Genomic DNA, 72,089 nt, shown 5'->3' on the forward strand with positions numbered 1-72,089 from the left:
ATTCATCGTAGAATTTACAATGAATCTCTTTTTCGTTGTAAAATTGTCAACAAATATTTTATTTGTCGTAGAATTTGGAATAGAAATTTAATTTTGTTACAATTTGGCAATGAATTTTATGACGAAATATTATTTATTGCTTATTCTGGGACAAAAATATTTAGTTGTAAAGTTCGTTGCTAATTATTTTATCGCTAAATTCATTGTCGATTTGCGATGAAAAATATTTGTCCCTAAATTTCGTCTCTAAATTATTAGTTTTTTTTTTTTAGTGTTGTGAAGGAGTGAGAGTAAAAAAATTATAGAAAGTTTAATTATAAAATTTTTATCAACCATCCAAATTTAAGAAAATTGCCGGCTAAAATGTTAATCAGTAAATTAGTTTTTTATTTATTAAAATTACTGCCCATAATTTTAGTGGATAATTTTTGTCAATTTGAATGATAAAACTTTAAAAATAAAATTCTTCTTATATCAAATTTTGAATGTGTTTTTAGAAAAAATATAGAATAAATTTGAATGATAAATATTTTTAATTCACTCACTAAAGTTAATTTTTAATTTGCATCTTAAGTTAATTATTTACAAAATAAAATTTATTTAGGATTAAGTTTAAATTTTTTTATCAGCTAAGCTTACTATGATTGAAAAAATTACAATGATAATTTTAACTTTTTAGAATACAGATGTTTAAGTTTAGTCAGATTAATTGTGGTGATAGACTATCTTTCCTATTGATTTGCTTATTAAAATATAATTTAAAATATAAATATTTTAAAATTTTATATTAATATTGAGGATATATTTACAAAGCTAGTTTAACTTATTGATTAGCAATAATCCAAGATACTTTTCTTCATAAATGAATGAATCTTTTTTACCTGAGCTACATCATTTACCATCGATAAATTAGATTCCTAATGGAATTGAACAAATGTTTAGACAAAAACATGTTTATTTTTTTTGAAAAATAATGAATGTAAAAAATACACAGCCAATCACGTTTGCTTTCTATCCAACCATTTCAAACGAGATAATTGTCTCATTTAAAATGATTATTTTTTTTATCATGGCAAATTTATGATTTGTAGATTCTTCTGAATTAATACAGAAAAAATAAATCATGAACATTACTAATCCAAATAATAACTATTGAATAAGAGAAGATAGAAACTCGACTATTAATTAATATTTAACTCTTAAATTTTATTATGGTAATAATTTATGTATTAATCATTAGTTCATTTTGAAGGGACGATTATATATATTTTTTTATGACAGCTGCTGCGGAAGTGTTTCGTTTATATTATTTATACGTAAAATTGATAAAGTGTAATATATATAAAACAATAATTATATCAAGTGCTACCGACATGTATAATTAATCTTAATTAAGTAGACTTTGTTAGATGAAAATGAGAGGACAAGAAGAACCAGTGCTTCCCCTCTTCTTCGCCGGCGTGTAGAGTCGACCATACTAGTATTAAGATGGGACACCAGTACTTCTTCTGGCGTGTAAAGTCCATAAATAGTAAGATGGGTCAATGAAAAGCTGCACCACTGCTTTTGCTGGCGTGTAAAGTCCATCGTATTAATAGTATGATGGGTCAGCAGTGCTTCTTCAATAATTTACCGTACCTGTTGAGTCGACAATATTAATATTATAATCCTAATATTACGATGGATGACTAGTGCTTTACCGTACGTGTTGAGTCCATACTATTAATATGATGAGTTTACCGTAAGTGTTGAATTTGATATATTTTGAATTCGTCTTATAGGTGAATCCTGAATTCATTTCCGATTTAATTTTATTAAAGTATTAAAACTTTTATGATTAATTTTTAATTCATCCTAAAATATACAATAAATTATTAATTCATCATAAAATTTACAATAAATTTTTTTTCGTTACAAAATTATCCATGAATATTTTATTTGTTGTAAAATTTGGAATAGAAATTTAATTTCGTTACAATTTGATAATGAATTTTACAATACAATAGTATTTGTTACTTATACTAGGATGAAAATATTTAGTTGCAGAGTTCGTTATGAATTTAGAATATATTTTTTTTTTGTCACTAAATTTGTTATCGATTTAGGATGAAAAATATTTGTCCTTAAATTTTGTAGAATTAAGTCGTTTTTTTTTGTGTTGTTAAGGAGTGAGAGTATAACAATTATAGAAAGTTCAATTATAAAATTTTTATCTACCATCCAAATTTAATAAAATTGCAGGCTAAAATGTTAATCAGTAAATTAGTTTTTTATTTATTAAAATTACTGCCCATAATTTTAGTGCATAATTTTTATCAAATTTGAATGATAAAATTTTAAAAATAAAATTCCTCTTATATCGAATTTTGAATGTGTTTTTAGAAAAAATATAGAATAAATTTGAACAATAAATATTTTTTAATTCACTGACTAAAGTTAATTTTTAATTTACATCCTAAGTTAATTATTTACAAAATAAAATTTATTTTGGATTAAATTTAAATTTTTTTATCAGCTAGGCTTACTATGATTGAAAAAATTACAATGATAATTTTAATTTTTTAGAATACGGATGTTTAAGTTTAGTCCCATTTGTGGAGATAGACTATATTTCCTATTGATTTGTTTATTAAAATATAGTTCTAAGCATGATGTCATGGTAAGATATCTAAATTATCATCCAAATATTTACGGTTCAATTCCCAACTACGACCTAAGAATTTCGCAATCAAAGGAGGTTAGTTGGTTGTCGCACACACTTTCTGATTTATCTTGGTAATCAGTGAGAAATTTCAATGAGACTAATTGAAATTATTAAATTTTTTTATTAAAATATAAATATTTTAAATTTTTATGTTAATACTGAGGATATATTTATAAAGCTAGTTTAACTTATTGACTGATTAGCAATAATCCAAGATACTTTTCTTCATAAATAAATCAATCTGTTTTTACTTGAGCTACATCATTTACTATGGACAAATTAGATTCCTAATGGAATTGAACAAATGTTGAGACAAAGACATGTTTATTTTTATGAAAAATAATGAATGCAAAAAATACACAGCCAATCATGTTTGCTTTCGACCGCCCTATTCCAAACGAGATAATCGTCTCATTTAAAATGATTTTTTTTATGTAACTGATGTGAATGTGTTTCGTTTATATTATTTATACGTAAAATTGATAAACTGTAATATATATAAAAACAATAATTATATCAAGTGCTACCGACATGTATAATTAATCTTAATTAACTAGAATTTCTGTTCCCCATCACCTTCGTGGAAAGTTCCTGCGCAAGACTTGGGAAAGACTTGCAACAGGACTTCAGGCCAAGTGACTCTATATACATATGCGGAGGATAGACCAACAATATGCCAATTAAAGTGTAATATTTAATTGAGGCCATGGAGGAAGGGAGGAGCAACGATATCATGGACCCGGAATTGTGGAAGGCAGCAACCTCCGGAGATGCAACATTCATTGAAGGAGTTATTCGAACAGACAAGATGCGCCTTGGCAAGGTTACCATCGATGGCAACTCGGCGCTGCACATCGCCGCAAAGCACGGCTATGTGCAGATCGCCAGGAAAGTGAGCGAGCTAGAGGAGCCTTCCCTCCTCCAGCTGCCCAACGAGAGCGGAGATACGCCCCTGCACTTGGCGTCGGCCGCCGGCCATCTCGATATAGTGAATCTTTTCATCGAGCGACATGAGCGACTTAGGCAGCACCACCGGCCGTCATCTGGTGGTGTTGAGGAAGACGGGATGCCGATGGACAACGAAATCGGGAACACCGCCCGACATGCGGCAACCATCGGTGGACATGTCTCTGTTGTGGAACGGCTTCCGTGTGCCGCTCCCGAGAGTGTGCCCCCTGGGATCCTCAAGGAGCACCATCGGCCGTCATCTGATGGTGTTGAGGAAGACGGGATGTCGATGGACAGCGAAATCGGGAACACCGACCTAAATGCGGCAACCATCCGTGGCCATGTCTCTGTTGTGGAACGGCGGCCTCCTTTGGTCAATCTTGTGCACCGTCGGATGATGCGCAAGAAGCCCCCTCGGCCACCATCTGATGGTGTTGAGAAAGACGGGATGCTGATGGACAACAAGATCGGGAACACCGCCCTACATGCGGCGATCATAGGTGGCCATGTCTCTGTTGTGGAACGGCTTCTGTCGTCGGCTCCCAAACTGGCGACCATGACCAACCGATATTGGGTTTCTGCGCTCTACATGGCGGCCGAGAGGGATTTGCCAGATATTGTGGAGAAAATACTGGCAGTCTCCGACGAAGAAGTCTCGCACGAAGGGCCTCGTGGTCAGATGGCACTACACGCTGCTGTACTTAGAAGCCACAGTGAGTTAATTACTTCCTACCTCAAAATCAATTAAGATTGATTAGATATCGATTTCTGAGTTGTTTACTGTCGACAGAAATAACAAATATGATACTAGACAAGAATATTCCTTCGTGTCTGAGACATCAAGATGAAGACTCCAAAAGCACTCCGCTTCACTTTGCAGCGGCCCAGGGAGATGTTGCCATGCTGCGGTTGCTTCTGGAACGAGATGCCACTGCAGGTTACATGAAGGACGAACATGGTTTCGCCATCATCCACATCGCAGCAAGTGTAGGCGACCGGAACATGATCGAGGAGATTTTGGTGCGTTGCCCTGATGCCTTGGAACAGAAGAATAACAAAGGACGCAACTTTGTTCATGTGGCCGTCAAGAAGAAGAATCTAAATGTGGTGGAGTACGTTCTCAATTCTTCTCCCTCGGCCAAAGAGCTCCTCAATGAACAAGATCGTGTAGGAAACACGCCTTTGCATCTTGCGGTTCTTGCAAAAGACCAGAAGATGATTCGAGTGTTGTTAAGCAGTCGAATCGCGAACTCTGCCCTCATGAACAGCTCAGGTTTCACACCGGTCGACCTTGCTTCCTTGAATTTCAGAACAGGAGTCAGCCTTCGGATGGTAAGTGTTCATCATTTCATATGTAATTCACAAGGTAATATAATGGTTATCTTCCAGTTTCTATTTTAATTATGAGTTCCATTTAAGCGTTCTCTTACTCTCTAAATATTCAGTTACAGGTTTCAGATTGCTTTGTCTGATATAACAACTATTTTCTTTGGTTTTGCAGTATAACATTATGACAGATTTAATCTCATACGGTTCGCGTTTCAGTCCGCAACGAGTCGATCACATAAGAAACCACATGCGGAAAAGTCAAGATGAAGAAATAGATCGGTATCGAGCATTGACCAACAATCTTGCTATCGTTGCTGTGCTCATCGCAACAGTCACCTTCGCAGCTGCATTCACCTTACCAGGAGGATACAGGAACGATTCTGGATCAGATGAAGGGATGGCCATTCTATCGAGCAGAGCTGCCTTCAAGGCATTCTTGATCTCAGACACCTTAGCCATGGCTAGCTCCATCACAGTAGCACTCGTACTGATATATTCTGGTTCTCTAGATCATGATGTCCGGTTGCAGTCCCTTATGACTGCAATGAAGTTAGTGTGGGTTGCAGTTGGCTCCCTCAGTGTGGCATTTGCTACCGGCGTGTACTCTGTCGTTGGGCCCGACTCTGAGTGGGTTGCAATTCTTGTGATCCTAATAGTTTGCAGTCCGCCATTGGTTGCCATTCTCGTTGCTTATCGGCATTCCTCGGGCTACTTAAAGATGAAGTTAGGTTACTCGTTGGGTCAGAAGAGGGTTAACCGAGATCCTGCTACAGGTGGGAATTCTAAGTCAGTGCATTTGAGGATATTACAACGGGAATTTATTAGATCTCAGACCTTTGATCACATGAAATTTACAACACCCCACAACTCACAGCCGGCCCAAGCACTTTCGCCATCAGCTTCGCAAATACCTTCACCTTCGCCATCATCTTCGCAAATACTTTCGCTACCACCTTCGCCAACAACCATTAGGAACTCCCCAATCTAATAACAATAATGGAAAATAATCTCTAATTGATTTCAATCAATTGAGATTTATTATATTTGACATCACAATTCATATCGATATTAATCAAATAGTAAAAAATAATATTTTCAAGTCTATTATATTACTATGTTTACGATTGTATGTCATATTTAGTCTTTCCTTTATGGTTTTAGACAACTTATATAAATAAACCTATTGGCTTTTAATAATAATATAATCAAAAAATTTATATTATTTATTTCCTCTATTTATTATTTTCTACATGGTATCAGAGCCATGATCCTTCATTTCTTCTCCATCTGCTTTCTCCATCTTCCTTAATTTCTTCTGCTCACAACCATAGCCGCTTTGTTTAGCTCTTCTTCAGGGCCGGTACTAGGGGGACCGCTAAGGTAGCGGATCTATCTTTTTTTTGTTTAGCTCTTCTTCATATCCTTCTCTATCTCCAGCAAATAGCCCTCTACCTTCTAGATTTCTTCCAAAGTCTCTTTGTCGTTCTTTGTCAATTTCGACGCCGACATCCTTTGTTGCTAATTTTGGCACCGACATCCTTTGCTGCCGATTTCGGTGTCGACGTTCTTTGCTGCTGATTTCGGCGCTGACGTCCTTTGCTGCCATTTTCGGCACCGACAATCCGGGGGTTCCATCACTGCTACTTTTCATCCATTTCGATGTCAGATACTCAACGACATCAAGGTGGCCAAAAGTAAAGTTTAGACCGATGTCAAACTTGTCATATCGTTGGTCATACTGGTATTCATTGCTCTAGAAGATTTGATTGGTCTTATAGTCAGACAAAATGTCAAATTTGTCTCAGAACTGGGTATATTCGTATTCAATGTTCTAAAAGATTTGACTCAAATTTTGCTGGTGGTCCTGCAGCATTGAGACAACCAACTATTTCATAAGGAGAGCATGCATCTTCAAATCGACCACCACCTTCTTGGCATTCTACAGCCCAGTCATCTCATTCTGGAGCATTATATTCTCATATTCTATCTCTCCAAGTATAGTTTCATCGACTCTTGAGAACCCAAGATGACATCCAGATTCTGGAGCAACTCATCATGTTACACTGGAGTATAATATTCTCATAGAAGCTTCACCTTATGATGGACCCGACATGGTACAAATAGGTAATGACTCAGGTTTGTAAATTACTCACATTGGGAATACATCTTTTTACTCATGTGATCGAACTTTTCGTATGCGCAACACTCTTCATGTTCCTTCTATCACCAAAAAATTACTTTCTGTGCGTCAATTTGCTCTTGATAATAATGTGTTCCTTGAAGTTCATCCTCATCATTGTCTTGTGAAGGATCCCACAACAAGAAATATTCTACTCCGAGGAAATATTAAAGACGGTCTTTATTATCTTCAGCCCACCTATACTAATGCGTTTGTTGGAGAACGCACTGATAAATTTTCTTGGCACGCACGTCTTGGTCATCTGTCTCTACATGTTGTCCAGAATATCATTGACCAGTATGGTTTTCCAATTTCTTTAGTCTCCTCTTCTCATTTATGTGAAGCTTGCATGAAAGCAAAATCTCATAAATTACCTTTTGTGTCTTGTTCTCGCACTTCTAGTTTTCCTTTAGAAATTATTCACTCTAATGTGTGGGGTCCTGCTCCTATTCTATCTAATCAAGGTTTTCTTTATTATGTTATTTTTATTAACAATTTCAGCAAGTTTACTTAATTGGATTTTTCCTATAAAAAGAAAGTCTGATCTCTTTGATATTTTTTAACCTTTTAAAAACAAGTTGAGCGCTATTTTGATCGTAAAATCCTCTCCCTTCATTTTGATTGGGGTGGAGAGTATCAAGTACTTCATCGTCATCTTACTTCCTCTGGCATCATCCATCGAGTCTCTTGTCCCCATACTCCTGAACAAAATGGATTCGCCGAAAGAAAACATCATCATATGGTTGAAACTGCCTTAGCTCTTCTTAATCATGCCTTGGTTCCACTTAAATTTTAGGATGATGTCGTCCAAACCACAGTATACCTTATCAATCGTTTACCCACTCTACTACTTCAAAATAAGTGTCCCTTGGAAAGACTTTATAATTGTCTTCCAGATTACTCTCTCTTTCGTATCTTTGGTTACACATGTCATCCTTGGCTACGACCTTACTTTAAGCACAATTTCAACTTTGGGTTTTTACAATGGGTTTTCATTGGTTATAGTAATTTGCATCATGACATCGGTTTTTTTAACCGATGTCTATAAGTGCCCTTTTTTCATTAATAGACATCGATTTTAATAGCGGTTTTTAAAACCCAGTGCCTATGATAGTTTCCTTGTTCTATCTACGACATCGGATAGTAAAAATCCGTTGTTAAAAGTGGTGTTAATGAACCAAAATAAAATAATTTAATTTTTCCACCAATATTTAGCCAAAATTTGTAACACTTTACTCTTCCCTCCCAACCTAAACCTATATCGCACCTGTATACCGTCGCGACGCCACCACTACTTTCCTCTTCGCCGCTGGAATATTTTAACAAAATGTCTTTCTCTGGGTTTGTTCGCGACCTTTCTCTCTGCGCTTCTCACAGTTCTCATGGGAGTGGTAGAGGCGGGCGACACCAGATGCAACCCAAGCTCCCAGATCTGGCTACTGGCACTAACCCTAGCAGCATTCCCCCTCTCAATGCCTCCTAGGGCTACCAGATCTGTGCTTCTCACAGTTCTCTTGGTCAGAATCACTAAGTTTATGGTAATTGAAAGCTCTCGCTTTTATTTTTCTTTTTTTTCCTTGTAGTTCAAGATTCTGAGTTGGGATCTTACGTTCTGAACTCAACTCATGCTATTAGTATTTTCAGGATAGCTTGTTCATGCTTTTGCTACTATTATATATTTAAGCGATTTTATGTAAATTGCCTTGCTTTTTCTTTTACTGCCTCTTCATTCATTATGGGATGCTTGTTGCAGAAATCAACTCTACGTGGTGGAGCAATACTTGTGCTTGTTTGTGTTATATCTTCCTGCAATTTTGTGTGAAGTGCTTGGTATCCCCAAGTCGATATCTTTGAAATCCTTTAGTATTATCCTTCTGTTAGGTTAGACCACCAAAGTGCAAAGGAGCAGAGATGGGTTTGTAACGAGCTTGGCCTGGTAATAATCCATTTTAGACAATAAGACTGCTTCCTAGATTCCTAATTCTGCCAGCTATAGGTTTCTTATCTGGGCTCAAAAGCAATGGCTTCCAGCAAAGATGATGTTGATGAACCTACTGATTCCTATTCTCTGCAAGTGTTTTCTTCCTAGTTTTCTATGATTTGAGGGTTTTGATTTTTTTTTTGGTGCGTGTGCTAAACAATATTTTTCTACAGACTTAAGAATCCTTACAAGGATCCTGATGATGGTCGCCAGCGGTTTCTTCTTGAGTTGGAGTTTGTTCAATGCCTTGCCAATCCAACTTATATCCACATTGAGTTACTGCTTGACTGAGAACAATAAATTCTTTGTTTCATTCTTTTGGAGTCCACAAATCTTCTGTATAGTCCACAAATTTTCTGTATGAAGTTATACTTCAATATTGACTAGACTTTCATGCGGATTTTGTGAAGTGGTTACCTTTCCTTCATTCTTGATCGAATGGAAAAATGCTACAGTTGTTTCTATCTCAAGTATTCAAATATTTGGTCATCTGCATTTTTTCTTCAATATTCTTCTTGAGTCTCTCAGTGCATTCAATTAGGAGAAAAATACCTTTGAATATCAACGAAAATTATTCATATTAGGTTCAGTCCTTTCATTGTAATTTTTGTTGAATTTTTTCTCGATAGCTTTGTAATTGCCTCTCCTGAAAATTGTGTGCAAAGTTGAATATTGGATTCTGAAACATATTAGGTTCAATCCTTTCATTGTATTTTTTTTTGTTAAATTATCTCTTGATTACTTCATAATTGTTTTTCTCTTAAAAATTGTGTACAAAGCTGAATATTGAATTTTGAAACATATTGCTAGTCTTTTGGATTACTCTGATCAATGTTTTTTCTTTTTTTTTTATAGAGGATGAGTATGCCACCGCATCAGAAAAGGATCCAAAGATTTTGTTGACTACATCTCGTGAGCCAAGCCAGCGTCTTGGTCAATTTGTTAAAGTGTGTTTATGTACCCTCCCAATAGTCATATTTCACCTGGTGTTGTTTTGTAGAAGCATCAAAGCTCTGTCCGTAAGTTTGACATGATTATGCTATTCATTTTGGAATTAAAATTGGTGTTTCCCAACGCAGTGAGAATGAACCGTGGTAGTCAGGTATGTTCCTCAATTCTTCTGTAAGTATAAAACTGAGGCATGCACTTATAAGTGTCATTATATTTAGTTATTGCTTTTTACAAATTAACTCATTTATTTTGCCATACTTGTTGATATTTTGTTAGTGGGATGAAATTTATTAACGCTAAGAATATGGGAATCCATTGCATAGCATGGTCATCCTCATTTTTATGATTTGAAGCTTGTTTAAAAAATAAACTTCATAGTGCCATTTTTATAAAAAAAAATCTATATTGTTAGAGATTCGTATCTATTTGTTGGATGTTTTTATAAATATTTTCTTGTTATCAACTGACACAGTTATACATTGTTCTGTAGGTGATCTCAGAAATTATTGAGTTTTGCCGAGCGCATGAATATACAGATGTTATTTTTGTGCATGAACATCGTGGTGAGCCTGATAATTTGGTCATTTGCCACTTGCCATTTGGTCCAACTGCATTCTTTGAGTTGCTGAATGTGGTATGTAGAAGTAAATTTTGTATCTAGCGTAGTTTGTACATTTGTGAAACATCTGTACAAACTACAGCTTTGTACAAACTTGTTTTGCTTCATTGTGAATAACTACAGCTTGGTCAAAGGACTGCAAACATCCTTAAACATCTCTTTACTGTGCCTAAACCTGAAACTAAACGAATAATCACATTTGCCAACAAGTCCGATTACATCTCATTCAGGCACTCCTTGGCCTTCACAATTTATTCTTTGATTTTCATTATCTGACTCTGGTTTAAGCTTTTTACTCATACCCTACTTTCTGATGTTTAGACATAAAATTTTTATGTGTAGATAAAGGGGTATCTATCATGCAGTGGTTTTCGAGTGAACTCTACAATATGTATAAATCTACACTTGAACAGTAATTCTTTCTCTTTTTGATGTATCTAATGAATGGATTTCACATAATGTGTTAGAATTGTTACTCCAAGAGTTGATAAAATAATCGCAATTAGTTGTAGCTCTTATACATTCTTGTTAAAATTGGTATTGGAATTGAATGATTTTTTTATTTTAAAGTAGGTTATTTCAAATTGGTAGGATTGATGAAATTAGAATCATTTAGAAATAACAAAATAACAGTTTCATATGTTAGATACTAAACTATATATATATATATTTTTATATATATATATATAAGTTTTTTTTATCCTGGGCACCCAGCGTGGGCGATGCTTATAGCATTGTTCACAGTGATTTTTATTATTTTTAAACTCTCGGTTATGCCAATAAGATTTTGCTTTTAGGATTTAGGGATTGAGTTATAGTATTAAGCAAAAAAAAAAAAAAATTTAAATCGAAAAAAAAATTTAGGTGCTCGTGGCGTGTGGAAGGTAAGATATGCAGCATAACATTTCTCTCGCTCTCTCTCTCGCGCGCCTGTATTCAAGATTGAAAATATGTTGTCAACATGTAAGTTTTTTGGCTTCTTTTCTTACCTTTGTTGAAACATGGATGTATTTTGATGTGACAATACAATTCTCATAGGTTATATGCATGAAGGTGATTTGTCATCAGCTAATGTGATTTAGGCATCATAGTTAATTATCTTGAAATACAACTAAATTTATACTCGAACAAAATACATATAGCCCCTCTAGTTGATGACCAAAACTATAAATCTTGTAAGGATATCCATATCAGCAATAATTCTAGTGAAAAAGGCTTACAGTTCAGTATTCAACTTGTGAAGAAATGGTGTTTAATACTAAGGTTATAAATTGCATATATTTCAGCAAATAACCTTTTTTTTTTATAGTGTTTTAGATATTCAGACTCGGTGAAATTTATTTATTTGTATCTTTCTGCTTGTACATGTTAGGACCAAAAGTAGCTAGAGGGGGGGGGTGAATAGCTCGTCGCGTTCGCTCGGTGCTCGGCGTTGCTTGTTTCTTCAAAGATATGCAGCGGAAAATACAGAAATAAATCACACAACGCTAACAAGGTTGGTTTACTTGGTATCCACCTGTAAAGCCCGAAAATTCTCAAAACTGTTTTAGAAATACAGTATGATTTTTCTGGAATTTTTAGATATTTTTTCGGAATTTTCCGAGTAGCGGAAGTAGCAAAAATAATTAGAACCGTAAAATAGCTTAGGCGGGAATCGAACCCGAGACCTATGGTTTACGGATAAGTTTAGTAAGGGCCGTGCTGAAAGAAAGGAGAACCAAATATATTTATATTAGAGTTGGGTTCATTAAACCACTTAATATAAATAATAAACTTAAGTTGGAGTTGGGTTATTTTTATTTTTGTTCGGCACCTTCCCCTCTCAAACCCTCACGCCGGCGCCCCTCTTCTTCTCCTCTTCCTCATGCACGGCACACCAAGCCCAAGGTCCATCGGTTCACCTTCCGGCGACGACTCCAACACGAAAGAGGTTCTTCTCCACGAGAGGAACGCGAAGACGTCGAGAGGATCACCTCCACCGGAACTCTAGCGAATAGAATCGTAAGAAATTACGATCAAGAGGTAAGAAACCCCTCACCTGCAGTATAATAGTTCCGTTTGGATTTTCTATGCATTAGTTTAGTAATATGCAGATTTTGTTGACATGTAGGGTGTTTCAACCCTCCTCTCAGATTTAGGGATTTAGTTGAGCACCTTTAGATGGGCCGGACACGCCTACCCTCTTCAGTTGGGGTTGTAGGCGTTGTCGGGTGCCTAAAGGTAGTCTCCCTAATAAAGAGGAGAGTTGGGGCACACTAAGTGTTCGATAAAATAACTAGATCCGTAAAAATGCAACTTAGGCATTTTAATACTACAGTCAAATGCATTAGAAGCGTTTAAAACAACAAATCAGTTTATTTTAGCTGTATGGGACTACGGTCCAATGGGTGGGCTCCCACAGTCGCCTCTAGGTTCAGACAACCTCGCTTTAGGTTTAGATAACCTAGAAACAGCATGTTATATCAGTTAGCTATAGATATCAGTATTTTATTTTCAGTGGCACTGTACTGGATTAGATATCCATTGGGTTGGACTCCCACAGTCGATAGCCTAGACAACCCTGCTAAATTCGGGACTTGCAACCCCGGATCTAGTAGGGATGCGCGCACAGCAAGTACAGTTGCCGGGCCCAACAGCATGTTTAGTATTTTCACTTATTATGTATTAGATTTCAAAGCTCAAAATCAGTTATGCTAGTTGAGTTTGTTTCCAGTTACAGATTCAGTTTCAGTTAGTTTAGACTATATTCAGTTCAGTGTTCATTTGGTTGCTTTGCCATGATTCAGTGCTTATGCCATGCTTATATGTTATGCCTTATGATTTCAGTATACCATGTCTTAGTAAGTTCAGTACATATTTTCAAATAGCATGATTTAAAAGCATACTGCATCGAATGCATGATTTTGTGAGGTAGATGGTTTCTTACTAAGCTTTAAGCTTACAGATTCTATTTTTCCTTATACTGCAGATAAGGGTAAAGGAAAGATGGACTAGCGGAGGCTGGAGGTCAATGCAGATCAAGATGTGTGTGGAAGGAATTGGAATAAAGATCCTAGGGATCTAGTTTTATTCTATTATGCATTAGAACATTTTCAGTATGCATTAGTACTTATAGCAAGCGTTATCTTATGTTTCTGTTAGTTAACAAGAGAACAGTTTAAAACCTTGTTAGTTTTGGTTTCCATGTGTTTACATGCCATGAATTAACATTCTATGCCTTAATCATGTTTAGTATGTTAGCCATTACCCCGTAGAATGTTTCCTTTCGCTTTTATAGGGTTGTGTAAAGGCTTTGGCACGCATCAGTGCTGAAATCAGGCCCTTGGGCACGAAATCAGAAACTCTAATCGATCAGCTGATCGATTCGAGAGTTTCCAATCGATCGAAGGATCGATTGGGCACCTGGTCTCGCGAGCAGTAGGCGTCTGGATCGATCCGCCGATCGATCCAGCAATTTCTGTCGCGAACAGAAGGCTCTGGGATCGATCGATGAATCGATTGACCAGCTTGGATCGATCAGCCGATCGATCCAAGTTATCGTCCCGGGCACAGTAGCATGCTGGATCGATTACTGGATCGATCCAACCTATGTCCCGCATACAGTAGCCGGCTGGATCGATCACTGGATCGATCCGACTATTCCAATCGATCCGTGGGTCTGGTATCAGCGGGGAAGTGTCTAAGTTCAGTTCCTTGGCCATGGGGAAGGTAAAACATGTTATGAGTAGTTAGTTTACCTCCCTTAGCATGTATAGAATCAAGAAATGTCAGTAGTTAAACAAATTTTAATTAGTACAGCTTCCGCATCTAGACTTAGTAAATGGTCAGGGAATAGTTTAGCACAGCATAATGTGACGATCAGCCTTACAGCCTAGTGGTGGAAGGCGGGTCGTTACAGAGTGGTATCAGAGCCAAGTTCCATACTTCCTACACACACATCAGCATTGTACCTGCAGCTTCCAAGTAAGAACACCTCTACTTTATTTATGCTTCTTGTTTATTATTACAGTTCATGTTTATATACATACTGCTTGTTAGTATGTGATAGTTTAAACATGATATCAGTAGTTAGATAACCGTGATAGTGTTAGTTATACCTATGTTCTCTATGTCTTTAGAAATGGCACGAGGGCCTTGACTAGGGTACTAGCTCGAGCCCCAAGAAGAGGCGGTTCGGTGCCTCCTCCGGACCTTCTGACCTTGGTGGCTCGATTCTGACAGGTGAACAGAAATAGCCACCTTAAAGGCTAATCACAGGTCACCCCAGAACCGAACCTGACGACTCCGAAGTCTTAGAGGTTCCACCATTCCAGCCTACAGCACCAGTAGCCCCCGCAACTGAGCCAAGAAAGGAAGCCTATCCGATCCAGTGGCAGAGAGCCAGAGAACTTCTCGGCGCTAGTGAACCATGGGATGCACAAGCCTGGTTCAAACACTGGAGAGCGATGGAGCTTCTGGATGGCCAGAACACGAGAAGGTGAAGTGTGCCTCCTTAGCCTGACAGGAGACGCACGCATGTGGTGGAAAGAATCGAAGCGCCCGGTGAACCGGATGACATGGGCCGACTTTGAGAAAGAATTCTTTGAGGAGTTCTTTCATATCGGGTTACAAACCGCCACTACGACGAGTCAGGGCAACCTCTCAGTTGAGGAAGGCGTGAAGAAATTCAACAGTTGGCTCGTCATGCCTAATCGGCGCGGAAAAGGAACGGATCGGGTTAATGCTCAAGATCACGAGGCCGAGATAGCGATGAGCGTGGTGGTGGCATCATAGCCACAAACCACGGAGGAGTTAGTGAGCGGTGCCTTGACCACAGAGCATTACCAGAGCATCAGCAGCAAGCCTCCTCGAGTCCAAGGGCCAAGGAAACTCTCACACTCAAAATAGCAAGGCCACAGCTCTAACTCCAACAGCAAGCGCAAATCGTGGAGTGACTCAAAAGGAGGACCATCTAGCAAGTGTCCCGATTATCCAAAGTGTGCCACTTGTGGGAAATTCCATCCGGGGTTTGTCGCAAGGGCACACGAGGATGCTTGAATGTGGACAAGAAGGCACATGGCCAGTGGCCGAACAAGACCGGTCTTCCTCGGCCACAGCAGATCCAGTATGCCGGCCAGCCGGCTACATCGGATGCAGCCGCTCTAGAAGGTCCACTTATCGCCGGGGCCGATTGGAAGCCCCGGCTACGGCTAACGCGAGGATCTACTCACTCACGAGAGAGGACGTAGCAAATGTCTCGACAGTCGTCACAGTCGATTAGCATTTTACAAATAGTGCTACTGTTCTATTTGAACCCGTTCATATATAGCGGTGTTCTCCGAGAAATTAGAAATACCCCCGAGGTACTCGGTTTTCGACGGCACTACCTTCGGGAGAGGTCATGGCATCCACGCGGCTCGAGGCGGTGCGGTCATTATAGCGCAGGAACTCTTACGTGATCGATCCTGCTGAAACGACTCGACGTCATTCTTGGGATGGACTTTACGATCAAATCGGTGCTTCCAGAGTGCCGTAAGCGAAGTCGTATTCCAACCCAAGCGAGTACATCGGAGAACCAAAGAGAAAAGCCGGAAAATTTCGCTATGAAGACACGAAGTTGATGGATTCGGGATGTGGGTACCTAGCACATGTAGTCAACACCAGCCGGACGAGGACCAGCTAGCAGAGGTCCGAGTTGTATATGACTACCCAGCAGTCCTGAAGAGTTACCAGCCTAGCACCAGACCGGGAGATTGAATTTGAGATAGAGCTCTTCCCCAGCACCAACCCTATTTCCAAAGCCCTCTACCGCATGGCTGAAGGAACTTCATGAGCAACTACAGGAGCTACTTGACAAGGGCTTCATCGCCCTAGTCACTCACCGTGGGGGCGCTGCTATTCGTGAAGAAGAAGGATGGAAGCATGCGGTATGTATAGACTACGAGCCTGAATCAGTCACGATCGAAGGTATCCTCTTCCCGAATAGATGACTTGTTCGACCAACTAAAGGGAGCGGCGGTGTTCTCAAAATTGACCTCGGATCGGGATATCACCAAGTCGAGTCAAGGAGGGTGATATATCGAAGACGGCATTCGGACAGATTCGGACATTACGAGTTCGTAGTTATGCCTTTTGGAATGCTCCACTACATTCATGGATCTCATGAGCAGGGTATTCGGGGAGTATTTAGATAAGTTTGTTATTGTGTTTATCGATGACATTCTTATCTACTAGAACTCAGAAGAACACTCGAGCACCTGAGACTAGTATTGCAGACCCTTGAGCAAACCAGCTTTATGCCAAGTTCATGAAATGTGAGTTTTGGCTAAATCGGTGTCCTTCCTGGTCACGTAATCTCAAAGGATGGTATTATGGTAGATCCGGCAAGATAGAAGCGATAAATGGAGGAGACCTAGGAGCATGAGATCGGGAGCTTTACGGGATTAGCAGGATATTACTGAAAGTTTGTAGAGGACTTCTCGAGATAGCCTCCCCAGCTCTCACCGGGAAGAACAAGAAATTTCGGTGGACAGCTTCAGTGAACTCAAGAGGAGATTGACTAGTGCACCTATTCTGACAATGGACAGCTTTGATATATATAGTGGCGCCTCTAAATTGGGATTAGGGCAGTCTTGATGCAAGATGGCAAGGTAATCGCCTATGCCTCCGACAACTCAAGGATTATGAGAAGAACTACCCTACTCATGATCTTGAGCTTGCAGCAGTAGTGTTCGCTCTCAAAATTTGGAGACATTACTTGTGTGGATCTCGGTGCTCGCCGTATCCTGATCATCAGAGTCTGAAGTACTTCTTCACTCAGAAGGATCTGAATATGCGACAGCGCAGGTAGCTAGAGCTAGTCAAAGATTATGACATAGACATCCTCTACCACCGGGGAAAGCCAATAGGGTAGCAGATGCACTTAGCAGGAAATCCAGCGCTACCTTATTATCTCTAGCAACCATGTCACCACCCCTACAGAAGGAGATCGCGGATTTTGGTCTCGAACTCATCGTCGGACAGCTCTCTACTATGACCTTAGAGTCTACCTTGCTTGGTGATATTCAGTCAGCTCAGGATCAGGACCCTGAAATTCAGAAAATCAAGCAAGGGCTAACAGAATCAGAAAGTAGAGAATTCAGAGTGTCCGACAGTGGGGTGTTGTATTTTGGTGACAGACTCTGTGTTCCAGATCGGGAGGAGCTACGGAGGCAGATTTTAGATGAGGCTCACAGGACTCCCTATGCGATGCATCCAGGCTCCACCAAAATGTATCAAGACCTGAAGAAACGTTTTTGGTGGCCCGGGATGAAGCGAGACATCGCCAGATATGTTAGCATCTGCCTCACCTGTCAGAGGGTCAAGGCAGAACATCAGCGACCAGGAGGAGTTCTGCAGCCTATACAGATTCCAGAATGGAAGTGGGAGGATATCTCGATGGACTTTATAGTAGGGCTACCCAGAACCACAAATGGTTTTGATGCCATCTCGGTAATAGTCGGCGACTAAATCAGCCCACCTTTTAGCTATCAAGATATCCTACTCCGTGAGAAGCTAGCTCGGTTGTATCTTCAGGAGATCGTCGGACTACATGGAGTCCCACGAACCATCATTTCGAGAGAGATTCACATCACACTCGGGGTGTATACAGATCGATGGGCACCAATTGAAATTGACCTGACCTTCCATCCTCGACGGATGGTCGGAGGCGAGTAAATCGTGCACTCGAAGATATGCTCGGCGTGTGCCCTAGACTTGAGGAAGTTGGTGCAAATATCCGAGCTTAGCGGAATTTGCATACAACAACGGTTATCGTGCCACTATCGGCATGACACCTTATGAGGCACTCTATGGGCGGAGGTGCGGATCACCAATCTGTTGGTATGAGAGTGGTGAGCGAAGGAGCTAGAGCTTCAGACAGATCTAGTGGCGCATACAGCAGATTCGCCAGAGGATAGAGACAGCACAGAGCCGCGAAAAGCTATGCCGATACACGACGAGACCCCTAGAGTTTTCGGTTGGGGATACAGTTTTCCTCGAGTAGCTCCCATGAAGGGAGTCATGCGTTTTAGGAAGAAGGGCAAGCTAGCTCCCGGATATGTGGGACCATACCCTATCACGAAGAGAGTGGGCAAGGTAGCATATGAGCTAGAGCTACCTCGGAGATGTCAGTCCACGTATTTCATGTCTCCATCTTTGAAGAAGCATATTCGACGCCACCGGTGGTTGAGCCCGGTTAGTGCAGTCAGTGATGATCTCGGCTATGACGATCGGCTATTCGGATAATAGACCGCGATAAAGAAATTACGGAACAAGGAAGTACCATTAGTCAAAGTCGGTGACAAAATCACACCGCAGCAGAGGCGACTTGGGAGGCAGAGGCCAGCATACCAGAATTATTTTAAGTTCGGGACGAACTTTTATAAGGTATGGGGATTGTAAAGCCGAAAATTCTCAAATTGTTTTAGAAATATGATGATTTTTTTGGAATTTTTAGATATTTTCCGAATTTTCCGAGTAGCGAAGTAGCAAAATAATTAGAACAGTAAAATAGCTTAGGCGGGAATCGAACCCGAGACCTATGGTTTACGGATAAGTTTAGTAACCGGTGAACCCAGGGCCGTGCTGAAAGAAAGGAGAACCAAATATATTTATATTAGAGTTGGGTTCATTAAACCACTTAATATAAATAATAAACTTAAGTTGGAGTTGGGTTATTTTTATTTTGGTTCGGCACCTTCCCCTCTCAAACCCTCACGCCGGCGCCCCTCTTCTTCTCCTCTTCCTCATGCACGGCACACCAAGCCCAAGGTCCATCGGTTCACCTTCCGGCGACGACTCCAACACGAAAGAGGTTCTTCTCCGCGAGAGGAACGCGAAGACGTGATCGGATCGTCGAGAGGATCACCTCCACCGGAACTCTAGCGAATAGAATCGTAAGAAATTACGATCAAGAGGTAAGAAACCCCTCACCTGCAGTATAATAGCTCCGTTTGGATTTTCTATGCATTAGTTTAGTAATATGCAGATTTTGTTGACATGTAGGGTGTTTCAACCCTCCTCTCAGATTTAGGGATTTAGTTGAGCACCTTTAGATGGGCCGGACACGCCTACCCTCTTCAGTTGGGGTTGTAGGCGTTGTCGGGTGCCTAAAGGTGGTCTCCCTAATAAAGAGGAGAGTTGGGGCACACTAAGTGTTCGATAAAATAACTAGATCCGTAAAAATGCAATTTAGGCATTTTAATACTACAGTCAAATGCATTAGAAGCGTTTAAAACAGCAAATCAGTTTATTTTAGCTGTATGGGACTACGGTCCAATGGGTGGGCTCCCACAGTCGCCTCTAGGTTCAGACAACCTAGCTCTAGGTTTAGATAACCTAGAAACAGCATGTTATATCAGTTAGCTATAGATATCAGTATTTTATTTTCAGTGGCACTGTACTGGATTAGATATTCATTGGGTTGGACTCCCACAGTCGTCCCTAGGTTCAGATAGCCTAGACAACCCTGCTAAATTCGGGACTTGCAACCCCGGATCTAGTAGGGATGCGTGACAGAAATACAGATGCCGGGCCCAACAGCATGTTTAGTATTTTCACTTATTATGTATTAGATTTCAAAGCTCAAAATCAGTTATGCTAGTTGAGCTTGTTTCCAGTTACAGATTCAGTTTCAGTTAGTTTAGACTATATTCAGTTCAGTGTTCATTTGGTTGCTTTGCCATGATTCAGTGCTTATGCCATGCTTATATGTTATGCCTTATGATTTCAGTATACCATGTCTTAGTAAGTTCAGTACATATTTTCAAATAGCATGATTTAAAAGCATACTGCATCGAATGCATGATTTTGTGAGGTAGATGATTTCTTACTAAGCTTTAAGCTTACAGATTCTATTTTTCCTTATACTGCAGATAAGGGTAAAGGAAAGATGGACTAGCGGAGGCTGGAGGTCAATGCAGATCAAGATGTGTGTGGAAGGAATTGGAATAAAGATCCTAGGGATCTAGTTTTATTCTATTATGCATTAGAACATTTTCAGTATGCATTAGTACTTATAGCAAGCGTTATCTTATGTTTCTGTTAGTTAACAAGAGAACAGTTTAAAACCTTGTTAGTTTTGGTTTCCATGTGTTTACATGCCATGAATTAACATTCTATGCCTTAATCATGTTTAGTATGTTAGCCATTACCCCGTAGAATGTTTCCTTTCGCTTTTATAGGGTTGTGTAAAGGCTTTGGCACGCATCAGTGCTGAAATCAGGCCCTTGGGCACGAAATCAGAAACTCTAATCGATCAGCTGATCGATTCGAGAGTTTCCAATCGATCGAAGGATCGATTGGGCACCTGGTCTCGCGAGCAGTAGGCGTCTGGATCGATCCGCCGATCGATCCAGCAATTTCTGTCGCGAACAGAAGGCTCTGGGATCGATCGATGAATCGATTGACCAGCTTGGATCGATCAGCCGATCGATCCAAGTTATCGTCCCGGGCACAGTAGCATGCTGGATCGATCACTGGATCGATCCAACCTATGTCCCGCATACAGTAGCCGGCTGGATCGATCACTGGATCGATCCGACTATTCCAATCGATCCGTGGGTCGATTGGGAGGTCTGGTATCAGCGGGGAAGTGTCTAAGTTCAGTTCCTTGGCCATGGGGAAGGTAAAACATGTTATGAGTAGTTAGTTTACCTCCCTTAGCATGTATAGAACCAAGAAATGTCAGTAGTTAAACAAATTTTAATTAGTACAGCTTCCGCATCTAGACTTAGTAAATGGTCAGGGAATAGTTTAGCACAGCATAATGTGACGATCAGCCTTACAGCCTAGTGGTAGAAGGCGGGTCACACCTCATGATAGTGGTTAATTTGATCTGCACAACTGCACGCAATCTAATTACTTTTCCTTGTAATGACAGACCCTTACACTGCATTCGTCTTGGCATCTTTACTACTACCAATTCTAAACCCAATAACTCTATCTTTTCCTGGCTAGGTTGTGTATCCTAGCTTCGGCGAGAGATCCTTTCTTCTGTGCTGTTAGCCAGATCCGAGATGAATGCGAGAAGATGCAAAGCAATGCTGCTGCTGGCTATAAACAGATCTGGGATCCCGATCGATTCGAATGTTCCCGATCGATCGGAGGCTTTGGATCGATCCACGGATCGATCCGGGCCTCGCTCGAAAAGCGCTGGATCGATCCACCGATCGATCCGACAGTCCCCGCGAACGGGGTCCCCAATCGATCGGTGGATCGATTGGGACATCTGAATCGATCACGGATCGATCCAAGGCTCTATTGAGAATCCGGATCGATCCATCGATCGATCCAAATTTTGCCCAAAACCAAGTTCCAAGACTTCGAACCAACATCCGGTCAACCTTGACTGTTGGTACATCAAGCATCGGTCACTCCTTTGACTGCTAGGACTTCCCACCAAGTGTCAATCCTTCGACCCACTTGGACTTTCTCTTGCCAAGTATCCTATTGCACTTCCTTGCTTACTTCTCAACCAGGTCTTCGATCATCCTTGATCTGGATTTTCCGTGCGAAGTATCCAGTCAATCCTTTGACCTACTTGGACTTCCCAACACCAGATGTCTGATCATCCTTGATCCATCTGGATTTTCCCTTGCTTGGCTTCACTCACCAGGACTTTCACCTAGCTTCACTCACTAGGACTTTCACCTGGCTTCACTCACCAGGATTTTCCTTCTGCTTGGCTTCACTCACCAGGACTTTCACCTAGCTTCACTCACTAGGGTTTTCCATCTGCCTAGCTTCACTCACTAGGACTTTCACCTGACTTCACTCACCAGGAATTTCCTTTCTGCCTATCTTCACTCACTAGGACTTTCATTCTGCCTAACATCCCAGTTAGGACTTCCCAGTCAAGTATCCGGTCAACCTTGACCTACTTGACTCTTCTTCAATCAATTTCTTATTGTCAAACATCTAAACCCAAACCAAGACTCAGCTTGGTCAACCAGGTCAACCTTGACCTGAGGGATGTTGCACCAACAGTACATACTATAAGTCATAGATAAGTACTGAAATTAAATTGCAACTATGAGAAAACTTCGTTGTAATAATTTCTGGTTTGGGTTATATTAAGTTCCCAGGAATGATAGATCTATCACTATATGTTGTGGTCGAGATAATTGATGAACGTTTCTCTTTTTAAGCATTCCAATTAGTCATCTTGTTACCTGGTGCTCTTACTGCTTTTTCAACTATGATTTTTGGTCTTGGTTTACTAATATATTATTTATGTATTTTTACAGTTTACAAATCTCAAGTACTCCAGAGTTGAAATTGATGAAGTGCGGTTCGAGTGGGCTAAATGCATGCTAGATTACATTTGAGTAGGAAAGATATTTGATTTTTGAAAACTTTGGATGATGCATGCATTTGCATGGAATGTAAATTGCAGATACTACCTTGATGTTGTAAAAAGAATATTATGTGTATTTTATGGATACTGACTTGATGTGTACAAATCTATTACCTTTTGATGTTGTAAGAAGAATATTTGTGTAATTTGTGGATACAGACTTGATGTGTACAATATCTATTATCTTTTTATGTTGTAGAATAATATTTATGTGTTGGTTACATGGATATTGACTTGGTGTGTTTAGATACACCGATGTATATTAATATTAACTAAATTTTGTACTATTAAAATGTTGTATAATATCGATTTTTCACTGTTTCGGAAATGGAATCGGTGTCATTAAATAATACTGATATTACATCGTTTTTCCACCGTTGCCAAAATCGATGTCATTAACTGATATTACATCAGTTTTACACCGTTGCTGAAACGGTGTCGTTAAGTGATACTACACCGGTTCATAATGTAGGTGCAGCGGAGGACGGTAAGAGGGGGGTGAATTACCTGAAAAATAAAAGATATACCCTTCTCGTGCTTTCAACTTAAAAATGCAATAGCAATAATAAAATAACAGAAATAAAGAAACAGAAATAAAGCAGAGACTCATCAGTTAACCTGGTTACAACCAAGAAGGTTGTTAATCCAGGGCGATGAAAAGCGCACTAGAAAAAGTCTCCTTTATTGAAGGCGAAGAAGCCTTTTACACTCTAACAGCTCAGAACTATTGCTAGGAATGACTACAAATTAAAGTTGATTGAACAATTGATGAATAATTCCTAGCTCCGGGGCCTTTATATAGCCGCTGGAAATTCTATTTCGGAGGTCCAAGGCGCCTATAATAGAGGTCCAAGGCGTTTCCAAGGGAGTGAGCGGATAGAACTCTATCCACAGCACAAACGGTCATTTTGACCAGATGAAGGCGCCTTCAAGCCATGATGAAGGCGCCTTCAAGCCATGATGAAGGCGCCTTGAGCAGGTTTTCCAGCATACTCGCTTCTCTGCTTCAGCTTCCGAAGCTCCGTTCTTTTGGGGGATTCCGGCCAACCGAAATAGGGCTCACCCGAACCCGATTTCCGGCCTTCTCCTCGAGCAGTCTTCCGTCCCGACATTACGTCCCTCGAACGCCGCGCACGTTCTTCTCGCCCACCGGTGTACTCTTCCACAGCTCTCTCGTCCTTCGGACGCACCGAGCCCGTCAACTCCCTTCCCGTGTCGTCCTTCTCACTAGCTGCGTCTTCCGCTCGACTTCCTGCGCTCCTAAGCTCCTACACACTCAGACACAGGGATCAAACACAAAGCAGGACCTAACCAACTTGGTTGATCACATCAAAACAACTACGGGGTCCAACAATCTCCCCCTTTTTAATGTACATCAACCCAAGTTCAAGTTAGGGTACAAATAAATAAACAGTAATTTTAAAGAAAATTACTAAACTAACATGTTAATCATAAATTTGTAATAAATAAAATTGTAACTATTTAATTAAGAGTTTTAACAGAATTTTTCAAAAAAAATATTTTTAAAACTCATAGTTTCCCCCTAAACTTGGTACCTTTCTCTCCTCCTTTGATCATAGCAAAAACGGGGTAAAAATATGATATTTAAGAAATATTTAGCAAATTTCTGAGCAAGATGAATTTTTCCAAAAATTTCTAAGTAAAAATGAATTGTTAGAGTTTTCCAGAAAAAATTTCTAAGTAAACTTGAATTTTTAGAATTTTGAAAAAAATTCTAAGAAAAGAAAAAAAATTCTAAGTAAAAATTTTGAAGATTTTCAAAGATAATATTTGAACTACTTTCAAAGTATTATTTAATTCTAGTTTAATGTTTTTTTAAAAGTTAATTAAACATTTTATTTCAATATTTCAGCTTCTAGGTCGTGGCGAGGCACTAGGCCTTCTTGGTTATTGGAGCAACAACCACTTCCTTAGACAAAACTTCATAAAGAAATTTTAACGTTTAATTTTTCTACTGGAAGCCTTTTAAAAGAAATTTATTCTAATAACGTTTTTGGAACCCAGTAGAGGTTCCTTCCTACTGGATTAATCAGAAACTTAGGAGGTATATAATTCTTGGATATTTTCCTAAGTTGACCTTGATGATGTTTAACATACCAGTTTAATTTTCCATAAATCCTAAGTTTTGACTTTTGAAAAATATTTGTTTTAACACATGCATCAGTCTTCGATTTTTCATTTTCATTTTTCAATTTTGTATTCTCTAATTTCAAATGTTCATTTTCCTTTTCTAATTTATCTAACTCTTTAGAAAGGGCATTAATAAAGCGAAAGGACTGAGTAGGGGTAAGATTACGCACCTGACTTACCTGACTTGGTGATGCTCTCCCTTCACTACAGCTTTCCTCTTCTGATGTTCCTCCCCCTTCATCTATGCTCATCTCTGAGCTTGACTCTTCTCCCAGTTGATGGTTAGCCATTAGCGCTAACCCCGAGAAGGCTTCGACGTCTGATTCGGAAGAAGACGAATCTGACCAAGTGACCTTTAGGTTCTTTTGTTTAGAGGAAGATTGTCGCTTTTCTTTTACTTTTTTCCTTTTTCTTCAATTTTGGGCAGTCATCTTTGATGTGCCCTTCTTCGTTGCAGTTGTAGCAACGTACCGTTCTCCTTTTTCACTCATGCCTCTTTGTCTGCGATCTAAATTTATTAGAATTAAAAAATTTATTGAAACGCTTTGCCAGTAATGCCGCTTCCGATTGATTGATCGAGGCTTCGGAGTCAGAATCATTTGTTCTTGCCTTTAAGGTAATGTTCTGACTTGTTTTCTCCACTTCATTGGGCTCTGCAATCTGAGATTCGTGAAGTTTAAAAGTTGAAAATAAATTTTCTAAAGTAGTTACCTCGAAGTACTTAGAGATGTAGTATGCATCTACTAAGGACGCCCATTGTGGAGTTCTGGGGAAGGCGTTGAGCGCGTACCGGATCGAGTCCCGGTTCGTTACTTCTTGTCCAAGATTGCTTAGTTGAGTTATTAGCTCCTTTATCCTTGCTTGGAGTTGCGCTTCCTTCTCGCCGTTGTTCATCCGAAGGTTCGTTAACTGGGTCCGGAGGATGTCGCGCTTCGCAAGCTTAGCTTCCGAGGTACCTTCGTGAAGATCTAGGAATTTATCCCAGAGGTCTTTGGTGAAGTCATAGCTTCCGATCCAACTTACCTCCTGAGGCGGCAAAACGCTGAGTAGGTGGAACTCTGCCTTTCCGTTGGCGACAAAATCGGCTTGCTCCTTCTTGCTCCACTGATGCTCTTTTTTGTCTTTCGGAGCTTCAAAACCATATTTCATAGTTAGTAAAATATCAAAGTCGGTTTTAAAAAATACCTCCATCCGGCGTTTCCATGTCGCAAAGTCTCCGTCAAACTTCGGGGGATGAATGCTTGTTTCGGCCATCGTCTTGATCTTCGTGCTTCAGTCGGCAGTTAGCCCTTCTGAGGCGATCGGGCTCTGATATCAATTGTAGGTGCAGCGGAGGCCGGTAAAAGGAGGGTGAATTGCTTGAAAAATAAAAGCTATACCCTCCTCGTGCTTTCAACTCAAAAATGCAATAGCAATAATAAAATAACGAAAATAAAGAAACAGAAATAAAGCAGAGACTCAGTAGTTAACCTAGTTACAACCAAGAAGGTTGTTAATCCAGGGCGATGAAAACACACTAGAAAAAGTCTCCTTTACTAAAGGCGGAGAAGTCTTTTACACTCTAATAGCTCAGAACTATTGCTAGCAATGACTACAGAGTTGATTGAATAATTGATGAATAATTCCTAGCTCCAGGGGCCTTTATATAGCTGTTGGAAATTCTATCTCAGAGGTCCAAGGCACCTCCAAGGGAGTGAGCGGATAGAACTCTATTTGCAGCGCAAACGGTCATTTTGTCCAGATGAAGGCACCTTCATCAAGTCTTGAAGGCGCCTTCAAGGTGAAGGTGCCTTCAAGCCATGATGAAGGCGCCTTGAGCAGGTTTTCCAGCATACTCGCTTCTCTGCTTTAGCTTCCAAAGCTCCGTTCTTTTGGGTGATTCCGGCCAACCGAAATAGGGCTCACCCGAACCCAATTTTCGGCCTCCTCCTCGAGCAGTCTTCCATCCCGGCTTTACGTCCCTCGAACGCCATGCACGTTCTTCTCGCCCACTGGTGTACTCTTCTGCAGCTCTCTTGTCCTTCGGACGCACCGAGCCCTTCGACTCCCTTCCCGTGCCGTCCTTCTCTCTAGCTGCGTTTTCCACTCGACTTCCTGCGCTCCTAAGCTCCTGCACACTCAGACACAGGGATCAAACACAAAGCAGGACCTAACCAACTTGGTTGATCACATCAAAATAACCACGGGGTCCAACACATAACCGATTCGAAAATCGGTGTCGTTAAGTGATACTACACTGGTTATAACCCGATGTCTAAAATGGCTGACCTTTTACATCGCCTTCATAGGCATCAGTCGATTTTGTAATAGACAGCGGTGGAAAACGGATGTCTATGAGGGTTTTTCTTGTAGTGTTGGTTACGCATGTTATCCTTGGCTACGGCCTTATTCTAAGTACAAGTTAAACCCTCGCTCTTTACAATGTGTTTTCCTTGGTTACAGTAATTTGCATCATGGGTACCGTTGTCTCTATATTTCGACCGGCCAGATATATATTTCTCGACATGTTACTTTTGATAAATCTTTGTCTCCGTTTGCAGTTGCTACCTCATATCCTCTAGATAATCAAGGCAACTATCTAATATCACCAAGTAATATACTAGAAGCCCCACATATTGATTCTTCAAGACATATTGAGAGTACATGGGGGGACGGTATTGTTGGGGTTGCAAAGTTACAAACATAGTCCCATATTGGAAACACATGGAAAAGATCATGAGTTTATAAGAGAAAAGATATCTCCATTGGGATGAGACCTTTTGGGTAGAGCCCAAGAGCAAAGCCATGAGGGTCTAGGCCCAAAGTGGACAATATCATGGTATTATGGAGATATCTAAATTCTTTTCGATCCTACAAGTGGTATCAAAACCCGGGCTGCCAGAAGGTTTAACCGCCGACTGTGCACAAGAGCTATGGTCTAATTGAGCCATGTGGGTACAATATTGACCTCGAACAAAGAAAGTGGGGGCTCCTATGTTCGGATCAAGAGGACCAGATACCAGGTAGGAAGTCCTAGTTGCGACTAGGCAAGGAAGTCCTAGTAGGTCGGGTGGACCGAGGGGCAGGAAGACCTGGTGGGTTGAGGATCGGACGTGGGAAGCCTATGGTCCTTTGTTTGAGGGGGGGATTGTTGGGGTTGCAAAGTTGCAAACATAGTCCCATATTGGAAACACATGGAAAAGATCATGGGTTTATAAGAGAAAAGATATCTCCATTGGGATGAGGCCTTTTGGGTAGAGCCCAAGAGCAAAGCCATGAGGGTCTAGGCCCAAAGTGGACAATATCATGGTATTGTGGAGATATCTAAATTCTTTTCGATCCTACAAGGAACGCGTCCTCACCTACTCCCTGAGTTTTGATAATGACAAAGAATTCAAAGTTAAGTTGTTTTGTGATCTGACAGCGTTTGCTGAGTGTTTCAGGAAAGTCCTAGCTGCGGTTAGGCAGGTGAAAACCTTAGGAGGTGGTAACCCTAGGTCATAGGGGGTGGTAACCCTATGCGGAAAGACTTGGCAGGTCGATGGCTTCATCTCCCCCTTTTTGATTATGGCAACAAGAAATTCAAAGTTAAGAAAAACACATGCAATAATAAGTAAATGCATAAAGTTTTAACCAAGCTTAAGTAAATAAAACAAATGTACAAATGCAAGCACAGTTAAGCTGGAAACTTTTAACTTTGTAGTACTAAGCTCCCTCTTAAAAAAACCTCCTTTTTTGTAACTTTGTTATACTAAGCTCCCCCTTAATAAAAGCCCTCCCTTTTTGTTTTGAATTTTGATTTTGAATTTCCTATTCTCCCCCTTTGTCATATATCAAAATACACAATGTAAAAGAAGTCTGAATTTTAAAAAAAGACGAGTTAGTTTGATACTTAACTTTTCAAAGAGAGGTTCTGAAAATTCATCAAAAAAACGGAGAGTTTATACTTAGAAAGATTTTTTTTTTAAAAGAGTTTTTTTTATAACACTTAGCTTTGGTATACGAATTTTCATTGCTGTAATCTTTTAGCTAAGTGAAAACAAATCTAGAAAAATTTTCTTTTTAAAAGAAATCGACTTAGTTCTTTTTATAAAAAGATTTTAAGTCATTGAAAAGAAATAACTTTAAAAAGTTATAAGTACTTAGCTTTTCAATAAAATATTCATAAAATTAACTAAGTTGAAATTGTTTGCTATAATATTTGAATTTTCAATCATAGAAGTCACTGGACTAAGTCCGAAAGGGTGGTTTTTGAAAAAAAAAATTGTAAGAATTTGAAAGTATAGCTTAAGTTTTAAAGTAACAGAAAAGCATTCTCATATAAAAGGATTTTATTAGCAAAGAGGGAGTACCTAAATGTTTAGTTTAGATTGCCCTTACGTCTAAGCATGAGTCAAATTAAATTAGCTAATTTAATTTGATTGGAGTATCAGAGCCCTAAAGTAATTTGAGCAGGTATCATAGACTTAATGTACAAGCATGCTTAAACTTCAAACTGAATATCCTTTTCCAACTGTCTAACCTTTAGCTACTTGCTGATTGCCTAGAGGGCAGCAACTTTCACTTGGTTAGTCAAGTTAAGTCAATTGGTCCAGTTAGTTTTGACTAGAGCTGGAGGACTTGACTTGATTACTATATATGATGTGTTTAACGCCCAGACTCATATTGATGCACAAATATAAGCATTCTTGAGTCCAGGCTGTGCCCTATGCATCTCACGCCAATCTAAATTTTTCAAACACAAGCAAGATATACCTAGATGTTTGTGAGATGTTCTGGCTTAAATCTAGGGGAACATGATTTCTAGGGGAAAACTTATGCTAAATCCAAATTTTGAAAATTCTGAGAAATTGGAATTTTGAAATTATTATTTTTCCTAGAATTTTAAAAAAAACTTTAAAATAAGAAAACAATATCTATTCTACCCAACACATTCCTATTTGCCTTCTAAGTGCACTGAACTCAAGTTCAGGTAAGGGTTTTGTAAAAATGTCTGCTAGGTTTGATTTGGACTCAACATGGTTGAGTACAATTTCACCCTTAGCTACGTGATCCCTTACAAAATGGTGTTTTACCTCTATGTGTTTAGTCCTAGAGTGGTGAATAGGATTTTTGGTCAGATTAATAGAACTAATATTATCAATAAAGATTTTTGTATTTTTATATTCTAGTTGATAGTCTTTAAGTGTATGCATCATCCATAAAAGTTGAGATGTACACTCTCCTAGGGCTATGTATTCGACTTCTGTAGTAGATAAAACAACACAATGTTGCTTTCGGCTTGACCAACTCACTAGGCACTGACCAAGAATTTGGCAACTACCACTTGTACTTTTTCTATCTAATTTGCACCCGGCATAGTCTGAATCAGAATAGCCAAAAAGGTCAAAGGTGCAAGTTCTAGGGTACCAAAGTCCTACATTAAGGGTGCCCTTAATATACCTAAGTATCCTTTTAACATGTGTTAGATGTGACTCTTTTGCACAAGATTGGTATCTTGCGCACATACCAACTGCAAATAATATGTCTGGTCGACTTGCAGTTAGATGCTACCTATTGCACTTCTATAGAATTTAGGATCTACTGGTTTTCCTTCTGGGTCAGAATCAATGTTAATATTAGTGGCCATTGGGGTATTTATGATTTTTGAATTATCCATACCAAATTTTTTAATAATTTCCTTAGCATATTTAGTTTGATAAATGTAGATTCCATCTTTCGATTGTTTAATTTGTAAACCTAGGAAAAAGTTAAGTTCCCCTACCAAGCTCATTTCAAATTCATTTTCCATTAGTTTGATAAATTCTTTTAAAAATTTAGTATTAGTTGACCCAAAAACTATATCATCAACGTATATTTGGGCTATAAAAATATCTTTTTCCAGGGTTTTAACAAATAATGTCTGATCTACTTGTCCTTGGTTAAAGCCTTTGGATATTAGGTAGCTAGATAATCGTTCATACCATGCCCTAGGGGCTTGTTTAAGTCCATATAATGCCTTTTTTTAACTTAAATACATAATTAGGATAGTCTAAGTCTTCAAACCCTGGGGGTTGGCTAACATAGACTTCTTCTTTTATAAATCCATTTAAAAATGCTGACTTGACATCCATTTGATACAGTTTAAATCCTTTATGTGCAGCATAGGCTAACAACATTCTAATGGATTCTAATCTAGCTACTGGAGCATAGGTTTCGTCATAGTCTAACCCTTCAACTTGACTAAACCCTTTGGCTACTAATCTGACCTTATTTCTGACTATATCACCTTGATCATCCAATTTATTCCTAAATACCCATTTGGTGTCAATTATGGATTTATCTATGGGTTTAGGTACAAGTTCCCAGACTTTGTTTCTATCAAATTGGGCTAATTCTTCCTGCATAGCAATAATCCAGTCTGGATCAGGTAGGGCTTCTTCTATTGTCTTGGGTTCAATTTTAGAAATAAGGGCAATCTGACTCAAATTTCTATAAGACGATCTGGTTCTAACTCCTAGGTTTGGGTCACCCAAAATTTGGTCTGGTGGGTGAGAGGTACCTATCCTTGTTGGTCTTATATTTGTGTTAGAAATTGATTCCTCTGGTTTATTAAGGTTAGATTGATTTTCATCATCTTCTCTATTTCTTGGATGGGTGACAACATTTTCATTTAGGTTAGGTAGATTATTATCTTCATCAAATATTATATTAGTTGTTTCTTCAACTTTTAAGGTATTTTGATTATATACTCTAAAGGCCCTACTGGTTGAAGAGTATCCTAAAAATATTCCTTGGTTAAATTTAGGTGTAAATTTTCCTAAGTAATCTTTAGTATTTAAAATGTGAATTTTACACCCAAATATTTTTAAATAGTTTAAGTTAGGAATTTTATGGTAATATAGTTCATAAGGGGTTTTATTGTGAAATTTGTTAATTAAAATTCTGTTTTGAATATGATTTGCAGTATTTATTGCTTCAGCCCAAAATTGATGATTTAAATTATATTCATTTAACATAGTCCTAGCGGCTTCTTGTAGTGTTCGATTTTTACGTTCCACTAGACCATTTTGTTGGGGGGTCCTAGGACATGAAAATTCATATTGATATCCATTTATTTTACAAAATTGGGTAAACCTATGATTTTCGAATTCCCCCCGTGATCACTTCTTATTCTTTTAATTTTAGTATCTTTTTCATTTTCTATTAGTTTGCAAAAATTACTAAATATTTCATAGGTTTCATCTTTTGTTTTTAGGAATTTTACCCAGGTGAACCTAGAGTAATAATCAATTATAACTAAGCAATACTGGTTATTGCTTAGTGACTTGGCTCCATGTGAATCAAATAGGTCAAGGTGAAGGAGCTCAAGTAAAGAGTTGGTTCTTTCTAGATTAGTTGACTTGTGTGTTGACTTAGTTTGTTTTCCTTGTTGACAAGCATTACAGATTGAGTTTTCAATGAATTTTAGTTTGGGCAGACTTCTAACTAGACCATTATGACTCATTTTTGAAATGAGTCTAGTGTGAGTGTGACCCAGTCTTCTGTGCCACAAGTCAGTTTCCTCTTCTTGTGTTAGAAAACACTTTATAGAGGATGTGGGTAGATTAATTGAGTACATATTATTTTTCCTAAGCCCCTTAAGTGTGATTTCAGGATTTTCAATATTTTTGACTACACACCTAGCTTTGTCAAAGGTTACTAAGTATCCACTATCACACAATTGGCTTATACTTAGTAGATTAAAATTGAAATTTTCAACTAATAGAACTTTTCGAATAATAAAATCAGAACTAAGTTCTATATTACCTCTGCCGATTACCTTAAGTTGACCATCATTGCCGAATGCAACTGATCCTAGATTCTTTAGTTTGAGCTTTGTAAATTTCAATTTATCTCCAGTCATATGTCTGGAGCATCCACTATCCAACATCCATTGATCCAACTCCTACACATAAAGTGAATGAATTGATTTAATGGATTAAAAGATAGTTTGACTGAAGTAAACTCCCTAGTTTTTCATCACACTCATTCTATATTGATAATTAGATGGATGACTAATTTAATTGAAGGATTTAAGAAGTGTTCGAAAAATAGGTAAAAGATTTTAAAATAAGTTTTTAAAAGATTTTCAAATAATTTTTTAAAAGTTTTTAAATAAGTTTTAAAAGATTTTCAAATAATTTTTAAAAGATTTTTAAATAAGTTTTTAAAAGATTTAAAAACAATTTTTAAAAGATTTTCAAATAATTTTTTAAAAAGATTTTCAAATAATTTTTAAAAGATTTTTAAATAAGTTTTCAAAAGATTTTTAAATAATTTTAAAAAGATTTTTAAATAAGTTTTAAAAGATTTTCAAATAATTTTTAATAGATTTTTAAATAAATTTTTTAAAAGATTTTAAAATAAGTTTTTAAAAGATTTTTTAAATAATTTTTAAAAGATTTTTAAATAAGTTTTAAAAGATTTTCAAATAATTTTTAAATAAGTTTTTAAAAGATTTTTAAATAATTTTTAAAAGATTTTTAAATAAGTTTTTAAAAAGATTTTTAAATAATTTTTAAAAGATTTTTAAATAAGTTTTAAAAGATTTTAAAATAATTTTTAATAGATTTTTAAATAAGTTTTTTAAAAGATTTTTAAATAAGTTTTTAAAAGATTTTTTAAATAATTTTTAAAAGATTTTTAAATAAGTTTTAAAAGATTTTCAAATAATTTTTAATAGATTTTTAAATAAGTTTTTTAAAAGATTTTAAAATAAGTTTTCAAAAGATTTTTAAATAAGTTTTAAAAAGATTTAAAAATAATTTTTAAAAGATTTTCAAATAATTTTTTAAAAAGATTTTCAAATAATTTTAAAAAGATTTTTAATTAAGTTTTTAAAAGATTTAAAAATAATTTTTAAAATATTTTCAAATAAGTTTTTAAAAGATTTAAAAATAATTTTTAAAAGATTTTCAAATAATTTTTTTTAAAAAAAATTAATTATGAATCTAATTTTTTTTAATTATAGTTACGTGTTAAATTCTGAATTTGAATTTTAAGTTCCTTAGTCATCTCACCCGATCTATATTTTCAATCAGGTACTCCTATAATTGTTGTGAGATGATTAATGTTTGATTTTAGGGTTATGTTTAACTTTGTGTTAGATTCAGGTTTAGCTTTGGGTTCAACAAGTAGACATTCTTTGGATAAACTTCTGGGCTATGGTGAGTCACAAGGAACTCATTAAAGTAACCATGCCTTCGAGGTTTTCCAAATAGTCCTACCCATTGAACTTAGTACTAAACCTTGGTCTAACTAGTTAGGATCCATTTAAGGGTAGCTTCGGTCAGTTCCACTTGGCCAAATGCACCAGGTCGAAGCCATATCTTCCTAGACATGCGATGCCCAAGCTTCCCCAACGTACTATCATCCAAAAACTTCACCAGTACCGTGGGTCAAGTTAAACCTAGCTTATTTATCTAACCTTAATTACCCTGTCGGGTAGTCTACTCTTGTTTACTCATTTCGGGTGTATTAAGTTCGGTTACCCAGTCGGGTAATTTAGTTGGGGGTGCCAGCTATTCTGGATCCTCCTTCTAATGAATTTTGAATATTAAATTAATTTCAAATTTTGAATTTATAATTTGAATTTTGAATTTTTGAATTTTAATTTAATTTTGAATTTTGAATTTTGAATTTTGAATTTTGAATTTTTGAATTTTAATTTCGAATTTGAATTTTGAATTTTGAATTTTTGAATTTTGAATTTTAATTTAATTTTTAATTTTAATTCAATTTATTTTTTAATTTTTATAGTTTTTGTATTTACTCCCCCTGGATCGTAGCCTCGATATGGTCTATCGAGATAGTGTATTTGATCCTTCGGGACCCAGTATTGACCAAGTCCAACTTGATTAATCAAGTTAGACTTGGGGACCCATGCTTGGATTACCTTTCTATTTGGTTTGTTAATTAACGATAAATATGATTTGTATTTCTTTTTAGTTTTATATCCTAGTCCAGTCCTATTGTAAACAACCCTTTGTGTTCCAAGAATTAGGTCAAGATTCTTGGAACCTAAGGAAAACTGTTCTAAAGTCAACTTCAAATCCTTGATCTGATTTTTCAGACTGGAATTATCTTCCTCAATTTTTTGAACTTGAGTTGAGGTTCTAGTCTGAACTAGGTCAGACACGGTTTTGGAGTTATCACTTCTTTAAGGACTGCTACTTCCTTTAGAAGTGACTTTACTTTTAAATTTGATTTAGCTAATTTGCGAAGTAAATAATTAACTAAGTTATTAAGTCTAGGAATACTTACAGAAGGATCGGGCCCTTCGGAAACGGATACTGATCCGTGGCTTCTCTCGGACTCGGCCTCCGACTCGCTCTCGCTTTCGGACGCGTCGATATGGTCCCGGGCCATTAGCGCAAGAAGGCTCGTCTGTTCGAGCTCATCATCGGTGTCTTCTTCTGAGGATTCGTCCCAAGTTGCCTTCAGTACCTTCTTCTTTCTTTTCCTTTTTGCGTCCTTCTGATTTGGGCAGTTGGCTTTGATATGCCCCTTCTGGTTGCACCCGTAGCAGATAACTTCAAACTTTACCTTTGAGTTCTGTGGACCTTCCTTTGTTTTCACCGCCTTCTTTAGATCTCTTTTGTTGAAGCCCTTCTTCTTGTAGAGCTTCTTCACGAGGTTTACCAGCTCGGTTGTAATTTCATCGTCTGAATCTTATGAGTCGGATTCGTCTTCTGATTCTGGTTCGATTTTTCGCCGGGATCTTGGTTCGCGCGTTCTACTAGTACCTGCAAGCAAGGCAATACCCTTCTCGGACGGCTGTGCATTAGTTTGTTCATGAAGTTCAAATTCACTAAACAATTCATCTAATTTTAAAGAAGACAAGTCCTTGGAGACTTTGTAGGCATCTACCATTGATGCCCACAATGTGCTCCTAGGAAATGAATTAAGAGCATACCTGATGATATCCCTATTTTCTACCTTCTGCCCGATTCCGTGAAGGGAGTTAAGGATATCTTGGATTCTTGCATGTAGTGAACTCGCCGTCTCGCCTTCCTGCATTTTTAAATTGTATAGTTTATTAAGTAACAAATCACGCTTACTTACCTTGGTTTCCGAGGTGCCCTCGTGAAGTTCGACTAGTTTCTCCCACAGCTCCTTTGCGGAAGAGAACGGACCGACTCTGTTGAGCTCTTCCTTGGTAAGACCGCACTGGAGGGTGCAGGTGACTTTGACATCGGCTTCTACCATTTTGATAAAGGATGGTTCCCAATCCTCGCAGGATGTAGGCTTACCGTCTGCATCAGTGGGTAATCGAAGACCCGTCTTGACTATCATCCAGGTGTCGAACTGGGTTTTAAGATATATCTCCATTCGCCCCTTCCAATACCCGAAGTCCTCTCCGGAGAATAGTGGGGGACGAACAGTGCTATATCCCTCTTGATGGGCCATTTAGATCTGGAAAAACAAAAACAAGAAAATCTATTCCAAGACTGAGTCTTGGATTAATAGTGCTGGAAGAAGAAAAAGAAACGAGCTCAAGTAGTATTAACCAACTTAGAGCAACACCGATTTTGAAAAGAATTAGAATTTTAGCTACTGAGCTAATTTCTAATTGACTCCGTAAAACAAAAACGAATACCACGAAAAAAAATATTTTGAATGGTTGTTGCACCATTTCAAAACAACCCCGCTCTGATACCAATTGTTGGATCGAGATGCGCTAGAGGGGGGGGTGAATAGCGCTCATGGCTATTTCGTTCGTATCGGAATTGTAAAACTATCGGAGAAGTAACGCAGCGGAAAGTAAACAAACACACAGAAAGACAAGAGAATTTACTTCGTTCAGAGCCTGTGACGACTCCTACTCGAAGGCCCGCGATCCTCGATCGCTTTCCGTGGGCAACAACTATAAGTTCGAACAGAGTACAAGTATTACAGTTAAGTATAATGAAAAAGTACAGTTATACCGACGACAATATCATAATCTGAAGATTCGGAGCTCCGGGTCGTCGGTGTCTCGTAGCAGCACTTCGGAATCGTCTCGTGAGCAGCTTGTAGCAGAAAGATCGCTTGTAAGTTATGTTTTTGAAGCTGCTGGTCGAAACCCTTTATAAAGGGTGTTCAAGGCGCCTTGAAAGCCCTCCAAGGCGCCTTAAACAAGCTGAGTCGCCCGCGTGGATCAGCACAGACCTGGTCGAAATCTATCTGGTTCAAGGCGCCTTCAGCCTCTCCAAGGCGCCTTCAACCTTCGATCTAAGGCGCCTTGAGATTCATTCAAGGCGCCTCTAGTCTGCTGCGCTGGCTTTTCCTGGATCGCACCCAAGGCGCCTCCAAGCTCCATAGAGGCGCCTCAGCACTGTTCATCCGAGGCCATTTTTTACACTTTGATCCCTGCAAGATATGTTAATCCCAAAAATACCCTGCAGTACAAAGTTAGCACAAAACAATGATATAAATATGAAAATTGACAGTCTCCGGACTGTCCGGGTCTGACTTCGGATTTCCGACCGGAAATCCTAGGTCGACCCGACGCCTACTGTTCCCTCAGCGGAGAACGCGTCCTCACCTACTCCCCTCAGGAGAGATTACCTGATGCCAGTGCGATCCTCCAGATCGACTGGACTTTTGCTCAGCACTCGACGCTTCCGGACTTTCTGCTGGACATCTGCTTCCCGGCTAGTCCAGTCTTTCACCTGGTTCGCGACACCAGGACTTTCACCTAGGGTTACCACCCCCTAGGACTTTTGCCTGAAGCCATCGACCTGCCAAGACTTTCCGCATAGGGTTACCACCCCCTATGACCTAGGGTTACCACCCCCTAGGGTTTTCACCTGCCTAACCGCAGCTAGGACTTTCTTAAAACACTCAGTAAACGCTGTCAGATCACAAAGCACCTTAACTTTGAATTCTTTGCCATTATCAAAACTCAGGTTCGATCGTCGGATGCTTCCCGCACCAACAGGTATCTTGGGTCCTACTCCATCTCCATAAATTCCTGTAGACTCGGCGGCTAGTGGTGATCCACTCTCTAGTTCTGATTCTCATCCGTCTGACCACTCATCTCCAAGTAGCTCTAATGATGATATTCCTCGGCGGATGCTTCCTCTAAGCGATATTTATGCACGATGTTAACGAGTTTCCACTCGTTATCCTCTTCTATGCGGTCTTCTTGCTTCTTTAAATTGTGTTGAACCTTCTAGTTTTACATAGGCAGTCAAAGATCCAAATTGGCGTGCTACGATGGCTACAGAATTTGATGCTCTTCTTCACAATGCAACCTAGAGCTTAGTTCCTCGTACCCCGTCTATGAATATTGTGGGCTCTAAATGGGTTTACCGAATTAAGTATCATGCAAATGGTTCTATTAAACGTTACAAAGCTCGCATTGTTGCTAAACGCTTTAATCAACAGTCAAGTATTGACTTCAATGATACTTTTAGTCTCGTCGTCAAAATTACAACTATCAGATTACTACTATCTATCACTGTTAGATCTAATTGGTTAATACGCCAATTAGATGTTTCCAATGCTGTCCTTTCATGGACACCTTGAAGAAACTGTTTATATGGAGCAACCTCCTGGATTCATTCACCCGCAACTTCCAACACATGTGTGTCAACTTCAGAAGTCTATATATGGTCTTCGACAAGTACCTCGTGCATGGTTTCATCGTCTATCTACTTGACTTCATAATCAAGGATTTTCTGGCTCAAAAATAGACTGTTCCCTATTCTAAGAATGTCATGAGGAATTTTCAATATTTGTTTTGATTTATGTGGATGATATATTAATAACTGGTAGTGATCAAAATGACATTACTACTTTACTACATCTTCTCTGTCAAGAGTTTCCTATTCGAGATCTTGGCAATGCTTGTTTTTTCCTTGGAATAGAGTTTCTCTCACATTCTGAAGGTTGTCTTCTCTCTCAGAGCAAATATATTACTGGACTCCTATAACGAGATAAAATGGATGGTGCACGTCTTATCTCCACACCAATCATTGAGGGTGGTTTCAATGCACCTTCATCCTCCTCTTCGATGTCTGACCCCCAGATCTACCGTAGTATTGTTGGTGCCCTACAATATAACACAATTACACGACCCGATATTACTTTCGCTGTGAATCATGCCTGTCAATTTATGCATGCTCCTACTGAATATCATTGGGAAAGTGTTAGGAGAATTCTTCGATAGCTGAAAGACACTATTCTACATGGTCTTCTTTCATATCGTCAGTCTTCATGAGAGTTGATTGCTTACAGTGATGCAGATTGGGCTGGGTCTCCCGAAGATAGACGTTCTACTAGTGGATATGCTATATTTCTTAGGCGAAATCTTGTTTCCTAGCTTTCAAAGAAGCAACCTACAGTCTCCCGTTCAAGTACTGAAGCTGAATATAAAGCTATCGCTAATGCAACGTCATAAATTATTTGGCTACAATCTCTTCTTTCGGAATTACACTTTTTCCCAACTGCTACGCCTAAAATCTAGTGTGATAATATTGGAGCAACTTATCTTGCAACAAATCTTATTTTTCATGCTCGTACAAAGCATTTAGAGATTGATTTTCATTTTGTTCGTAAGCGTGTGGTGACTCGATAACTTTCGGTTTCTTACATCTCTACGGAAGATCAAATTGCTGATATATTTATCAAGCCATTATCTAGACAACGTTTCACCAAGTTGGCACTCAAACTTAACGTTCAGGTACTCCCGTTGAGGTTGTCGGGGGGTAATGACAATAATGGAAAATAATCTCTAATTGATTTCAATCAATTATGATTTATTATATTTGGCATCACAATCCAGATCGACATTAATCAAATAGTAAAAAAATAATATTTCCAAGTCTATTATATTACTATGTTTATGATTGTATGTCATATTTAATCTTTCCATTATTATTTTAGACAACTTGTATAAATAAGCCTATTGACTTTAGTAATAATATGATCAAAAAGTTTTATATTATTTCTTTCCTCTACCTATTATTTTCTACACAACCAAATTCGCCATCAACCCCTACAATCTCAATTGAAGTACCACAACCAGTCTTGAGTTATCTCTATTGTTCATTGATATGGTGTATAAAGGTGGGGTTCGATAAGGGCAGGCAGTCAAGAGTCAAGAGGATGTGACAGTCAGAAGTCAAGAGGGCGGGGTAGTCAAAGGTCAAGAGAACGTGATGGTCAGAAGTGAAGGGGACGTAGCAGTCAGGAGTCAAGGGGATATGACAGCCAGAAGTTAAGAAGAAGGAGTTATGTGGCTTGACATCGTCAATCACATAACTCCCGGTCGGGTATTGATAGATCAGGATGTCAACTCTGGGATATGATTAGAGGCGGCCTGGAATAAGGCCAACTCCCGGTCAGCTCTATAGCAGTCCAAACAGGAAGATGGGGCCATCGTCACAACTCATCCTTCTCATCAAGGTTAGAGCTAGGTATTATACCCGAACGATCATCCCGAGCTGCCCCTAGGCAGACCGGGATGAGATAGAAGGCACTAGGCGACAACAAGGTCAGGGAATCGTAATCGCCTGTCAATTACTACATGTCAGGGAATATTCCAATGGTCTGCGGTCATCTGCGCGTGGAACATTCTTCCAGTCTGTTGTGTCTAAAGGATGCCCACATATCTCCACAATGGCATGATACTTTATGCCAAGAACAACCGTAGTTCATCGAAGTCCAAGCATATTGACATCAAGTTTCTAGCGATTAAGAAATAGTTCAGAGTAGTCAGATTATAGTAGAGCACATCAGCACATATTCTATGTTGGCTAATCCACTCACCAAAGGCTTGGTGCCTTGAAGGGCGCTGGAATTTCGTTCTGTTTAAATTTCCCGTACAAAAAAAATTATACAAGTACAGAACTATTCCTAGCAACCCGCATGTTCAATCAGACATGTGTTTGATCAATCAAGCAAGTTCTTGAATGATCAAAGCACACCTTGATCGAAGTACAAGATCGCTGGCCTCTTGTGTTGGTATTCAAAATCGATATCCAAAATTGATATGAAGAAAACAAAACTAAATACGCTGCGAAATTAAAGAACTAGTTGTACCTTTCTTCGTAGCTAAAGACCTCTTGATCTTCTGCCGTATTCCTCTCCTCTTCTTGGACGCCGTGTGGGCGACGATCTACCAAGACAACACTACCCTTCTTTTCTTCTCTTTCTTCAAGCTGTCGGCCACTAAGATGAAGAAGTGGTTGTTAGAGTATATACTAAAAGCCTAGCTTTTGTATAAACATTTATTTAGAAATAAGAATCACATTGGTCAAGTATCTACATTTATATATATACTGAGTGTAGTCGTTCAATTAATTTATATTGTAGATAACACGGTGTGTGGTGTCACACGCAGAAGATCATGTTATCAGCTCTTTATAAATTATAAACAGTTGCTCACGACTAAGATGGAAAGGAACAAACCATTGGTATAGTCGTAGTGTAATTAGGTATTAGTTTATCTTGACTAATAAATTACACTAGTACACTCTAAGTGTATTGAGTAGGACCATTTAGGTAAGTTCTTTTTATACTGACTTAATAAAAGAACTAGACCTTAGTTATTATGGAAGTGTGTACTCTTAATCCTAATATAAAAACAAGCATATATATTTAGTATCTATTTCTTTAACTTATCAAAGGGTGAGATTTAGCTTGATAAATCAATAGGCCCGATAAGTTGGGAAATGATATTACTTATAGTGTGTGTTGTTGATTATAGAAGGAAACTGTGTCCTAGTAATCTAGGTTGAGAATGCCCCCAAGAGGAGCTCATAAGGATTGTCATGTTAAACCCTGCAGGTGGACTTAGTCCGACATGACAATGAAGTTGAGTGGTACTACTCTTGGAGCTAGATATTAATTAAGTGAGTTGTCAGTAACTTACTTAATTAGTGGACATTCGTTATCTTAAACACAGGGAGACTAACATACTCATGATAAAAAGGAGCCCATAAATGTAATTTGGGATTGGTGCGGTAGTGCAACAATAACTCTCTAGTGGAATGAGTTATTGTTGATGAACTTGAGTTGTGTATTCGGGGTGAACACGGGATACTTAAGCTCATCGGAAGGCCAAAACCAATTTCTCCTCTAGGTCCCTGTCGTAGCCTCATTAAAGTCTCAAGTCCATCCAAATATAAGCCCATCTTGGTGTCCAAGAAGGGGGTCGGTCCAATGCTTGGTGACCAAGCAAGGGTCGTCCACATCCTCCTCTATGGGGACCGACCCTATTGCTTGGTGACTAAGCAAGTAGGGGCCGACTATGATTAATTCAAATAGGAGGGGTGTTTTAAATTTTTAAAATCTTCTCTTTGTAGAAAACTATAAGTTTTAAAAAAGAGATTTTAATTTTAAAAACTTTCCTTATTTGAATTAGGTCACATGGTTTAATAGAGAGTTTTAAAAGTTTTAAAACTTTCCTTTTTTAACCATCCTCATGGTTTTAGAAAAACAAGGAAGAGAAGTTTTAAAATTAAAATTTTCTATTCATGTTAAAAAAGAAAATTTTTGAAGAGAAGTTTTAAATTTTAAAAAACATGGTTTTAATTTTTAAAACTTTCTTTTTTAACATCCACTTTAGGAAAGAGAGCTTGTAAAATTTTATAAGAGGATTTGTTCTTGTAAAATTTTATAAAAAAATTTATTATTCCTTCCTATAAGTGGTCGGCCACCTTTGCTTGGTGCCCAAGCAAGGGATCGGCCAAATCATCGTCCAATCAATCCATGATTTGGTGATTGATTCAATCAAGAGGAAAGAAAAGGAAAAATAAAAAGGAAAAAGGAAAAAGGAAAAACAAGAGGAAGATTTAATTTTTGTAAAAATTCTTCCCTTATTTGCCTTGGGAAAATTATATAAAAGAAGGGGTGAGGAGGCCTCATGAGATAACAACTCTTATTCTCTTGGTGGTCGGCCTCTCTTTCCCTCTCTTCTCCCTTTGCTCTCTTTTCTTTTGTGGTGGTGGTGGCCGAAGTTTGAGAAGGAGGAGGAGTTTTTGGGTGGTGTTCATCTTGGAGGATCGTCGCCCACACGACGTCCAAGGCGAGGCGAGGAATACGGCAGAAGATCTTGAGGTCATTAGCTTGCAAAGAAAATGTATAACTAGTAATTTTCTTCCGCATCATGCTAGTTATTTTTCTTTGTTAGAATTCCAAACACAAGAGGCATTAGATCTAGTTTTTCGAATTAGTAATTCGTGTTTGTGTTTTTCTTTGTTTTTCGAATTTGTGATTTGATTGCTCTTTTTGGTTAAACCTAGAGTTATATAAGGAAATTAAATATTAGCTTTCCTTAAAAGGCTTTGTCTAGGAAGTGGTGGTTGCTCCCATATCCAAGAAGGTCTTGTGCCTCCCCATGTTTAACCTGGAAGCCAATTTTGGAAATTAATATTTAATTGAATTTATGACGTAGGTGGATTTGGATCAATAGTGTTAAGTTCCGCTTGCGATCCAAGACTAACCATTAAGAACAGATAAGTTAAATTTGGAATCAATAATGTTAAGTTCCATTTGCGATTCCTAATTTAACTTCTAAAGAACACAATAGGTTTTTAGGAAAGGTTCGACATTTGTACAAAATTTTTGTACAGTGGAACCGGTACGATCTTCCTAGGACTAACCAACAGTGGTGCCGACCCTAAGCAAGGAGGAGGAGGGGGAAAGGGGCGCCGACCCTAAGCTAGGAGAGGGAAAGGGCATCGGCCACAAGGAGGAGGAGGAGAGGGGTTTGTGCCGCCGACCCTTGGAGGAGGAGAGGGGTTTGTGCCGCCGACCCTAGGAGGAGGAGAGGGGGCGGCAACCACATGGAGAGAAGGGAGTTCTGGAATAATAGTAAGTTCGTTTTTAGGGGCCACATCCTACTCCTTTTTATAGACTAGCCGTCGGTTACAAGAAAAAAAAAATTAACAAAATTTTGTTTAGAAAAAATCTAAACAAATTATGTTAAATCAAACTAAGTTAAGTTAAACTAAACCAAGTTAAGTTAAACCAAACCAAGTTAAATTAAACCAAACATGGTTATGGAAGGGTGGATGCGAGACTTTATATATAGAGGCTACAACAAGGACCTAGAGGAGGAATTGGTTTAGGTCTCCCGATGGGCTTGAGTTTCCCGTGTTCGCCCCGAACACCCAACTCAAGTCCATCAATAATAACTCATACCACTAAAAAGTTATTATTGAACTACCGCACCAATCCCATATTACAATATGAGTTCCTTCTTATTATGAGTGTGTTAATCTCCCCGTGTTTAAGATATCGTATGTCCGTTAATTAAATGAGTTACTAACAACTTAATTAATTAACATCTGAGTTCAAAAGTAGTACCACTCAACTTTATTATCATGCCGGACTAAGTCCACCTGCAGGGTTTACATGATAATCCTTTATGAGCTCCTCAAGGGGAGATCATCAACCTAAATAGGACATAGTTTCCTTCTATAATCAACAATGCACCATACAAAGAGTACTATTTCCCAACTTATCGAGCATATTGATTTAATGGATAAATCTCACCCATTGATAAGTTAAAGAAATAAATACTAATTATACGTGCTTGTTATTATATAAGGATTAAGAGGACGCACATCCATAATAACAGAGGTTCTGTTCTTTTATAGTCAGTATAAATCGAATAACCTCAAATGATCCTGCTCAAAACACACATAGTATACTAGTATAATTTTATAGTCAAGACAAACTAATATCAAATTACACTACAACTATTCCAATGGTTTGTCCCTATCCATTTTGGTTGTGAGCTACTATTTATAATTTATAAGGAGCCGAAAACATGATCTTTTGTGTAACACCACACACCATGTTATCTACAATATAAATTAAATGAACAACTACATTGACATGCAGACATTTGACCAAAGTGATTCTCATTTCAAAATATTTCAAAACAGATGTTCATACAAAATGCTAGGCTTATATTATACATCCCAACAATCTCCCACTTATACTAAAAGACTATGCTGCCATAAATACTTCTATACATCTGATTCTCATCCCTTCAATATGCCTATCAAAAGCTCCCGCCGGAAGAGTCTTAGTGAAAGGATCTGCCAGATTATCTACTGATGTAATCTTGGCGACAACAACCTCTCCTTATTTTACGATGTCTCGTATCAGGTGGTACTTGCGCTCAATGTGTTTACTTGCCTTATGAGCTCGTGGTTCCTTCGAGTTTGCTACTGCACAACTGTTGTCACAATAAATTGCGATAACTTTGGACAAACCAAGAATCACATCTAAGTCCATCAAGAAGTTTCTGAGTCATACAGCTTCTTTGGTTGCCTCAGAGGCTGCTACATACTCAGCTTCCATGGTGGAGTCTGAAACACATTTCTGCTTAACACTCCTCTATGTTATGGCTCCACCTCCCAAAGTAAACACATACCCCGAGGTTGACTTACTATTGTTCCTATCTGATTGGAAGTTTGAATCCGTGTAACCCACAGGGAACAAATCATATGCCTGGTAAACCAGCATATAATCTCTAGTCCTTCTCAGGTACTTTAATATATGCTTTACGACAGTCCAATGTCCCGGTCCTGGGTTACTTTGATATATGCTAACCATGCCCACAGTAAAATAGATATCCGGTCTCGTATATAGCATCGCATACATTAGGCTTCCTACAGCCAAAGTATAAGGAACTGCCTTCATCTCCTTTATCTACTTTAATATTTTAGGACACATCTCTTTAGATAAAGGTACTCTATGCCTAAAAGGTAGAAAACCTTTCTTGGAGTTTTGCATGCTAAAACGAGCTAGGATAGTATCGATGTACGAAGCTTGGGATAAACACAACATCCTTTTCTTACGATCACTTATTACTTTGATCTCAAGAATATGTCCACATTCTCCCAAGTCCTTCATATCAAACTGCTTGGACAACCATACCCTTACGTCTGACAACACTTTGACATTGTTGACAATGAGCAAAATGTCATCTACCTATAGTACAAGAAATACCACCACGTTTCTGTCACTTTTCTTGTATACACAAAACTCATCCGGGCACTATATATTTGACAGTAAAGATAAGCATTTTATTTTGATTATTGTACTTACTTAATGTTCAAAATATTAATGGAAATTTTATATATTTGTTTGACACTCTGACTGTGATATCATCATTTACTATTGTTGTTTAGCATTTGGTATTTATAAATATGATACAGATTTCTTTTAAAATAATAAAGTTGATTATGATTTACAATTGCAGTTTAGCATAAAGTATTTCATAAATATAATCTGATCTCTTTTGGGGTCATCTTAGGACCTGTTAAAAATTGACATGTATTGATAACATTTCATGTAATTTTCACTTTACACATCTACATCTTGATCTATGTTATTAATGGCATTGGTATTGTGATTACTGTTGGAGCTTGTTATGATCATATACAGTAGCTATGACCTCTTTAGTCCTATACCAATGAAGTTAATAGACCAAATTATTTACAGGGATATTCTATACCCATAAAGTTTGATATCAGCTAAAGTTTTACTTGTATTGCATATACAACTCACAAATAACCCAAGTGGGAGATTGTTGGTTATTATCTCTAACTGGTGGGCTTAATTGTAAGTTGTGTTGGAACCCCAATGTTGTTTTGGTGTGATCAACAAGTTAAGTTAGGTCCTGTGTTATTTTAACCTTGTGTCTAAGTGTGCAGGAGCTTAGGAGCACAGGTACTCGAGCGGAAGACGTAGCTAGCGAGAAGAACGACATGCGGTGCGTCCGAGGGACGAGGTGCTGCGGAAGAGTACCCCGGTGGACGAGAAGGAAGCGTGCGGTGGTTCCGAGGGACGAAAGCCGGAGCGGAAGATTGCTCGGGGAGCAAGAGACGCAGCTAGCGAGAAGGTCGACACGGGGTGCGACCAAGGGACGAAGACTGCAGATGAGTACGCTGGTGGACGAGAAGGAAACACGTGGCGATTCTGAGGGACTAGAAGCCGGAGCGGAAGGCTGCTTGAGAAGACCGGAAGTTGGGTTCGGGTGAGCCCTTTTTCGGATGGCAGAGATCACCCAAGCGAACGGATCCAGAGTAGAAGACCCGGACCGATCTGAACCGAAGCAGAGGTCTCGGACGAAAAAGTCAGCCGCTGTTGACTTTTTGGCTCCGGGGCACCCGGAGCTGTCCGGGGCGCCCGGACTAGCCCGGGGCGCCCGGACCAGAGATTTTGACCAGATCACGTCAAATGCGATCTGAACGTTGGGGATAAAGTTTTATCCTCCTAGGGCGCCCGAAACCCCTTCCAGGTGCCCCGACCAAGGTATAAATATAGCCTTGGTCCAGAAGCTCATCATCAGTTCAGAAATTGTAACAACGCTTGTGCGCTTTCCACTGTTTAGATTAGCTTCTTTCTTTTTGTGCTTCAACGTTGTAAGAGGCTTCTCCGCCTAAAGGAGATTGATAATGCGCTTCATCCTTTCCTTGGATTAACAACCTCCCCGGTTGTAACCAAGTAAACAATTGTGCCTCTTTCTTTTTCTGCTTTTAATTTACTGTTTTGATTATTTTACAAGTGTTAGTTTAAAAAGTCGGGAAGGGTTTTTGTTTATTTTTTACAAGGCTATTCAACCCCCCCTTCTAGCCGGCCGCAACGGTCCTACAAGTGGTATCAGAGCCGAGTACGCCTCAGAAGGACTAACCGCCGTCTGAAGCAACAAAACGATGGCCGGAGCTAGCGACTACCCACCAGCATTCGAGGGGGAGTTTGCTGTTTGGAAACAAAAAATGGAGGTATATCTTAATTCTGATTTTGGTATTTCTTTAACATTAAAATTTGGCTATGAAGCACCAAAGACAACGAATGGAGAAGAACTCGATCTACGCCTCTGGAACAAGAAGCAACGTGACGAGTCAATGGCAAACGGTCGGGCAGAATTTCACATTCTAACCGTAATACCAAATGAAGATCTCGACAGAGTCGGAGAATACAAAAGTGCGAAAGAACTTTGGGAAAAGTTCTTGAAACTCTATGAAGAACAAGTCAAGGCTAAATCCAACACCGATCCGTCATTTGAAGAGTCTGAAACCGAGATAAGTGGCGCAACAGCCCCAACAGCCGAAGTACATCTCGAGGACACAGAAAACCCTTCTTCACTGAGCATCGATGAAGGGGGAGAATGTTCGGAAGAAAGCAATTCAACAGGGGGAGAACCAACGACCGACGAGGTAAGTAAGGTATTGCCTCAACCCTCTGAACAACTAGTTCACTCCATCGAAAAATTACCTGAAGATTTTTGCGAATTAAAAATTGAATCATCGAAGGAGTTTCTCGAATTGCAAAAAGTTTTGACGAAAAATTCTTGTGAATTACAAAATATTTTGTCGACAGATTTTTACAAATTAGAATGTATGACAAAATACTTTTGCGAATTACAAAATATTCTTCTGAAAGAATTTTGCAAGTTAAAAACTTTGTCGAAAGACTTTTGTAAATTGCAAAACATTTTTTCGAAAGAATTATGCAAATTAGAAATGTTGTCGAAAACCTTCTTTGAATATTTTTTCGAATTATAAATTACTTTCTCGAAAGAGTTTTGCTAATTAAAAACTAAAGAATCAGTAAATAATAATGAGTGGAAAGAATTTCGAACAATATCTTGTCGATTAAAGATTCTCGACAAACTAATAATAGAAATTAACATGATACAATTTTTTTCATGTTTAATACTGTCTGCTTTAAATCTAAAAAATTATGATCTAAAAAATAATGAAAGATTAAAATGAAAATTTAGATATGTTGTAGTAACTTGAGAATGAATTCTGCTTAAATAAAAAAAAATTATAAAGAATAAGTCAAAAGTTATTTTCTGCCTTAATTTTTTCAAAAAATTTAGAAATTTCTCAAATTTTTTTTGTGAAAAATTATTTAACTTAGAAATTTTCTCTGATATTTAGAGATTGCTTTTGTGAAAATTTTCTCAAAAATTTCAAAATTCTCAAAATTTTTCAAAAGTTCTTAATGACTTAGAAATTGTTCCTTGACTTGGAAATATTTTTTTTCTGAAAATGATTGAAATAGACTTTTATAAAATTTCTAAGTGTCAACCCTTAGATTTTTCTTGCAACCCCAATTTTTTATGTGATCAAAGGGGGAGAAGAAAAAGTATAAGTATAGGGGGAGGTAGATATTGAAAATTAAAATTTTAAAATTTAATTTTTTCTATCATGTTGCATGTAATTGCAATATAAATTATTTCACTTTTCATATCTATTTTTGACCCTAGCTTAACTTGGGTTGATCACATCAAAAAGGGGGAGATTGTTGGAACCCTAAGATTGTTTTGGTGTGATCAACAAGTTAAGTTAGGTCCTGTGTTGTTTTAACCTTGGGTCTAAGTGTGCAGGAGCTTAGGAGCACAGGTACTCGAGCGGAAGACGCAGCTAGCGAGAAGGACGACACGCGGTGCGTTCGAGGGACGAGGTGCTGAGGAAGAGTACCCCGGTGGACGAGAAGGAAGCGTGCGGTGGTTCCGAGGGACGAAAGCCAGAGCGGAAGATTGCTCGGGGAGCAAGAGACGCAGCTAACGAGAAGGTCGGCATGGGGTGCGACCGAGGGACGAAGACTGCGGATGAGTACGCCGGTGAACGAGAAGGAAACACACGGCGATTCCGAGGGACGAGAAGCCGGAGCGGAAGGCTGCTCGAGAAGACCGGAAGTTGGGTTCGGGTGAGCCCTTTTCCGGATGGCAGAGATCACCCAAGCGAACGGATCCGGAGTAGAAGACCCGGACCGAGCCAAACCGAACCGGAGCAGAGGTCCCGGATGAAAAAGTCAACCGCTGTTGACTTTTTGGCTCCGGGGCGCCCGGACCAGAGATTTTGACCAGATCGCGTCAAATGTGATCTGAACGTTGGGGATAAAGTTTTATCCCCCCAGGGCGCCCGGAACCCCTTCCAGGCGCCCCGACCAAGGCTATAAATATAGCTTTGGTCCAGAAGCTCATCATCAGTTCAGAAATTGTAACAATGCTTGTGCGCTTTCCACTGTTTAGATTAGCTTCTTTTTTTTTGTGCTTCAACGCTGTAAGAGGCTTCTCCGCCTAAAGGAGATTGATAGTGCGCTTCATCCTTTCCTTGGATTAACAACCTCCCCGGTTGTAACCAAGTAAACAATTGTGCCTCTTTCTTTTTCTGCTTTTAATTTACTGCTTTGATTATTTTACAATTGTTAGTTTGAAAAGTCGGGAAGGGTTTTTTTTTTTATTCTACAGGACTATCCAACAACCCCTCCTAGCCGGCCGCAACGGTCCTACAAGTTGTGCATATGAGTACAAATCATACCTATTAAAGTGATCTAACTTAGGTTTATTGGGTTTTAGTTGTTGGATGTAGACTTTATATGTGTAGAATGTAATCCCGCATCTATTATCATCTATATGCTAATAATAGATGTTCAGTATATATATGAATTTATAGTCCCGCATCTATTATTATTTATGGGTTGATAATAGATATTCACTATATGTAGGGTTGGTCCCCAAGGATTTAGGAAAGAATCTTGACAGAGCTTTTGGTTCTCCATTAACCTAATGTTTTTTGGCGTCGTCACCCCTAATCCTCTTGGAAGACCTTTCTTTTCTTTCCACTGCATCTTCTTCTACAGGGATTATTTCTGAACGACGCTAAAGACAAGGATGAATCTTCAATTAGGTTCCTTGTCATATTATGCTTATATATTTTACTTTCTTATATGTCATATTTTCGATGAAACGAAGATCCATTCTCATATGTTTTTATTTTTCCTATTAGGAAATAATTATTATAAGTAAATAGTTATTTGTTTCCTAGTTATTAGGGAATAATTATTATTAGGAAATAGTTATTTATTTCCTAATTATTAGAGAATAATTATTATTAGGAAATATTTATTATTTTCCTAATTTATGTATTTTCTGATTTTTAGTTATTTATTTCCTAGTTATTAGAGAATAATTATTATTAAGAAATATTTATTATTTTCCTAATTTATGTATTTTTCTATTTTCACTTGTAATGGTATTTATATACACCATATGCTATTATTAATAACATATGTGAATTCTTTCGTCAATATGGTATCAGAGAATGTGAAATATTGCAGTAATCTTGGCTAAGACCATTCAGGACACGAATAGAGAGCTCATCAAAGTCAACTTTGACATTCATAAGCAGAAGAGCGTAAATATTTCTTTTGATATCTTTTATATAATCAGTGATAGATATGTTACCCTGTTGAGGTCTGGCAAGATTTTGACAATGAGTCATAATCCTGCCACGTGAGGGAGCGGCGTAGGTTCTCTCCAGCATCTGCCATGCGTCTCTAGATGAAGTTGATGAAGAAATAAATTGCATAAGAGTAGGAGACATCGAACCTATAATAGCGTTGAGGAGAAGTTGATCCTGGCGGAGCCAAAGAATATGATTAGGATTCGCCTGAGGGAGTGTGACATCTGTAGCCGTTATCTGCGCAGGGGGCAGGGACGTGAGCCATCAACAAAACCCAGTAAGTCATATCCGAATAGAAGAGATGTGAACTGCAAGCGCCAGGCAGAATAATTGGAGGTGGTGAGTTTCAACGGTGCCTGAGCATTGACGTTGAGAACCACAAGAGTGGTAGGAGAATCAGGAGTATTTGTAAGAGATAGTCGGCGGTTGATGTCATCGGCGGTAGCCATTGTAGAAGGCGGCTGGTAGGTATTGTGGAGAAAAGAAAGAGAAAAAAGGGTTGCCGTTAAGCTTAGGGCTCTGATACCATCAGGAGTATGTGTGTCGTTTGCATAAGGCGCTTTATGGCTTGAAGCAGGCTCCGCGCGCCTCGTATTTGGAGCTTCGCGTTTTCTTGGTATCTCTTGGCTTTATCGCATCCCGAGCTGACACCTCCTTATTTGTTTATTCTCGGGATGATACTGTTATCTATTTCCTTGTATATGTTGATGATCTAATCATTAAAGGGATTGATGCTTCTTTTGTTGACGTCATAGTATGTAAACTTCATGTAAAATTTACGATTAAGGATCTTGGGGCTCTTTCCCTCTTCTGCGGTGTTGAAGTTCGCCCAACCTCAAATGGTCTTCTCTTGTCTCAGCAAAAGTATGTCACTGATCTTCTCTCCAAACACAACATGCTTGACTCCAAGGCGGTCTTCACTCCTATTGCTGCTGGCTCTCGTCTTACTTTGCATGATGGGTATTCACCTTTTGATCCGACTAAGTTCCGATAAGTGGTTGGAGGCTTACAACATCTCCGTATGACTCGTCCTGATATTTCCTTTGCGGTCAACAAGCTTTCACAATTTATGCATGATCCTTTAGAGACGCATTGAGGTGCTGTGAAGCGTCTACTTCAGTATCTCAATGGTACTAGGGATCTTGACATTCGTCTTCTTGCAGATACACCTTTTACTCTTCATGGTTTCTCCGATACAGAGTAGGCAGGAGATCCATATGATCGGTGTTCTACTGGTGCATATATTATTTGTCTAGGCGTTAATCCGGTTTCATGGAAATCTACCAAATAGCACACAGTTGCACGCTCTTTGACTGAGGCTGAATATCGTTTCATTGCCTCTGCAGCTACTGAGATCCAATGGATTAAGTCACTTTTGACATATCTGTTTCTTCCGATTACCACGCCTGCTGTGCTGTTTACTGATAATTTGGGTGTCACATATCTTTCAGCTAATCCTATTTTTCACTCTCGGATGAAATATCTGGCTATTAATTATCACTTTGTTCGTGATCTGGTACAAGCCTTTGAACTACGAGTTACTCATATTCCTGCTGAGGATCAGTTGACTGATGCACTTACAAAGTCACTTTCTCGACCTCGGTTGTTTGCTATTTACAGCAAGATTGATGTCATTTCTGAGACACCATCTTGAGAGAGTGTATTAGAAAATAATTATTATAAGTAAATAATTATCTGTTTCCTAGTTATTAGGGAATAATTATTATTAGGAAATAGTTATTTGTTTCCTAGTTATTAGAGAATAATTATTATTAGGAAATATTTATTGTTTTCCTAATTTATATATTTTCCTATTTTTAGTTATTTGTTTCTTAATTATTAGAGAATAATTATTATTAGGAAATACTTATTGTTTTCCTAATTTATGTATTTTCCTATTTTTCACTTGTAATGGTATTTATATATATCATATGCTATCATTAATAACATATGTGAATTCTTTCATTAATATTTCCTATATTCGAATTCTTGTTTCGGTTGTCTAGAATTCATGTGGCTTAAGTTTTACAAGAACTATCAAATGCATGTTTCCTTCGATATTGTTCATTGAGGAGCTCTTTGGCCGAGAGGGAAGAATTGACAATGTGCTTCACCACCTTTAAATTCTTCTTCTAGACCGCCACACGAACATCGTTGGTTCCATTCTTTCATCCTACATGTAGCCTGCAGAGGCATCTCGTTGCAGAAGCAACCACAGCATGGCAACATCTCCACATGTTTTTATATACTATTCTCAAAGAATATCATTATTGGCCTTTTTCTACTAACATATATTTAATAGTTCATAGATCATACATAATTTTTCCTTGAATATTAGCAACAAAGTTAACATCTCTTTGGGGAAAACCTTGCCATCCTAATTTGCGTCAGTATGTTGAGTTTTTTAAGGTGAAACTTTGTTATGGTTGTTTGAATATAAATTGGTTGTACTTGCTTCCTATTAACTATTGAATCATAGACTCGACTATAAATTGAACCTATGATTTATCTCCCTTCACATAATTTAAGAACGAACTATAAGTCTAGGTAAACGTAATCATCTTTTACTACAATAATTCAAATTCCCTCAAGTTTTCATCATTTCAAGATTTTGTTTTTTTCTTTTCTTTTTATGGTTCTAAAGATTCTACTGAGGAAAATACTATTGTGATTTTCATCCCTGGAGGCTTTGAAGTGCATGTCTTTTTCGATCCAGAATTGTGACAATTTTGGCAATGGTGGGACATTGGATAATAATAAAATGTTTCTTTAATGTATTGGCTAGATCAAGGTATTTAAATTTGGAGGGTTGAACTTCTCTGATTTTTTCCCCGTGATTGATTGACACAGTTTCAATTGAGGCGGAGGGGACTTTCATTTGTTGAATCTGTTGCACCTCAACATTATGTTTTGTGGCTATCTCAACATAACTAAATCTGTTTCAAGCTTATTGGGTACAACAATATGTTGCCGGAGATTTTAAGAATTTAACCAAATTTAAATATACAAACTTAAATTCAACTTACACTACAACTAAAATATTAAAAGACAATGGTTAAAAACTGTTGTCGTAGGCCCTTTAAAATCGTTGTAATTGGCAGTGTTGTTAAAAGTGGGGGCTATGACAACGGTTTTAAACCATTGTCTTTGAATGAAAAGACAACAGTTTTACAACGGTTTTAAACCATTGTCTTTGAATGACAAGACAACGGTTTAAAACTGTTGTTGTTTAGAGCATTTTTAATAACATTGCCAGTTACAACCATTTTTGGGGCTACGACAATAGTTTTTAATCGTTGTCTTTGAGGGTGATAGACAACAACAACGATTTTAAACCGTTGTCTTTTAAATTATTATCTTTTAATACCAATATATCATATTTCAATATAAATATATAATAAAGAATCATAATCACAAAAAAAAATATTCCACATATCAATGTCATTCAGAATGTTACTTATACAAGAATTACAATCACAAAAGAAGAAACATGTTTCATGTTCAAATAAAATTTATCTCAATACAAATAAACAAATAAGCTCCATTTACAACTAATGAACAATAGCCAAAAGGCTAGAAACTTGTGATGGTGGTTCATGCCATGTAGGATTGCACTTAATTATTATCAACCCACATCTTCAACTTGTAGGATTTCATTGAACTTCTTTTTCTCACTTGCTGATTCTTTCATACCAATCTTTTCCAATATTATTGATCATCAGTTCTATAATAAATCTAGTCTTCCCCACACCAACTCCATCAAAAAGTTCAATATTTTCACCCCTTTGATAAGACACTAGGAGATCAACAACCTATTGATATCAAAAGAAATACACTATTATATGTATGAAAAAACTTGTTTTGAAAGAATAATAAATACACATATGTTTTTACAATATGTTAAGTTTATACAGAAGCATACCATAACCATGCTTTCTCTGATCCCTTTTCTGCATACTGATATCGAATGTAGAATTTCAGAGACTTGCAAACCATGCTTTCTCTATTTTACTGTAAAAAAAATATAGTTACAATCATAGCAAGCAGCTAGAATAGCTAACAATAGCAACAAAAGAAGGAATCATAGAGGAAGTCATGTACCTTTTGTCTACATAATATTAATGATCCATCACTGTTTCACACGCTAACATATCATATATATATATATATATGTGCAAAAATTCAACACTCAAGTAAGATCTCAAATCTTACGGATGTGCAGTTTGTATGAAAACCACAAAGTAGTATACAAAACCAGTTTCAACATTACTTTATTTCTATAAAAAAACAAGAACAAACTAATTCATTAAACCATCTAAACTGTTAATCACTTCGTGCAGTTTAGAATAAGACTTTTTAAACTAATAATTACTACTATCTAAATGTATATTCACTACAAACTTAACTGATAATCATCACAAAAATGTTAGTCTTACAGTAATGTGTTTACCAGCAAAAGATATATATGGTTGAATATCTCAAAATCTTAAGATGTTGGAAATCACTTCCTCTATTTCAGAATAAGAATAATAATAAAAAAGATGTTCTACTTGAATGTCATACTCACTGAAGTTTTAATAATCATGATGTTTCCTAGGAGAATATATGTTAGGACCAGATGATGAGTCATCAGCCAGAATTGGACCTACAAACTAATTTTATGAGAAAAACTGGAATGGTTTATGCATGTGCGTATCCAGTTGGGGTATCCATATACGGCGACCAACTTTCACAGCCATGATTAAATTAATAGTATCTAACAGTAAAAAATAACTTATGCATTGCAAAATAAATAAAAAATGTAATATGAAATGATAATAACCTAGATTACTAAGAGCATAATAATATAACAGAACCGCCACATAAAAAAAATCAAGAAATAACTAAATTCAATTAATAAAAGAAGAATTCCTAACATGGTAATTATACCATAGCCTTAGAAAGTAGCAGTTTAACTAAAGTTAATACCTCAATTTCATTTCTTTTAACATTTTCCAGTGAATCATCTCTATAACCTGTAATGCCTTCATCAAGAGATAAAAGGAGGAGATCTAATCCATAGTTGTGTCGATGATTCGACTATGACATAACATATGCAAGAACAGTTGACTCTACATATAAGAAATTTGTCATTTGTGTTAGAGGAAATTAGAAAAAAAAAATCCATCTTTGAACTGAGGTAATTCTAATTAACTGGAGAATGGAACTATTTACTCTTGGAACATGACAGTAAAAGTTTCCAGTAAACTCCTGTAGAAGCATTGTCTTAATAGAGAAGCCTCACCTTGTATATACAAACACATTTTTTGTTAAAAGAGAAAAGGATAAATATAACTTGGCATTTGATACTTGTAAGAACTTGCCATTCACCTTTTCCTCTAGAAGCTGTAACTGCAACACAATCACCAAGTATTAATAGGTTGTTATCGATAATAACTTTATGTATCTCATCTTCAAAAACAATGTAGAAGCATTCCTTACAAATCTACAAAAAAAAAAAACAAAATCAAATAATATTCATTTGAGTGTATGCCATTTTACATATGTAACATTCAAACTTGTTCCTAGGAAATTGCAATTAGTTTATGTTTAAAATATAGGCCTCAAAGGAAGAAGTATTTCCTAATTTCTAGATCATCCCCATCATGTCATTGAAGCTTTAATTTGAACCCACCTCAGAATGCAAATCAGTGAAGGTCCTTCCACAAAAATTTAGAATCCAAAATCCACAATAGCAATTTCATCTTAATCTTCATCTATGGCTATTGGTTAGCTACATATTCCTTTCTTTTCACAATAAGTGAAATTGTCCAGTATGACATCTAATAATTGGCCAATAAGTGAAATTGGCCAATTATGTAGGTTTATACAAAAATGGAAATGGAGTTTAGTAAAAAAAAAAAAAAAAGGTTTCCTGAAACTCCAGAATGCGCAGAGGCATACAAGGTTTCTTGGAACTCCATCTAAATGACACTGAGTATATTTTATATGGTGGACCTTTAATTTCTCTAGATCTAGAATATTGTCTGGTCCTCTAAAATATTTTTCCCTTTCATACAATGAAAGAAAGGATGATACAGAATCCTCAAAAAGAAAAATGAAAGAAACAAAAACTATAGTAGTTCAAATAACCAAGAGATTGCTAATAAACAGAATACAATTGTCGGAATGCATAACTTCACTAGATCTACCTTCAAAATTTCCTCTAAGTCATCATTATACAACATGTGAATAAGACATGTAACAGAATTTTGCTCCTCCTTGAATTCCTCTTCGTCAATCTACATCCAAAGGAAAGACAGAGCACAAAAGAAATTAGGTTGTTAGCAGTATAAATTAATATAAGACCTACATCACAGGGAGATACAGAAATTTATCTCAAGCAACCATGCTTACACTCTTGACCGGCCAAGACTCTTATTGAGAAAAAAAAAAACAAATGCACTTTATATAGAAACTTTATCTAACTGGAAAAGAGTAATCCAATGCACACCTCATCATCTTGAGTTTCATCAACATCTTCATATGCCCTTTTACCATAGTAGTTATGAACATCTTGAATCAACATGACAATCTAAATGTATAAAATTTTAATATCTATAAGATTTTCTTACAAAAAAATGGTTACCTAGAAATTGCAGGATAGCCACATCCACTTGCATTTGCAATACCAAATCCATAGATTAGCATCCTATTCTTCCATGGCTTTCAATGATTTGATAAGCTAAGAGAAGGGGATGCTTGCTTGGATCTGAGAAGGTGAGCATGGCTGTAGAAGGGGCTGCTTATTCCCTCTCCTAGTCAGACTGTTACGAAGAGGAAACGAAGAGCGCTGGGTCAACCTACTATGAAGAGGGAATGAAGGTGGGTGGTTCGGCGGAGATGTTCAGTGAAAGAAGGATTCAACTTAAAAGGGTTATGTGGAAAGGAGTTCAGAGGAGTGGTTAGGTGGAGAGGAGTTCGCAAAGAGGGGATCGTCGGCATAGAGGGGGTTCGGCAGCGTGAAGAGATAAAGAAAGAAAAATATGAAGAGATCGTGGATGGAAATGCTTAGGATTTGATAAGGCAAAGGAGAAGGGAGTCCTGGCGGAAAAAAATTTCGGGGAGAGGGAAAGAAAAAACACGGCGGCAAAAAATGGCGAAGGGAAAAAAATGGCAAGGGAAAAAATAATGGTATTTAACAATGTTAGTTAGAGTCCTAGAGCCAATCATTTGATGATTGTATTATGGACTTGTTGTATCATATTCTTATATAAATAAAGGCATTAGTTTTGGTTATTATACTTACTTGTATTGGTGCCAAATAAACTAAGTATAATAACGTCCTTGAGTAGAAGGTTCTTACCTATATCAATCGATTGGTTGAATCGATAGTGAGATGATATAGGGAACACTACTCTTAATCATTCCTAGTCGAGTATTAACATTCAGGGACAATGTTAATACAATAAGACTAGCATGTAGGTCAACTCGATGACTTGATCTCATAAGTCATGGATATAGAGATATCAAGTTGACACATGGGTATGCATTAGAGAATGTATACTGAATGACCCGTCATGAGAAAGTATCATTGATCGTTATATGAGTGTCATATACTTTCTCATGTGGCTATTAGTATGACTACTAGTCCTTAGACCTGAAGTCACCATAGATCCCTACATAAGGAGTTATGTACTTTGGTTTCGTCAAACGTCACCCGTAACTGGGTGGACTATAAAGGCGATTACTGGGTATGTAACGAATTATGCAGAGGGATGTGAGTGATGTAGATGGGATCTATCCCTCCTATATGACGGGAGCGACATCGATATTCTTGATAGAGTGAGACCACGAAGTGCATGGCCATGCCCAAATGAGTCAATATAAGATATTGAGCTCATTTGATTTAGTAAGTCTACTTGGAGTTCAAGATTTAGATTGGTCAGAGGATGACACGGTCTATGCCTCACATTGATCAATCTAGTTGTCTAGGATAGAAGGACACTTGTCATATATTGTGAGGAGTCACAATTAGTAGTCACAAGGTGATGTTGGATCTCAACATTCTTGTAACTTTGGTAGTAATGATGTGTTGCTAGATACCGCTCATTACTTATGCTCCTAAATGGGTTTAGGGGCATTGCCAACGTTACAAGAACCTATAGGGTCACACACTAAGGACAATTAGATGGAGATTAGGTTCATATGATGAACCAAGAGGATTAGATTCATGTGATGAATCAAATTGGATTAAGAGTAATCCTAATTGGGCTAATTGAGTTGGACTCAAGTTGGTTCATGTGTTCAATGAGTCTAATTTAGATTATGACTCATTGAATCAATTTAATTAAATGAATTAGATTCATTATATTAAATTGGCTTGAATTAAATGGTTGGATTAGATCAACCATGAGAGAGATTAAGTCAAGATTGACTTGACTTGAGAGGAAGAGAAGAGTCAAGTTTGACTTGACTTTTTGCCACATCATTAGTGAGTTGGCAAGATGTGGACCAATGATGATGCTCCACATCATCATGGTTACTTAAGTGAGATGCCACCTCATGGAGGTTGCAATTCTTCACTTTAATGGCCTCTACATTAATTGTGATTAATGTGAAAGGGGGTTACACATCTTATGGTGGCCGACCACTTTTGTGAATGAAGTGAATTCATTTTTCATTCAAGGCAATTCTTCTTCTTCCTCCTCAAGGTTTCTTCTTGCTCTCCCTCTCCTCTCTTGGCCGAATCTTACCAAGGTGCTAGCACACCTTTGTGTTAGATTTCTCCACCTAGTTTGTTCGTGTGGATACTTCTAGAGGATTGTCTACGTTGACAATCTTGAGATCCGGCACTTTGGACGAGCGGGATTCGCGAAAGGCGCGCATCAAGGGTAAAGGATCTTCTCCTAGTGTAGATCTAGATGTTAAGAAACTCGTACTCATATTTTTGTTTTATTTTACTTTGCATGGATCCGGTGGCTTGGGGTTTCGGGGTTTCCGCGATGCGAAAAAACGGTTTTCGCGTCTCGAAAAACACAACAAACAACACTTAATAGACAACGATTTTTAAAAACCGTTGTCGTAACCCCAGAAAAAGTGCACATAGACAATGATTTTCAAAAACCATTGTCGTAGCCTTTAAAAATCGTTGTCGTAGCCCCAAAAAAGCATAAATAGATAACGGTTTTTAAAAATCGTTGTCGTAGGCCAAAAAATTTGCTAAAAGACAATGATTTTTGTTAAAACCGTTGTTAAAAGGCAAAAAAACAATGATTTGGTATAAAACCGTTGTCGTTTGAGTGTTGTTGAATGAGGATTTTCTTGTAGTGTTATCTGTTGAAATGACCTAAGCTGATAATTTTAGGTTGTCGCAGGGGCTGATGCCTGCCAAGTGCCGATCGCAGGCTTCACAGTGGTCGAGCGAGTCGAGCGAGCATCTAGCAAATGTTTGGCTGGGAAAGTGAATTGACCGATTGGCTGGGCGAATTAGCTAAGCGAGTAAACGATCGAGCGGGCTGGGGGTAGTCCGGGCAAATAGGACGAGCAGGCAGGCCAGGTGACCGAGTGAACGTGCGGTCGAGTGATCGATACAACCAAGTGGTCGGTCGGGCAGAGCAGCAAAGCTATCAAATGAGCGAAAGGGTGGGCGAACGAACAAACGACTGAGCAAGTGAGTCTTTGGCTGAGCGAATCGACCGGGCGGGCAAAGTGACCCAGCGAGTGAGATTTTGGCCAAGTGAATCGATCGAGCTGCTGGGCGACTTCCTGTGCTCCTAAGCTCTTGCACACTTAGACACAGGGATCAAACCAACACATGACCTAACCTAACTTAGTTTATCACATCAAAACAACCACGGGGTTCAATAGTAGCAAAAAGTTTATGTGGTAAAATGTTGGTTGTTCCACTTGGACAAATTTTGCCCCGACCGGTCCGACATTCAGCGCACGCAGGTATTGTTCACATACAAGTCAACTTGGTTCAGTGCATGACCTGTGCGCGTCGAATGCCGAATTGGTTGGGGTAAAATTTGCTCAAGTGGAACAACCAACATTTTGTCATATAAACTTTTTGCTGCTTATTTAAGGATGTGATGGATGCATTAAATTAAAGAGTAATGCAGCCGAGCGAAACGTTGACATTTCGCAGCTGGAAAATAATGATCTTTAAATGATCATTAACATTGCCCATTAATCTGAGCTCCTATATAAGGAGGTTGCGATCACAGGCAAAAGGTTACATACTTAAAAAGTTGAAGCTCTCCACCTACGTTTCCCCTTTTCCTCTATCATGCATCCCTTGCTCAGTGGAGTACCCATGATAGTAGTCGGGCACCTCTCAATTTGCCATGACCATCAGTGTTTGGAGGAAATCATGGTTCAACATTGTATCCTAGGAAACAAATGACCTAAGAAAGCCTCGAAGCACAGCTGGAGGTGGGACAAATATGTTTCAATGAAACTACGTTCATCGCAGACCTCGATACGCTTAGTGCGCTCACGTGACCGCTCCCTTAGTACGCTTGCCCGTTCGATTTCTACGCTTTGCCCGACCAACCTCAAGCTCTCTCAGCAGTTCGCTCAGCAATTCACTCAGCAGTTCGCTCGGCCACTAGCTCAGCAGTTCGCTCGGCCGCTCGCTTGGCGGCTCGCTCGGCCACTCACTTGGCCGCTCGCTCGGCCGCTTACTTAGCAGTTCAGTCAACTGCTCGCTCAGTAGTTCACTCAGCCGCTTGCTCAGCAATTCTCTTGGCAACTCGCTCTACAGTTCGCTCGGCCGCTCACTGAGCAGTTTGCTCGGTCGCTCACTCAGCAGTTCGCTCGGCCGCTCGCTCAGTTCGCTCGGCCGCTCGCTCAGTTCGCTCGGCCTTATCGCTCGCACGGTTTGCTCGACAGTAAGCTCACTTGGCTGCTCAGTCGATTCGCTTCGCCAAAGGCTCACTCGCCCGGTCGCTTTGCCCGCCCGGTCAATTTGCTCGGCCAAAGGCTCACTTGCTCGGTCGCCCATTTGTGTTGGTGTAGGAAGCATCCGACGATCGAACCGTTATTTTGATAATGGCAAAGGAATTTAAAGTTAAGGTTATGTTGTTATCTAACAAGGTTCATGGAGCTTGCAGGAACGTCCTAAGTAGTACTTAGGAAAAAGTCCTAGCTGCGGTTAGGCAGGTGGAAAACCCTAGGGGGTGGTAACCCTAGGTCATAGGGGGCGGTAACCCTATGCGGAAAGTCTTGGCGGGTCAAGGGCTTTAGGAAAAAGTCCTAGGGGTGGTAACCCTAGGTGGAAAGTCCTGGTGTCGCGAACCAGGTGGAAGACTGGACAAGCCAGGAAGCCGGAGTCCAGCAGAAAGTCCGGAAGCATCGAGCGCCGAGCAAAAGTCCAGTCGATCTGGAGGATCGTACTGGCAACAGGTAAAACTCCTGAGTGGAGTAGGTGAGGACGCATTCCCCGCAGAGGGAACAGTAGGCGTTGGGTCGACTTAGGATTTCCGGTCGAAAATCCGAAGTCAGATCCGGACAGTCCGAAGACTGTCAGAATATTCTATTATCATTAATATCTGTGCTAACTTGGTTTTGCATGATGTGTTTGTAGACTAACATATTTTGTAGGGCCAATAACTAGAGTTCAGCCTCGGATAAACAGTGCCCGAGGCCCCTCCACGGAGCTTGGAGGCGCCTCGGGTGCAACCCGAAGCCAGCTGTCTAGAGGAGCTGGAGGCGCCTCGGACGAAGCTGGAGGCGCCTTGAGGAGGCTTGAAGACCCCTTAAACCTGATAAGGTGCGACCAGGTTTGTGATGATCCACCCGTGCGACTCGGCGGCCTGGAGGTGCCTCCAGCATAGTATAAAAGAGGGGTTCGAGGCAGAACTCAAGATATCTTCATCTAAGCAATCCTTCTGCGAAAAGCTGCTAACGACACGATCCCGAAGTGCTGCGACAACCTCCTGACGACCCGGAGCATCATTTCTTCATCTCTTGTTGTCGGTATAAGATCATTATTTTGAGCTGTAACTGTTATACTTGTAAACTTTATCGATTCTATAGTTGTTGCCCACCGAAAGTGGTCAACGATCACGGGCCTTGGAGTAGGAGTCGTCACAGGCTCTGAACCAAGTAAACGACCTGTGTTCGCATTGTGTGCCTTTTATTTCCGCTGCTTTATTACTCTTATTACTTGTCGAGTTTTACGAATTCGATTCCGAAACGCGAAATAGCCACGAGCGCTATTCACCCCCCTCTAGCGCTTTCGATCCAACAATTGGTATCAAAGCGGGGTCGCGTTGATCTGGTGCAACCACCAATCACGCAATTTTTTTCGTGGTGTTTTCGATTTTACGGAGTCAATTAGAATCTAGCGTAATAGCTACATTCTAATTCCTTTTGCGAATCGGTTTTTGCTCGAAGTTGGTGTAACACCACTCGAGCTCGTAATCTTAACTTATTTCCCGCACTGCTAATCCAAGCCCTAGTCTTGGGACATCTCTTCTATTTTTTCTGTTCTGCATACTATCGATGGCCCAACAAGAGGGTTTCAGCACTGTTCGTCCCCCCTCTTCACTGGAGAAGATTTTGGTTACTGGAAGGGACGAATGGAAACTTTTCTCAAAATCCAGTTCGAGACGTGGATGATTGTCAAGATTGGATTGCAACTTCCAATCGATGAAGATGGCAAGCCTACACCCTGCGAAAAATGGGAACCATCCCTAATCAAGAAGGTGGAAGCCGATGTCAGAGCGACCTGCACCCTCCAATGTGGCCTAACCAAAGACGAGCTCAATAGAGTTGGTCTGTTTTCAACCGCAAAGGAGTTGTGGGAGAAACTGATAGAACTGCACGAGGGCACCTCAGACACCAAAGTAAGTAAGCGTGACTTATTGTTTAATAAACTATATAATCTAAAGATGCAGGAAGGTGAGACGGCGAGTTCACTCCACGCACATATTCAAGACATCCTCAACTCCCTCCACAGAATCGGGCAAAAAGTTGAAAATAGGGATATAATAAGGTATGCTCTCAATGCTTTTCCAAGGAGTACATTGTGGGCATCAATGGTAGATGCCTACAAAGTCTCCAAGGACTTATCTTGTATAAAATTAGATGAATTATTTTTCTTGTTTGAACTATATGAGTAGACTAATGCACAGCCAATTGAGAAAGATATTGCTTTACTTGCAGGTACCAGTAGAACTCGCGAACCAAGATCACGACGAAGAACTGAACCAGAGTCGGAAGAAGAACCCGACTCAGACGATGAAGACGACGAACTGACAACTGAGCTCATGAACCTCGTGAAGAAGCTCTACAAGAAGAAGAAGGGCTTCAACAAGAGAGACCTAAAGAAGACAGTACAATCCAAGGAGATTCAATCCAGTTTAAAAGCCAAGTTCGAGGTGATCTGCTACGGGTGCAACCAGAAGGGGCACATCAAGGCCAACTGCCCTAATCAGAAGGATGCAAAGAAACGAAGGAAGAAGGCCCTCAAGGCAACATGGGACGAATCGTCCTCAGAAGATATCGACGACGAACTCGATCAGATGAGTCTCCTCGCATTGATGGCCCGGGACCAGATCGATATGTTCGAGAGCGAAAGCGAGTCGGAAGTAGAATCGAAAAGAAGTCACGGATCCGTATCCATTTCCGAAGGGCCAGACCCCGCTGTAAGTATTCCTCGACTAAATAATTTAGTTAATTATTTATTACACAAATTAGCAAAATCAAATATTAGGGTCAAGTCACTTCTAAAGGAAGTAGCAGTCCTTAAAGATGTGACTAACTCCAAAATCTTGTCTGACCCAGTTCAGACTGGAAGTTCAACTCAAGTCCAAAAACTTGAGGAAAAAAATTTTAGTTTGAAACTCAGGTCAAGGATTTGGAGAAAACGTTAGAACGGTTTGCTTTGGGCTCCAAGAACCTTGACCTAATTCTTGGGACACAAAGAGTCGTTTACAATAAAACTGGGCTAGGATATAAAATCAAAAGGAAATATAGATCTTATCTATCCTTAGTAAACAGACCAAATAGTAAATCAGTCCAAGCATGAGTACCCAAGTCCAACCTGATCAATCAAGCTGGACTTGGTCAATATTGGATCCCCAAGGATCAAATACATTACCTCGATAGACCATATCGAGACTATGATCCAGGGGGAGCTAGTAGAAAAACTATCTTAATAAAAAGAATATAATCAAATTAAAATTCAAATTAAAACAAAAATCAAATTTAAAATTCAAATTAAAATTTAAAATTCAAATTAAAATTTAAAATTAAATCAAATTAAATTCAAACTAAAAATTCAGATTAATTCAAAATGTAAATCAAATTTATGAATTATAATCTTAAAAATCCAAGGGATGGCTCCAGAATAGCTGGCACCTCCAAAACTTAATCTACTCGACAAGGGTAACCAAGAGTAGACTACTCGGCAGGGTAATTAAGGTTAGAATAAAAAGGGTTAGGTTTAACTTGATTCACGGTACTGGTGAAGTATTGGATGATAGTACGTTGGGGAAGCTTAGTCATCGCATGTCTAGGAAGATATGGCTTCGACCTGGTGCATTTGGCTAAGTGGAACTGACCGAAGCTACCCTTTATGGATCCTAACCAATTAGACCAAGGTTTTATACTAAGTTCAATGGGTAGGACTATCTGGAAAACCTCGAAGGCATGGTTACTTTAATGATGTCCAGGTGACTCACCATAACCCAGAAGTTTATCCAAAGAATGTCTATTTGTTAAACCCAAAGCTAAACCTGAATCTAACACAAAATTAAACAAAACCCTAAAATTGAACCTAATTCATCTCACAATATTATAGGATTACCTGATTGAAAATTTAGATCGGGTGAGATGACTAAGGATAAATCAAAATTAAAATTAAATTAAATCAAAATTAAAAACTTGTTCAAAATTTAACTTAAACATTTTTCAAAATCTAACTTAAACATGTTTCAAAATTTAATTAACTTAAACATCTTTTTAACTTAAATATTTTTCTAATTTAATTAACTTAAATATTTTTCAAATTTAATTAAATATTTTTCAAAAATTAACGTTTCTCAAAATCAATTAACTTAAATATTTTTTAAATTTAATTAACTTAAATATTTTTCAAATTTTCATTAATCAATTTTTTTCAAAATCTTAATTAAAGTTAATAATTTTAAAAAATTAATAACTTTTCAAAATTTAATTAATCTTTCTCAAAAGTTTAATTAACTTAAATAATTTCTTCAAAATTAAAATTTAAAAGCGTAAGTCAAATTAATAATTTTTACAAAATCAAATTAAACCCAAAAAAAAACCGTAAAGACTCTCGGAGGCGCCTCCTATACAAGAGAGGCGCCCTAGAAAACGGCGGGAAAAGTCCCGCCGACTTCAGTTCAGGCACCTCAGACCATCTCCAAGGCACCTCCAACGGAACACTCAAGGCGCCTTAAAGAGCGTTCAAGCCGCCTTCAATATCTAAATTCATCATGAGCAGAACCTTTCTCTGTTCGCTTCTGCTCGTTTCCTCACGTGCTGCCGAGGCGAATTCTCAGCCATTTCTCCCCTCTAAGGCGCCTTCAACCTTTTTCTAGTCTGGTTGTACTAGACTTAGTAGAACTCAGTTACTCTACTTATTTCTACTTACCAATTTTATTTGCCTGATTCTACCAAATAGGAATGTGTTGGGTAGAATAGATCCTGATTTTCAAAATTCCTACGATCTTTAACTTTAAACTCTTATTGTTCTTCAAAAATACTCTTTTCAGAAATTATTTTAAAAACTAGGAAAAATAATGTTTTCAAAATCCCAGTTTTCTTAGTTTTTTAAATCTGGACTTAGCCTAGGATCCCCCACCTAGAAATCATGTTCCCCTAGTTTCAGCCAGAGCATCTCACAAGCACATTAGGCATAACTTGTTTGTGTTTGCAAAACTTAAAACGGTGTGAGATGCATAGGGTTCAGCCTGGACTTCAGAATACTTATTTCTGTGCATCATAGTGAATCTGGGCGTTAAAAACCAACTTTACATTAATCAAGTTAAATCATCCAGTCCTAGTCAAATCTAATTGGATTTATTAACTTAACTTGACTAACCAAGTGAAAGATGTTATCCACTAGGCAATCAGCTAGTAACTAGATGGCTAGACATGTGGCCAAGAACTTAAGTGCTTCATTTTAAAATTTTTTTACTCATGCTTAGACATTAGGGCTCTGATACCTTACTAAAAGAAACTTATTAATATCTTTAACTCAGCTCATGCTTGGACATTAATGTTTTAAGCTTATTAATCCTCCTTTGCCTTTAAGTATCTTGGAATTCTTTCTTAGGTTAAATATTTCGTTAAATGGCCTTAGCTTTTCTTAAATTTCTATCCTTCCAAATTATTGTTCAAAAAGCTTTTTCAAAATTAAGAAAACATTTACCAACAAAACCTTTCGAATTTATTTAAGTCTTTCAATAGCTTTTAAAAATTTAGCTAAGTATTTCTCTAACAGACTTTCCAAAATTTAGCTAAGACTTTCAAAGTATTTCAACTTACCTGAAGTATGCTTCAATATGTTTTTCAAATTTTACAACATATTTTTCAAAAAGTTCAACTAAGTTTCAAAAAATTGGCTAACGTTATCTTTCAAAGTCAACGTTTTATTAGCTTCTAAACTCAGTTGAAAGAAATATATCTCTTTAGACGCTTATTTCACTTAGCTAAGAATTTTACAGTTAATTTCAAAAAGCTAAGTGTTATCAAAATATCTTTATCCCTCTTTAAAGCCTTAAGTTTATTTAATTTCTAACTATAAAATATGTTTGAAAAGTTAGAATTATTCAAACTTGCTTATTTTTGATAAATGGCAAAGGGGGAGAATAGGGAAATTCAATTTAGGGAAAGTAAAATTTATAAAGATATTTATAAAGATAGTCTTTATTAAGGGGGAGCCTTACAAAGTTTAAGCTTAACTATGCTTGCATTGAAATTTTTTACTCATGCTTAAACTTTGAAAAATATTAATGCATCTATTTTACTTAACTTTGAATTTCAGTTGCCATAATAAAAAAAGGGGAGATTATTGGTGCAGGAAGCATCCGACGATCGAACCGTTGTTTTGATAATGTCAAAGAAATTCAAAGTTAAGGTTATGTTGTTATCTAACAAGGTTCATGGAGCTTGTAGGAAAGTCCTAAGTAGTACTTAGGCAAAAGTCTTAGCTGCGGTTAGGCAGGTGGAAAACCCTTGGGGGTGGTAATCCTAGGTCATAGGGGGCGGTAACCCTATGCGGAAAGTCTTGGCGGGTCGAGGGCTTCAGGAAAAGGTCCTAGGGGTGGTAACCCTAGGTGGAAAGTCCTGGTGTCGCGAACCAGGTGGAAGACTGGACAAACCGGGAAGCGGGAGTCCAGCAGAAAGCCCGGAAGTATCGAGCGTCGAGTAAAAGTCCAGTCGATCTGGAGGATCGTACTGGCAACAGGTAAAACTCCTGAGTGTAGTAGGTGAGGACGCGTTCCCCGCAGAGGGAACAGTAGGCGTCGGGTCGACCTAGGATTTCCGGTCGGAAATCCGAAGTCAGATCCGGACAGTCCGAAGACTGTCAAAATATTCTATTATCATTAATATCTGTACGTGCTAACTTGGTTTTGCAGGATGTGTTTGTAGACTAACATGTTTTGCAGGGCCAATAACTAGAGTTCAGCCTCGGATGAACAGTGTCCGAGGCCCCTCCACGGAGCTTGGAGGCGCCTCGGGTGCAACCCGAAGCCAGCTGTCTAGAGGAGCTGGAGGCGCCTTGGACCAAGGCTTGAAGGCGCCTTGAGGAGGCTTGAAGGCTCCTTAAACCTGATAAGGTGCGACCAGGTTTGTGCTGATCCACCCGTGCGACTCAGCGGCCTAGAGGCACCTTGGATAGGCTTGGAGGCGCCTCCAGCACAGTATAAAAGAGGGGTTCGAGGCAGCACTCAAGATATCTTCATCCAAGCGATCCTTCTGCGAAAAGCTGCTAACGATACGATCCCGAAGTGCTGCGACAACCTCCCGACGACCCGGAGCATCGTTTCTTCATCTCTTGTTGTCGGTATAAGATCATTATTTTAAGCTATAACTGTTATACTTGTAAACTTTATCGATTCTATAGTTTTTTCCCACCGAAAGTTGTCAACGACTGTGGGCCTTGGAGTAGGAGTCGTCACAGGCTCCGAACTAAGTAAACGACCTATGTTCGCATTGTGTGCCTTTTATTTCCGCTGCTTTATTATTCTTATTACTCGTCGAGTTTTACGAAGTCGATTCTGAAACGCGATATAGCCACGAGAGTTATTCACCCCCCCTCTAGCGCTTTCGATCCAACAATTCGTTCGACCGCCCTTTCGCTCATTTGGTCGCTCTGTTGCTCTGCCCGACCGACCACTTGGCTACATCTGTCGCCCAACCGCACGTTCACTCGGTCTCCCAGCCTGCCTGCTAGGCCTATTTGCTCAGACGTCTCCCAGCCCACTCGACCGTCTACTCGCTCAGCCTATTTTCCCAGTTGGCCCCTAGCCCGGCCGGCTGTCTACTCGCTCGGCTAACTCGCCCGGCCAACCTCTCGCCCGGCCAATCGGTCAATTCACTCGCCCGACCAAACACTTGCTAGACGCTCACTCGACTTGCTCGGCCACTGTGAAGCCTGCGATCGACACTTTGCAGACACCAAACCCTGCTGGCAGCTTGAGATTATCAACTCAGGTCATTTCAACAGATAAGTTGAATTTAAGTTTATATATTTAAATTCGGCTAAATTCCCAAAATATCTGGCAACAGATTGTTTTACCTAACAAATTTGAAATAGATTTAATTCTATTGAGATAGCCACAGAACAGAATGCTGAAGTGCAATAGACTCAACACATGAAGACCCTTGTCCACGCCGATTGGAATTGTGTCAATCAATCATGGAGAAAAGTCAGAGAAGTTCAGTGGACTGAACTTCAAGAGGTGGCAGTAGAAGATACTCTTCTACTTGACCACACTAAATCTGGATCGGTTCTTGACCAAGGACCCTCTCAAGCGTGTTGAGGATGCTAATGCGCAGACCATCAGTGTAGTGGAGGCATGGACTCATTATGAGTTCTTTTGCCAAAACTACATCCTCAACTGCCTTGCCGACTCACTGTACGTTGTGTATAGCATGAAAAGAGCAGCTAAGGAGCTGTGGGAGTCCCTGGACAAGAAGTACAAGACAGAGGATGCAGGGGCCAAGAAGTTCATTGTGGGTCGATTCCTGGACTACAAGATGGTTGACTCCAAGATGGCGATCAGCCAAGTCCAGGAGCTTCAAGTGATCTTGCACAAGATCCACTCAGAAGGGATGGTTCTGAGTGAAACCTTCTAGGTGGTTGCTACATTGAGAAGCTGTTGGTGCGGGAAGCATCCGACGATCGAACCTAAGTTTTGATAATGGCAAAGGATTCAAAGTTAAGGTGCTTTGTTATCTGACAGCTTTTGCTGAGTGTTTCAGGAAAGTCCTAACTGCGATTAGACAAGCTAAAACCCTAGGGGGTGGTAACCCTAGGTCATAGGGGGTGGTAACCCTATGCGGAAAGTCTTGGCAGGTCGATGGCTTCAGGCAAAAGTCCTAGGGGGTGGTAACCCTAGGTGGAAAGCCCTGGTGTCGCGAACCAGGTGAAAGTCTGAACTGGCCGGTGAAGCGGATGTTCAGCAGAAAGTCCGGAAGCATCGAGTGCCGAGCAAAAGTCCAGTCGATCTGGAGGATCGTACTTGTAACTCCCCAGTGGAGTAGGTGTGAGACGTTCCCGGTAGAGGAACAGGAGGCGTCGGGTCGACCTAGGGTTTCCGGTAGGAAACCTGAAGTCAGACTCGGACAGTCAAGAGACTGTTAAATATTTCAATAGTCATATCATTGTTTTGTGCTAACTTTGTGCTGCAGGGTATTTTTGGGATTAACATATCTTGCAGGGACCAAAGTACAAAAAAGACCTCGGATGAACAGTGCCGAGGCGCCTCCATGGAGCTTGGAGGCGCCTCGGGTGCGAGCCAGGAAAAGGCCAGCGCAGCAGACTGGAGGCGCCTTGAATGGAGTTCAAGGCACCTTGGACCGGAGGTTGAAGGCGCCTTGGATAGGCTGAAGGCGCCTTGAACCAGATAGAGTTCGACCAGGTCCGTGCTGATCCACGCGGGTGACTCGGCTCGTTCAAGGCGCCTTGGTGAACAGTATAAGGCGCCTTGAACCCCCTTTATAAGGAGTCTCGACCAGCAGCTTCAAACGACAACTTTCAAGTGATCTTACTGCTACAAGCTGCTCACGAGACGATTCCAAAGTGCTGTTGCGAGACATCGACGACCCGAAGCTCTGAATCTTCAGATTACGATATTGTCGTCGGTATAACTGTATTTTTTTTAATACTTAACTGTAATACTTGTACTCTTGTCGAGCTTATAGTTGTTGCCCACGGAAAGCGATCAAGGATCGCGGGCCTTCGAGTAGAAGTCGTCACAGGCTCCGAATGAAGTAAAAATCCCTTGTCTCTCTGTGTTATTTTATTCCGCTGCATTAACTCTTACGTTTTACGATTCCGATAATCGAACGATTATAGCCACGAGCGCTATTCACCCCCCCCTCTAGCGCATCTCGATCCAACAATTGGTATCAGAGCGGGGTCGTTTTGAATTGGTGCAACCACCTTTCAAAACAAATT

General features: G+C 38.9%; 2 protein-coding genes across 2 annotated transcripts; both read left to right on the forward strand.

The window, feature by feature from the left end:
- The first annotated feature begins 3,367 nt into the window (after positions 1-3,367).
- Positions 3,368-7,723, forward strand: LOC121996467 (ankyrin repeat-containing protein At2g01680-like). The gene is made up of 3 exons (XM_042550456.1): positions 3,368-4,365; positions 4,443-4,984; positions 5,154-7,723. Exons 1-3 carry the CDS (start codon positions 3,411-3,413, stop codon positions 5,967-5,969), a joined length of 2,313 nt encoding a protein of 770 aa, XP_042406390.1. The 5' UTR covers positions 3,368-3,410; the 3' UTR covers positions 5,970-7,723.
- A 458-nt stretch (positions 7,724-8,181) lies between these two features.
- LOC121994859 (brix domain-containing protein ZK795.3-like) lies at positions 8,182-53,099 on the forward strand. Its single transcript, XM_042548756.1, has 8 exons — positions 8,182-8,698; positions 8,914-9,096; positions 9,997-10,053; positions 10,142-10,243; positions 10,583-10,726; positions 10,835-10,941; positions 22,978-23,027; positions 52,792-53,099. Exons 4-8 carry the CDS (start codon positions 10,172-10,174, stop codon positions 53,097-53,099), a joined length of 681 nt encoding a protein of 226 aa, XP_042404690.1. The 5' UTR covers positions 8,182-8,698; positions 8,914-9,096; positions 9,997-10,053; positions 10,142-10,171.
- The last annotated feature ends 18,990 nt before the right edge of the window (positions 53,100-72,089 follow it).

The sequence above is a fragment of the Zingiber officinale genome, chromosome 6A (genome assembly GCF_018446385.1).
Source record: "Zingiber officinale cultivar Zhangliang chromosome 6A, Zo_v1.1, whole genome shotgun sequence".
Lineage (NCBI taxonomy): Eukaryota > Viridiplantae > Streptophyta > Magnoliopsida > Zingiberales > Zingiberaceae > Zingiber > Zingiber officinale.

Excerpts from the sequence above, each read along its gene's own strand:
- LOC121996467 (XM_042550456.1), top strand. The coding sequence starts at position 3,411 with ATGGAGGAAGGGAGGAGCAACGATATCATGGACCCGGAATTGTGGAAG. Across the intron at positions 4,366-4,442 it reads TGCTGTACTTAGAAGCCACA|AAATAACAAATATGATACTA; the intron begins GTGAGTTAATTA and ends TACTGTCGACAG. Across the intron at positions 4,985-5,153 it reads CAGGAGTCAGCCTTCGGATG|TATAACATTATGACAGATTT; the intron begins GTAAGTGTTCAT and ends TTGGTTTTGCAG.
- LOC121994859 (XM_042548756.1), top strand. The coding sequence starts at position 10,172 with ATGATTATGCTATTCATTTTGGAATTAAAATTGGTGTTTCCCAACGCA. Across the intron at positions 10,727-10,834 it reads TCTTTGAGTTGCTGAATGTG|CTTGGTCAAAGGACTGCAAA; the intron begins GTATGTAGAAGT and ends GAATAACTACAG. Across the intron at positions 23,028-52,791 it reads ATTGATGAAGTGCGGTTCGA|CTACTGAGATCCAATGGATT; the intron begins GTGGGCTAAATG and ends TTGCCTCTGCAG.